This window comes from Larimichthys crocea, unplaced genomic scaffold (assembly GCF_000972845.2).
Source record: "Larimichthys crocea isolate SSNF unplaced genomic scaffold, L_crocea_2.0 scaffold97, whole genome shotgun sequence".
Classification (NCBI taxonomy): domain Eukaryota; kingdom Metazoa; phylum Chordata; class Actinopteri; family Sciaenidae; genus Larimichthys; species Larimichthys crocea.
This window is the reverse complement of record NW_020861315.1, coordinates 2,345,349-2,402,958: the sequence shown is the minus strand read 5'-3', so window position 1 is coordinate 2,402,958 and position 57,610 is coordinate 2,345,349. Positions and strand designations below refer to the sequence as shown.

General features: G+C 41.8%; 1 protein-coding gene across 3 annotated transcripts; it reads right to left on the bottom strand.

The window, feature by feature from the left end:
- Window positions 1–23,570: 23,570 nt before the first annotated feature.
- adad2 (adenosine deaminase domain containing 2) lies at window positions 23,571–42,577 on the bottom strand. Of its 3 annotated transcripts, XM_027277223.1 has the most exons (10): window positions 39,966–40,077; window positions 35,299–35,425; window positions 34,129–34,171; window positions 28,651–28,779; window positions 28,231–28,381; window positions 27,573–27,743; window positions 27,154–27,356; window positions 26,611–26,842; window positions 24,048–24,180; window positions 23,571–23,884 (listed from the first exon to the last, which is right to left on the bottom strand). In XM_027277223.1, exons 4-10 carry the CDS (start codon window positions 28,748–28,750, stop codon window positions 23,774–23,776), a joined length of 1,101 nt encoding a protein of 366 aa, XP_027133024.1. In that variant the 5' UTR covers window positions 28,751–28,779; window positions 34,129–34,171; window positions 35,299–35,425; window positions 39,966–40,077; the 3' UTR covers window positions 23,571–23,773. The 3 variants fall into 3 exon arrangements, with proteins under 3 accessions (XP_027133024.1, XP_027133023.1, XP_019127683.2); XM_027277222.1 differs by lacking the exons at window positions 34,129–34,171; window positions 35,299–35,425 and adding an exon at window positions 42,465–42,577 and having other exon boundaries at window positions 39,966–40,115; XM_019272138.2 differs by lacking the exon at window positions 34,129–34,171.
- Between the last annotated feature and the right edge of the window lie 15,033 nt (window positions 42,578–57,610).

The window sequence follows — 57,610 nt, the reverse complement described above, 5'->3', positions numbered from 1 at the left end:
AGAGGAAGAGGTGTCAGGTCTGTCCCTCCAAGAAGGACTGCAAAACGTACAACGTCTGCCGTGGCTAGGAGAAATACATATGCAGAGGCTGTGCGCTCCTGTACTGCCCCGCGTGTGCCAACTCCCCCTCCTCATCTTTGGAGCATGGGTCAGTTTGACCTCTGTGCGAGAGGACACCGGATGTATACGGAATGTGAAGGGCGACAGGAGGGTTAACATGTTAGCAATGATCATGTATTTAATTCTTAGTGGCTAATGCTCATTGCTAGCGCAGACGGCTAACAATTATCATTAACATGTTAGCAATGATCATGTATTTAATTCTTAGTGGCTAATGTTAATTAGCATTAGCATGTTAACATTAGCATATTAACAGAGCAGGTATTTGGTTATTAGTGGCTAATGCTAATTGCTAGCGTTGACGTGCTAGCAATTACCATTTGCACTAATTTTAGCATTGGCCGCTAATGTTACCAGTTAGCATGTCTTTACAGCTAGCGTAATGTGCTAGCTCTCTGCTGTCCTGTCTGCCATTTTACACAGACAAGTTCAAATTAAGCCAATAACTGCTCAATGGCCGCCACTGGGCTTCTGCAACTGTTGTCAGTTGGAACGCCAGTATGAAATCCTGACAGAGAGAGAGGGAAAATGCTGAGACCACCCCTCGAAGAGGAGGGATCTCTGGCCAAACCGTAATTACAATCATTGAACTGAAATCACTGGGGGCATCCTGTGCCCTTCCTGAACGTCTACATATTTGTTTGTGGTGATAAGTGAAGAAATGTGCCCTTAAGAGCAATTCAGAGAAAGGTTACTTCTGCTTTCCTCCAGAAAATTTCCCGCCTTTTAACATGGCAGCCTATGGGCTGGAAGGGGGGTTGCTGCGCGACATCTACGTTTCCCGCCAAAACGATATATCTGAACAGTTTTTAGCAGGCGAATGTGTAAGGACAAACAAATTTTCCTACGTTTCTATGTATAAATCGGGTCTTTGTGGGCATTTGATGCCACGGTAGTCGAATACGTTTATTTTTTCACTGATTTTCTCCCTGTCCTCACTCTAGCTGATGATGTCATCCACTCTAGCTCAAACATTCCCACATACACACCCAATAAAACCAGAAATTTGACTAAAACCTGCTCAACTTTGAGCCTTGATAGTTTAAAAACGGTAAAAGCTGTCGATGATGTCATGAATCCCTGAAGATAGGGAAGCATACTAACGTTTTAAAGTTTAATGCAGTCTCTCGTGAAGTATGCTAGAGCAGTTTATTGTTGAAAATGTCTGTTGAAATGTACTTTTTTTCAGGCCTCCCCAGTCATTTTCCTATGGGAAATTTTTCGCAGTTTTTCCAGAAAATTTCGCGAAAAACACGCGAATCTCTAGAAAAGTAATAGCACTCGATTCGGGATCAAGACGCACGTTTTGATAGATATATGTTGGGGTCCTCTCACCGCGGCGGCCGCATTAATGTTCGAAAAAGGGCGGAAAATGAATAATAATGCCATGAAACACGCAGAAGAACAATAGTTGACGGCACTCGTCAACTACTCCCAGAGCTTGCTAGCTCTGTGAGTAGCACTAACTAGAAAATTCCCGCAGAAATTTGAGAGTGACGAGTGGGCTGTTGCCGGGGGTCTGTAGTCAAAAGCACACCTCAATAGTCATTTTAACATTTTTATTTAGACACAGGAGCAGCTAGCGCTGCCACGCAAGCAATTGACATTAGCGGTTTAAACAATTACCATGTCTTAATTTTTAGTGGCTATGTTAATTTATGTTTGAGCATTTGCATTATTTTAGCATTGGCCGCTAATGTTTACAAGTTAGCATGTCTTTACAGCTAGCGCTAATGAGCTAGCTGCTCTGCTGTCTCTGACGTGCTAGCAATTAACATGTATTCTTACTGACTGAAAATGAGTGCCTAGCATTGATGTGCTAGCAGTTAACATTAGCATGCTAGCATTAGCATGTTATTAATGAGCATGTATTTAATTCTTAGTGGCTAATAGTAATCAATAAGCATTAGCAGGTTACCATTACCGGGTTAACATTAGCATGTTAACATTAGCATTTATTTAATACTTAATGGCTAATGCTAATTGTTAACACGCTAGCTGCTCTGCTGTCATTGTCTGTCATTTTAGACAGACAACGTGCTAACAATTATCATTAGCAGGTTAGCTTTAGCATGTTAACATGAGCATGTATTTAATTCTTCGTGGCAAATGCTCATTGCTAGCGCAGACGGCTAACAATTAACATTAACATGTTAGAATTAACATGTATTTAATTCTTTGTGGCTAGTGCTAATTAACATTAGCATGTTAACATTAGCATATTAGCAAGTAGCATGTATTTTGTTATTCATGGCTACGGCTAATTGCTAGCGCTGACGTGCTAGCAAATAGCTTAGCATGTTAGCAGTTGTCATGTAATAAATTCTTAGTGGCTAATGTTAATTGCTAGTGTTGACGCGCTAGCAATTACCATTTGCAGTAATTTTAGCTTTGGCCGCTAATATTAGCAGTTAGCATGTCTTTACAGCTAGTGCTAACACGGTAGCTGGTCTGCTGTCTTTGGCGCAAAAACAATTAATATAACCATATTAACATTAGCATGTATTCTTAGTGACTAAAAATTAGTGACTAGCATTGACGTGCTAGCAATTAACATTAGCATGTTAACATTAGCATATTAACATTAACAGGTATTTAATTCCTAGTGGCTAATACTTATTAGCTTTAGCAGGTTAACATTAACATCTTAACAATGATCATGTATTTAATTCTTAGTGGCTAATGCTAATTAACATTAGCATGTTAACATTAGCATGTTAACATTAGCATGTATTCTTAGTGACTGAAAATGAGTGGCTAGCACTAACGTGCTAGCAATTAACATTAGCATGTTATCATTAGCATGTTGGCAATGAGCATGTATTTAATTCTTAGTGGCTAATATTAAGTAGTAAGCATTAGCATGTTAGCATTAGCAGTTTAACATTAACATGTTAGCATTGGCATTTATTTAATGCTTAGTGGCTAATGATAATTGTTAACACGCTAGCTGCTCTGGCTGGTCATATCAGTAGATAGACAACGCGCTAGCAATTAACATTAGCATGTTAACATTACATGTTTACATTAGCATGTATTCTAATGACTAAAAATGAGTGACTAGCATGACGGCCTAGCAATTAACATTAGCATGTTAGAATTAGCAGTTAACATTAACAGGTATTTAATTCCTAGTGGCTAATGCTCATTGCTAGCGCAGACGGCTACAATTATCATTAACATGTTAGAATGATCATGTTAATTCTCAGTGGCTATGTAATTGCATTAGCATGTTACCATTAGCATATTACAAGTAACATGTATTTGGTTTATTAGTGGCTAATGCTAATGCGACGTTGACGTGCAGCAATTACATTTGCATAATTTTAGCATTGGCCGCTAATGTTAGCAGTTAGCATGCTTTACAGCTAGTGTTAACGCACTAGCTGCTCTACTGTCTTTGGCGCACTAACAATTAATATACCATATAACATTAGCATGTATTCTTAGTGACTAAAAATTATGGGCTAGCACTGACTGCTAGCACTTAACATTACATGTAACATTAGCATGTTATCATTAGCATGTTGGCAATGAGCAGTATTAATTTTTAGTGGCTAATATTAAGTAGTAAGCATTAGCATGTTAACATAGCAGTTTAACATTAGCATGTTAGCATTTGGCATGTATTTAATGCTTGGCTAATGATAATTGTTAACACGCTAGCTGCTCTGCTGTCATATCATTTTAAACAGACAACGCGCTAGCAATTAACATTAGCATGTTAACATTACATGTTTACATTAGCATGTATTCTTAATGACTAAAAATGATTGACTAGCATTGACGGCTAGCAATTAACATTAGCATGTTAGCATTAGCATGTTAACATAACGTATTTAATCCTATGGGCTAATGCTCATTGCTAGCGCAGACGGCTAACAATTATCATTAAAATGTTAGCAATGACATGTTTTTAATTCTCAGTGGCAATGTTAATTAACATTACATGTTAACATTAGCTATTTACAAGTAGCAGTATTTGGTTATAGTGGCAATGTTGATTGCTAGCGTTGACGTGCTAGCAATTACATTTGCACTAATTTTAGCATGGCCGAATGTTAGCAGTTTAGCAGTCTTTACAGCTAGTGTTAACGCCTAGCTGCTCTACTGTCTTTGGCGCACTAACAATTAATATTACCATATAACATTAACATGTATTCTTAGTGACTAAAATTATGGGCTAGCACTGACTGCTAGCACTTAACATTAGCATTTTAACATAGCATGTTGGCAATGAGCATGTATTTAATTCTTAGTGGCTAATACTAAGTAGTAAGCATTAGGAGGTTACCATTAGCAGTTTAACATTAGCATGTTAGCATTGGCATGTATTTAATACTTAGTGGCTAATGATAATTGTTAACACGCTAGCTGCTCTGCTCTCATTATCATTTTAGACAGACAACGCGCTAGCAATTACATTAGCATGTTAACATTACATGTTTACATTAGCAGGTATTCTTAATGACTAAAAATGAGTGACTAGCATTGACGTGCTAGCAATTAACATAGCATGTTAGCATTAGCAGTTAAAATTGCAGTATTTATCCTAGTGGCTAATGCTAATTAGCTTTAGCAGTTAACATTAACATGTTAACAATGACATGTTATTAATTCTTTAGTGCTAATGCTAATTAACATTAGCATGATACATTAACATGTTAGCAATGATCATGTATTTAATTCTTAGTGGCAAATGCTAATACCATTAGCATGTTAACAAACATGTTAGCAATGATCATGTATTTAATTCTTAGTGGCTAATGCTCATTGCTAGCGCAGACGCTAACAATTATCATTAACATGTTAGTAAGGACAGTATTAATCTTAGTGGCTAATGTGAATTAGCATAGCATGTAACATAGCATATAACAAGTAGCATGTATTTGGTTATTAGCGGATAATGCTAATTGCTAGAATTGACGTGCTAGCAATTACCATTTGCATTAATTTTAGCATTGGCCGCTAATGTTACCAGTTAGCATGTCTTTACAGTTAGCGCTAACACGCTAGCTGCTCTGCTGTCTCTGTCGGCCATTTTACACAGACAAGTTCAAATTAAGCCAATAACTGCTAAAATGGCCGCCACTGGGCTTCTGCACCTGTTGTCAGTTGGAACTTCAGTTGGCAATCCTGACAGAGAGAGAGAGAAAATGCTGAGACCACCCCTCGAAGAGGAGGGATCTCTGGCCAAACCGTATTTCCAATCATTGAACCGAAATCACTGGGGGCATCCTGTGCCCTTCCTGAACGTCTACATATTTGTTTGTGTCGATAAGTGAAGAAATGTGCCCTTAAGAGCGATTCAGAGAAAGTTTACTTCTGCTTCCTCCAGAAAATTTCCCGCCTTTTTAACATGGTATCTATGGCTGTGGATGGGGGGTTGCTGCGCACTCTGCGTTTCCCGCCAAACTATATATCTGACAGTTTTAGCAGGCGAATGTGAGTAAGACGACAAATTTTCCACGTTTCTATGTATAAATCGTGTCTGTAGTGGGGCATTGATGCCAACGGTAGTCGAATACGTTTTATTTTTTCATGATTTTTCCCCTGCTCCTCACTCTAGCTGATGATGTCATCCACTCTAGCTCAACACCGCCACATACACACCCATTATAAAACCAGAAATTTGACTAAAACCTGCTCAACTTGAGCCTGATAGTTTAAAAACAAAAAAACGGTAAAAGCTGTCGATGAGTGTCATGAATCCCTGAAGATAAGGGAAGCATACCTACGTTTTAAAGTTTAAATGCAGTCTCTCGGTGAAAGTATGCCAGAGCAGTTTATTGTTGAAAATGTCTGTTGAAATGTACTTTTTTTCAGGCCTCCCCATTCATTTTCCTATGGGAAATTTTTCGCAGTTTTTCCAGAATAAATTCGCGAAAAACACGCGAATCTCTTAGAAAAGTAATAGCACTCAATTCGGGATCAAGACGCACGTTTTGATATATAATTTGTTGGGGTCCTCTCACCGCTGCGGGCCGCATTAATGTTCGAAAAAGGGCGGAAAATGAATAATAATGCCATGAAACACGCAGAAGAACAATAGTCACTGCTAATAATGCCATGAAACACGCCTACGGCACTCGTCACTAATAAAGATTTGGATAAGCCCTTTGGGCACCCACACCAATAACTGCTGTGTCAGAGCTTCATAATTTAATCCGTTCCGCTTGTTTATTGATATAAAACCTGAATCAGTGAAAGTCCAGTCCATGTTTTCACTGATACGCGCACATTCTTACCGCACGTACAAACACGCACGCGGACACACACACGGTGCTGCTGACACCGACAGCGGGAAGCTTAAGGTGAGTCAAGTACAGTGGTCCCTCGTTTATCGCGGGGGATACGATCTAAAAATAACCCGCAATAAACGAAATCCGCGAAGTAAGTTTTACAATTATTATACATGTATTAAGGCCGTAAAACCCCTAACCACACACTTCTATACACCTTTTTAACACGCATTTTGTACAGTACTCCCTTAGTTAATCAGGACGCAGAACACATGTGCGGTTCTCCCTTAGCCAATTTAGGACGCAGAACACAATGCACGTTCATACTGTACAGTACGCTGTAAAAAAAAAAAAAAACATGCAAAATTACACCAAAAAAAATCCGCGAAACAGCGAGTCCGCGAAAAGTGAACCTCGTTATAGCGAGGGACAACTGTACTGTCACAACAAAATGTTCAGGTCATTGTTAACTTACTGAAACTAAATGTCTTATTCCTTCACCTTAATGTTTTTGTGACAAAGTCACAGAAACATAAAATGTCAGTTATAAAATCGTTCAGTTATAAAATCATTCAGTTAACTAACTGTTAAGAAACTGATGCTACGTTAGCAATAGTGAGAAGATGAGGAGGGCAATCAGCTTTCATTTGATTATTACTGTAGACAGGACTGGACAATGGATCCATAAATTCAATGTGATTCATTTGTAAAGGCATAGACCACCCAAAAAAATAAATAAATAAAACATTTAAATTTGCGAATGGTGGCACTACCTGAGTTGTGAAATAAAAAAATGTCTCTCCCTGCATGCTTCCACGAGAGCTTGCCACAGTATTTCTGCAAATGTGAAATAAGTTTCTGCAGGTTTGTTGACTCTTCTAATGGACAGGTAGAGGTGGCCTACTTCAGGACACATGATGAAAGGTGTAAATAGCTCTGTGAATGGAGGCTTTTGCTGGTCTGGTTAAGAATCAGATCAGATATGTTCACTGCTAATGTCCTAGTGTAGCATAATTCTTTAATACCGTAGCTCATGTTTAATTTATTCATTCAAGTACTTGAGCCAGTGCTTTAGACTACCATATTTGCCAGCAGACTTATAGTTGTTTGATTAGCTAAACTGATTGTGTCTATTTATTCAGACGCTGTATCAACATAATTCTGAGACAATGAAGCGGACCATGAGAGACTTTTTCACAGGGTATGTTGAGGTCATTTTGACAAAGGATAAAAATGATGTTAAAATTCATGTTTGAAATTAGTAATCATGATATTTTATGAATTTAACAGTAGTACAGTCAGGAGCAGCAGCAGCATCAAAGCCCTAAAAAGAGGTGCAGATGTCAGCGTCAGCAACAGCAATAGTGGCCCAGAGAGCTGTGGTTGTACAGCCCGCAGCAGTAGCAGCAAAGGCCCAGACCTAAGCAGCATCCCACATTCAGCCCACAACAGCATCAGGGACAGAGCTCCAGCTCTCCACAACAGTAGTGGCAGATCCCCAGTCTCAGCCCCAGTCCCCAGCAACAGCAACAGCAGCTCAGCCCCAGCCCTCAGCAGCAGCAGTGGCCCAGGCCTTGTCCGAGTCCCCAACAGCAGCAGCCCAGGCCTCGTCCCAGTACCCAGCAGCAGCAGCAGCTCGGCCCCAGCCCTCAGCAGCAGCAGTAGCCCAGGCCTTGTCTGAGTCCCCAACAGCAGCCCAGCCCCAGTCCCCAACAGCAGCAGCCCAGGCCTCGTCCCAGTACCCAGCAGCAGCTCGGTCCCAGTCCCCAACAGCAGCTCGGCCCCAGTCCCCAACAGCAGCAGCCCAGGCCTTGTCCCAGTACCCAGCAGCAGCAGCAATTTGCCAATATGCTGGACTCTGGGACAATATGAACATTTCAAGACCAAATTTCCTTTCATATTTGCTTCAAATAAATCTCTAGGATGTAAGGTTTGTAGAGATGCAGGTTCACCAGGGGTTTTAAGGTCAGGGTCCAATAAACATTCATTTTCTTCTGAATGGCAAAATGCCAAAGTCAGTCCTTATGGCAACACAAAGGAAAAACAAATGAAATCACTGAGAAAAAAATACATGACCACAAAACATCACACTGTCACAAACTGGCTGAGACAATTTGTCAGAAAAAAGCTGAGAGTCCATTAGATGCCAACTTTCTTAGAGCACAACAAGAACAACTGAACACCACTGAAAAAGTCTTTAGAACAGCGTATTACATTGCCAAAAGTAATAGACCATTCACAGATCACCCTGGCCTTATAGATTTACAAAGAATCAATGGACTTAACATGGGGAGAGTCCTGCACACTAATGTTTTGTGCACAGATATTGTACATTTCATTGCAGAAGAAATTAAAAAAGCCCTAATGGCAAGTATCCGATGTACAAGGCCCAAGGTGTCTATTCTGATTGATGAAAGCACTACGGTTTGCAAAAAATCTTGTTTGGTTGTATACATGCGAGCAGCTGTGCAAAATTCAGACCCACTCACCTTTTTCTTAAGTGTCATTGAGCTGGAGCAGACTACAGCAGATGGCATAACTAATGCATTGCTCAACTGCCTCATGGACAATGGATTAGATGATGACTTTCTAAAGGAATGCTTTCTTGGGTTCTGTTCAGATGGGGCATCAGTGATGCTGGGTAAAAAGGCAGGGGTGTATGCAAAGCTAAAAGCGAAATATCCTGACATTGTTGCCTGGCACTGTCTCAATCACAGGCTGGAACTTTCAGTTGGTGATGCAGTAAAGTGTTGTATTGAGACTAATCACTTTAGAAGTTTCCTTGATAAACTGTACAGTCTCTACAACCAATCTCCAAAGAACTGGGGGCTGCAGCCCCCCCACTTCCAGCGTCCTTGTCTGGGGCCTCATGTACAAAGCATGCGTACGCACAAAAAAGTGGAGTACGTCCTTTTCCAGGCTCACATTCAAATGTATCGAACGTGAAATGATTGTAGAAATGTGCGTGCCCCACGCCAATTTCATAGCTGTCGCACGCATGTTTCTACAGCTATTGTTCCTTTAGCGACACTTAGAGGTGAAGCTGGGAAACTGTTAATAATGTGAAAACAAGTAGTCATCAGAGTGATGTGCACATCAGTGACACACTTATGAACAATTAACACACCCATGTGTTTGCAATTATATAGGTGGATATAAAGCATGCGCAATGTGATGAAAAAAATGGTATTAACAATGGCAGCGTTAGCGTTGTTAGAGGACCTTGCAAATGGTGCAATCCGATGTGAGCAAGTATTTAGGGAACGCAAGGATTTACTTGCAAACAGTGATAATTGGCTCATAAGCCGATTTTGGATACCAAGGCCAGTGTTACTGGAGTTGTGCGCAGAGCTGCGGCCAGGGGGGCGGCGAGTAGCCCGGGGTTGTGCTGACTACGCTGGGGTTCCTGGCAACAGGGGCAGCGGGAGCTGTCTTCCTGGTACATCAGATTACAGTACAATGCTGTTGAACAGGGCGACATTAAAGCGCAGTTTGCAGCGAGAGCCAGTTTCCCTAATGTAATTGGAGCTATTGACTGCACACACATTGCTATAAACACGTTAACAGGATGAATTTGTTTATGTGAGTAGGAAACATTTTCATTCCATCAGTGTTCAAATCATATGTGATGTGCAAATGCAGCTAACTAACATCGTGTCAAGGTGGCCTGGTTCAACGCAAGACTCATTCATTATGACTAACAGCATGGCTGGGAACAGGCTGGAGGCTAGCACAGTGCGCGATGGGTGGCTTTGTTTAATTGTCCCGTATGTAACGCTGGTTTACATACGCGACAATTAAACAAATAAACTCTTCACTCACCCAGAAGCCACCCATCGCGCACCGTGCCAGTGTGCCAATGCACATTTGGGCATGTGCGCATTCAAATATCATGTTTTTGGTTTTCTTTATTTTCTGCTGGTGAAATTAGAGCTGCAGAGCTTTTTAACAAGCCCCTGATTGTCTCCCTGTGTTCAGTATTCTTGTCAGTAAAAGCGGGCGGCGGCGTCACACCTGTCCACACCTGTGTGTGCGCTGCTCGGATCCCAAGGCATTTACACGCTCCCACTCACGTCTTTTTTTTTTGGTCATATTTATCCCCGTTGACAGGGTACCAAACAGAATCTCCACTTCATTCATTAGAATCTTTAGCTTAGACTCTGTGAAATTCATCCCCTTTCCTTTGTTCATCGCGTTATCTGATCGGACAAAGAGGTGAATCTCAGGTCCAGGGCCTATTTAAATAGATTTGCATATGTAAATGGGGGCGTGGACAGGGAGAAGTTGCATGTGCGCTCAATTCCACGTTGATTGGGATGTACAAAAGAAACATGGTTGGATCCATGCGTACGCACACTTTGATACATCTGAATTTTTTTGTGCATACGGCAGTTTCTGTGTTTTGGCGTACGCCAAGTTTCACGTGAAAATCCACGTAAGTATTCGTACATGAGGCTTCTGTTGTGTCATAAATTATTGTGTGTTGTACCACTTCAACAATCAGTCTCTCATCGTTCATGTTGAGACCTGTTGATCAATTGACTGCTCACCTGGTGCCACCGCTTATGATGTAACGCTGATGTGAAGTTGTGAAAAGCTACATGAACTGCATACTGTTTTATTTTGAAAGGGGGCGGAAGTTTAAGCTCGCAACTGTGCAGCCATGCGTTTACCGAGCAAAGAGCACCATCTGCCGGGGTGCGTGTGCCGGCGCGTGTGTCTGTCAGACTGCTTGGCTGATAATGGAAGGGACTATACGACAGAAATGACTGGTTTGAAGCCAGACCATTGTAAATATCGCTGAAACAACTTGACCGCGTGTACTAAGAGGCTTTCCTGATCGTGGAGGTATTTTTAAAATGTGATTTCTGGTACGGAATGGACTGTTTTCGTCTGGTAAAGAAATGGCTTTTGTATGCGTGCCTGAAGAAAAATCGCTCCTTTTTAACATTGGACTTAATGGGAGTGCTGCAGGGACTAGCTGCTGCTCCGAGGCTCACAACGCAGAAACGGTAAGGCAGACAGCTTCAGTAGTGGTATCACTGCGTAGGTATTCAGTTTTCCTACGTTTTGCTGGGTAAATCATGTATGTAGCGTCACATTTGCGGCCCGTTGATGGACGTGTTAGCTGTTCTCTCACTCTAACTGTGACGTCACATGCTGTAATCGCTGCTGTAAAGTAAAAACATGCTCAACTTTAATATTTAATTGTTTAAAAACAGTAAAAGATTTCGTAAAGTTGAGGACAAGGTGATTAATTTAACATCTTGTGTACAAGTAGTAATTTGAATGAAGTCTGTAGGACAAGTTATGCAGTCGTAGTTGTTGTTTAAAGTGTAGTGGGTCTGTTGAGAGATTTGAGGATTTCCTATGCATCCTTATGATGGGAAAATTGTACAAAATGTTTAATAATTTGTACAGTATTAATAGTAGATATCTGTAAAGTAGTAGTAATAAGCGCGGTGGATAACATCTAGTGTGCGCCTTACACGCACACTCAATAAGCGTGGTGGATAACATATAGTGTGCGCCTTACACGCACACTCAATAATAAAAAGCGCGGTGGATAACATATAGTGTGTGCCTTGCACGCACACTCAATAAGCGCGGTGGATAACATATAGTGTGCCCCTTACACACACACTCAATAAGCGTGGCCGATAACATATAGTATGCGCCTTACACGCACACTCAATTATCTTGTTCTGCACTGTCTGTCAGTAACAGTCTGTATTGAAGCAACTGTTTGAACTGTTGAAAAGATAAGGCTAAGATAAGCTAAGCTAAGCTAAACTAAGCTAGCCAAGCTAAGATAAGATTAGATAGACTTTAATTATCCCACACTGGGGAAATTCACTTGTCACAGCTCTTATACAGAAGGTCGATGACAAATGACTCATAATGCCAGCTGAAGAAAATCATTAAGTCAAGACCTTTGTTTCCTATATTATTTTGGTAACATTTCCAGTAGTTAGACCTTTTAAAACTTGAATTAAACTTATTTGAGTTTAAATAGAATATGAGTTTATAATGACATCCAAAAGTCACTGATAATTAACGCTTAATGTTTATTAGCTTGACACTGCTTAACGTTTTACTTCTGAGCTCAAAGAGAGTTAATACTTTTCTTATTATGCTGTAGATTTTCATCAACAGGTATCCCTTCAACAGCACAGTGGCTTTCATCTCCCTGCCGTCTGTCCTGCAGAATAGCTTCCCACAGCACAGCTTGAACCAGAGCCCACCGAGAATTATGTTTCAATTCTTTGGCATGCCGATGCTCTTCGGGGTACTGTTTTACGTAACTTCTTTCTCTTCAAGAAAACGGAAAAACACGTAGTTCTATCTGACCACTGTTGAAACGTCAGTGTTTTATGTATACTTTCATGGACATTTTGTTATTATCTAGATGACGACGTCAAAGTCACACTTCACCACCTTATACCCAATACAGTAGGATAAACTGTCCTTTAAAAATATGGCTAACTGCTGCTTACACTGCTGTCAACATAGTATGTGAGTGAGTTAGTAATGCCTCTGATCAACAAACATTCTCTTCTGTGTTAAAGCTTTTCAAGGACGTACAGTGTGTGTACTGGAACTTGAATAAAAACAGTAGGTCCGCATTTAACTGATCAATTCTCTACTCCATTTTTTATAAATGTTGGTTCAACTGAATTTGTGTTTGTGTCATCATCTAGATGGACATGAAGGGTGGGATTATTATGGCTGCAGAAAATACAACAGCAGCTATGACTACACAACGTGTCTGTGTGGTCATCTCACACACTTTGGAGTTCTTTTGGTATGTACTGTATATTTCTGTTATAGTTCCTTTTCCTGGAAAGCACATTTGGGTTATAGTTGTGGAGAGCAGAGTTTACCAGCAGAAGGTGCTCAAAGAACAACATATAAAAATTAACTACTGTCAAGCAAAGTTGACAAATGTCACATTATACAGTCTATAGTATTAAAATAAACACATGCAGTTTATGTAAAATATAATGACATCTAATGGACATTTTTCCGTTTTCTTGAAGAGAAAGAAGTTACGTAAAACAGTACCCCGAAGAGCATCGGCACAGTTACAGAGTAGTTGCTGTTAACTTTTTTTAAAATTTGTGCGATAAGATGATTATAGGAGGACATAGGACAGATACAGAGAGAAATACAATGATACATGACAGAGACAAACAGGACACAAGGATGAATCATTCTGGAACAGATGGTGGAGATGTGTGATTCCTTTTTGTTCCCATGTGGTAAAGTAATTTGGAGATTTATTGAGCTGAAAATCTGGATTGTGCCAGAGAGGTGTGTACAGGTGAGTCAATTGTGATTTGCTGATCTCAAGTTTTTTTCACCAGGCTGTCAGGGTTAAGGAGATGAGTGGGTTTTGAAGCAGTTGTGGGTTCTTTATGTTTGAACCAATGAACGGTAAATCAGAGATTTTTATGTTCTTACATTCTGCTTGTTCTAGTTTAATTCATGGTGTATGGGCCAGGTTACAGTGGATGCATTTAACAATATATTGTAATTGGTTTGCTAGATAATAGTTGTTAAGTCAGATATCAGGGTATGAAAGAAGTAACAAAAAAACAGATTTAAGGTTAATAAACAAAATGTATTTTATTAAATGAAAGTTCAAGGAGGTAAGGAAAAAATGGAACAAAGGGCGCACTAGTGCTGTTTAAAAGAACAAATAAATATAACAAAAAGAGAACTAACAGAGCCTATAGTATTCTAAGTCACTTCAAACAAAACGAGAAACAAAAACCTCACTATCTAAACTACTTTTATCAATAACAAAAAACATCAGAAACAGCACCCCTAAAACTAATGAATCTAACAGAAAATCTTCTCATGTATAATCAGTAACTATAAATTTAAACTAAACCCTGCCCAGTCCCAGTAATCAACCACAAAACAAAACCTCCTCAAATAACACGAGTTAACCTAAGTTAACATTCACAAATTCAACTAACGAGGTGAGCTTACAAATCCACACAACACAAAGCCGCCACGATGCTCAGGCGGCTGCAGTTTAAATGCCCAGGCCAGGGCAATTGGGTACAGCGGATTGGCCGGCCGGGACAGGATGCAGAGGACGTCGCACCAATCCCAATCCTCTCGGTTTCCAGGAACCAATCCGTTAACAGCCACCGCACACCTGCATTTACATACCAGGATAGACACACACAAGAGATACGCAGGGGCGAAACGGCGGCGGCGGCCGTAACAATAGTTGAAAAGTCAACCCCTGAGTTTCTTTCTGTAGAGTTGAAAGGCTGATTTTGTTTTTGTTTTTTTTACAGTAGAACTGTAAGATGATGAAGTTCAGTGAGTTGAACCATTTGGCTGATGGTTTTAGTGGGATAATTGAAAAAAGGTAGATGATTTGTTGCGGAGTGTTTATCTTTGTCTTTGCTAATCGTCCATTTAAAGATTGGGGGAGGTGAGACCATCGTTTTAGGTCATTGCAATTTTTTTCTAATACTGGGATGAAATTGAAATTGAGTTAACTCTGACAGCCTGGAGGAGATGTTAACACCCAGATATCTGATACTGACAAAAGTGAATCATCGGCATATAAATGAATTTTGTGTTTTATACTGGCAGCGTGGATTCATTTTATTTTATGCTTTTGGCGGATGGCACAGGCGAATGGTTCAATACAAATGGTAAAAAAAGTAATGAAGAGAGCGAGCATACCTGTCTTTTGCCTCTGTGAAGTATGAACCTTTGTGATGTGTGTGGTGACAGTGGCTGTGGGTGCATTGTAGAGTGTTTCTATCCAGTGAATGAATGACTCCCTGCTGATAGCTAATGTTAGCTCAGTTTGTTAGCCAGGCTGCCTGAACTGTGAGCTCAGAGCACCAGGGGAGTGTTCATGTTTGAACCACAGACATTTCAGAGGAGGTTTTCAGGCCTGGTGCATGGGAAAATGCTGAAGGGGAGCTGGCTGCTATGTCTTGTGTTGTTCCACTTGACTGATGTTTGGCAAAGTTATTTGGTAATTTTTGATCATAAGCGATGTAATCATAGCAAATACATGTGTACATCTGTCTTTTATTATTCACGAAAGTACTACTGCACTGCATTGTAATGGGGGCACTAAACAATTTGACAATTGAAACAAGCTCAGTTTGCCTACTGCCTATTATTAATCTGAGTGTTGCACTGAGGAAATAGAGAATGCAGCTTTTTGTGCAAGTTTATACAGGGTAATAGGGACAAGTAAGAGGAGAGATAGACTAACAGTGTGTGTGTGTGTGTGTGGGTGTGTTTAGGATGTCTCAAGGACTCAGATGGACCCGGCAAATGGGCAGATCCTGACTATTATCACCTATGTTGGTTGTGGAGTCTCATCACTGTTCTTGGGAATCACTGTTCTCACTTACACAGCTTTCGAGTGAGACTACAGTCACAGTTATTATTTTAAATATGGCTTAGCTTTAAAGGTCATGTCAATACTAATATAAATGTACACCGTGTTGTGCTGTCAAACTATTGGGTCCATTGAGAAATACTTAACCCTTCAGGGTGTTCCTGGAAAGTATGTTTTTCTTTGTACTTACCTGTGTATATTTAGAGTTGTGTGTTTTATTTTGTCTTACCTGTCATTTTCCCCCTCCATGTTTAATCTCTGTCTCAGAAAGCTTCGTCGAGACTACCCCTCTCAGATCCTTATAAACCTCTCCCTGGCACTGCTGGAATTGAACCTGCTGTTTCTGAGATATGAGCTCACATGCAATTTTGTTAATTACAGCGCCTCCTAGTGGACAAATGACACCAAATTGTATTGGCACACTTTGGGGCGGGTCTTGATGCCTGTGACCGAATTTGGTCTTCGGCGTTGCCGCCAACAGCGATTGGCTAAAAATCGGCAGCGATATCTCGCTTCCTGTTCATTGTGGCTTATTGCTCCAAGAGAGTTATTTGTAGGTCTTGCCATGTTCTACAATTCGGCTGAGTTTCATAATTCTGTGTCCAAAACTGTGGCGGGGCTGTTCAAAAGAAAAATTCAAGGGGGCGCTATAGAGCGCTTTTGCCCCGCCCCCTCATTAATTATGCAGCCGAATTGTGCATAATATTGCTCTTAACAACCCCAACAAGTTTCAGACAGCTCTGACAAAGTATATGATAGCCGCACAGTTTTGCCCGAAAATCAGCCCAAAAGTCAATGGAGTCTTGTTTTTTTGTGAAAAAATTGGCAGCGTCCACTTTGACGCACCGTCACGGCCACGCCCTCTGATAAAAAGTTGTGATTTTGATAACTTTTCATTGTCGACGCCTTGAGAACACACACGGCAAGTTTCAAGCACATCGGATGAAATCCCTAGGAGGAGTTCGTTCAAATGCGACCCCTGGAAATGAGGCAAAAACGGGAAAAGGCCAAATCTGACCAAATTGGACGCCGTACGCTTCACTGTAGCCCGGGGCACCAAGAGACTTTTTTGTGCGTCTGGGCATGTTACATACTCCCACCGAGTTTTGTGCACATGGGCGACACTGTGGCGAGGGGCACCGGCAAAAACGCGCACCTAGGTGGCGCTGTGGAGGCGTATGCGCGCGTGCATGTGTGAGACCTCCAAAATACGTAATTTTACGCCTGACATTGGGGGGGTAGGCAAATTTTCGTGAGTTTTCGGGGGGATATGGGCTGTGGAAAATGCAATTTACTCTTAAACGTCGTTCAGCGTTCGAAATACAATAGGGCCTCGCTGTGCTCAGGCCCTAATAATAAACATCAGAAATTCAATAGGGCCTCACACAGAGTGCTCGGGCCCTAATAATAAACATTAGAAATTCAATAGGGCCTCGCACCGCGTGCTCGGGCCCTAATTAACTGAGGCTGTAGACACTGAATGAAGATCACAGCATTTCGAGTGTAGGACAATAGGACAACGCTCTTGAGAAAACATTCAAACAAGTCGCTTGTCATAATTATTCTTTAAGGCTACAACATGATGAGCATTTAACATGTCCTTCAGGGATTCCTCTGGTGATTTGCATCCTCGTGCTCATTGTGAACAGAGAGGCCTACGGCAGTCACCTCTATGCTCAGTCTAGCATCGAGCCATTGGACAACTCTGACAACTTGTGAGTTTTGGCTTCATTTTCCATCTTATGATGCAGATTTGAAACATGGGAGATTTCAATCAGCTAGACTGAAAGACAAGGGCGGGTCTTGACTTTGCCCTTCGAGGATAACTCGGATCACTTGTATCTGGAGCCTTATGTGATTTTTTTATTTATTGTGACCAGTCCAAGGCACACATGTGAATAATCATGCTGTTTTATATGGCACACCTGTCAGGTGAATGGATTATTAAGTCCTCACGAACACATTGAATACACTTGTAAACAAACTATGAGGAAAGTAAACTTTGTGTGCTTAGAAGTCTTACCCCGATAATACACTGCATGCGGAACGGCTGCAGGTGCCTCTCCGCCGGCAACCGAGCGTCGCGAGAACGCATGAGATCTCGCGAATTCACGCATAATCGCGCGATATTGCCGGCTGTAGACTCGACTCCTGCAGGCATTCCACGCCGCATCTTTTTTCTGGTGTCCTTATAAAAAGAATGTGAGGTGTCATAAATGATTACGCCTGAAAACCCCTCACCTGTTGACTTCAGGTCGGCCCCGCCCATTATGTCGTGTTCTTGTAATGAAACTCGATCCGCGGTGAACACGGAGTATTTTATTTTGAAAATCAACCGGGGTTTTATTTTGTATTTTGTAGCTGATTTCCTTCCCCGCACGGTCTGCTCTGTGCTGAATTTATGCGCCGTGCTCTGGCGTCCGTGAGAAATAGAAGCTCTGCGTATGTGTTGCGGAGGGCTGCCGGACGCCGCAGTCGTTCCGGAGTCGTGACGCAGCGGGACCGGAGACTGTGTGAGCTGACACACTGACTAACATTGAAACGTATCGTTCCGCATGCAGTGTATTTTAGCCTTGAGATATTTCACTTCATCTAGTGTAGCACAACCATGTTTGTTCATATCTTTCATACTGTAATGCCCACTATATATTTATGTACTGGGATAAACACAATGACTACTGTACTTCCCCTCTTTTCGTCCATTCCTCACACTCTCCCTGACTCACTCCCTCTCTATTCTTTTCTCCAACATTTAATCCCTCAGCTGTTGGCTCCAGGATGATGTGACATTTTATGTGTCTGTGGTGGCTTATGCAGTGTTGGTCTTTCTCTTCAACATTGCGGTAAATAATTTGAACATTTCATCCAAACAATAAACTATGCCCATATTTTACTGCTTAATGTATCACAGTATTCTCCTATCACCTTTCTAATTGTTACACAGTTAACAGTTTATCTACAACACTTTACATCAAATAGACAGCACTTCATTTTGACAATATATGTACTTGAATGCCACAATAGTAAAAACACTACATTTGAAATAAACTTAACAGATAAATCAGGCTTTGTAGCCCATGTCACCTGGCATGACTCCCTTTAAATCTTCAATTGCATACTTGTCTTTTATTATTGTTTTGTGCCTTTTTATGCATCTCCTTTTAGGTGTTTGCAGCAAGAGATGCTGGCTGCAGACCTCCACTGTCACGCACCTCCACTGTCAGGCCCGGAAATGAACGGGATACATTTCAAAATAAAACTGCAGACCTCCACTGTCAGGCACCTACCTCCACTGTCAGGCCCGGAAATGAACGGGACATTTCAAAATAAAACTGCAGACCTCCACTGTCAGGCCCGGAAATGCAAGGGACACATTTCAAAATAAAATCGTGAATTTGTGAATGCACTTCCGGTTGAATTGTTTTCCTCACAAATGAATGAATTAGTAAACAATGACATAAAATCTTTCAATTCCCGGTGTTACGGGAATTTTTAAAGTAAAACCCTTAAATAAGGAGGATCGGATTCAAAGCATCAAAGTTTAAGTTGAATTTATTGTTCTTGTACAAGAGGAGCGTTTCACAGTGCAACACACAAAAGGGGTTACAGAGAAAAGGCTCCCAGAGGAGCGTTAACAGTTGGTTCTTATACATTTTCCTGAAGATGGGCTGTCTCAACCCCTGTAAATTGTTAACAGTCAATTTACATATAATGCCTTTAAACAGCTTATCACCTAAAGAGTAGTCAGGATGTCCCCAATCTTGATGTCATCTCCCTGACTCATTCTGTTCTCAAAGTCCTACTTTACCTTACCCTGCCAGTCTGAGTAAAACATCAATAAAGGGAAGTGCCCTAAGAACATATAATGTAAGAACAAACATTGTATAAGTTTAAAACATCCAACTAGCTGTGTAACCCTAATTTTTATAACACCCGGTCTATTGTATATATTGTTTTTATAGTAAACTATTTCGGGATCTGGTTATTATAGACACAGATTAAATGTTAAATATAAATATTTCAATATTTATCATTACAGTAACAGTGTTACACACATTAGTAGCTTAGCATTAGAAAAATACATACTTGGTTTGGTGCTTACATAAGGAGTAAACATTTATAATCATCACTTTAAAAGTTACATACGTTGTTTTTGGTGCCTGTTTGTTTCCCAGATATATTAGTGTGTGTGTGAATGGGTGTATAAGAGACATCAACTTAAAGAACTTTGTAGAAAGGCGCTTTATGAAGTTCAGTCCATTTCCTGTTATTAGTTTACGGGCAGATCTGCCACATCCAATATGGCGGACGCGTTAACGTAACGCAGCAACGGACCAACCTGCTCAGTGAGGCATCTGAAAATCATTTTCATCTGAAAATGAAAAGGGTAATTTTCATCTGAAAATGAAAATGACCCTCTCAAAATGTCCTCTCCACCTCCCCTCCCCCCAAAAAACGTCATCACTCACGCCTGACAGTGGAGGTGCGTGACAGTGGAGGTAGGTGCGTGACAGTGGAGGTCTGCAGCCAGGTGCCTCTCGTTTGCAGTGGTTCTGATCCAGATTCACCACATGCGAGTCAACAGCCCGGCTGGGACCCGCAGCGGACTGATGCATGACCTGAAGGGAGTTGCCAGTCTTACCTTGTTACTAGGACTAACGTGGACTGTTGGCTTCTTTACCTGGGGACCATCCAAAATAGTTCTGCTGTACCTTTTCTCTGTACTCAACAGCCTGCAGGGTCAGATCATTACAGAGAGCCATGTGGATAACATACTGTATATTTCATTTCTGTGGTGTTTATGGGTGGCATACCAGTAAATAAAACTAAAGATAAAGAAGAATGGTGGTTTGTGGTGTGAGAGTGCCATCCATCAATCAGTTTTAATCAGAATGAATTCAGAGAATTCAACTACAGTAAAAATGAGGAACATCATGGAGCATTAATAATCTGTTCACCATTTCATCATCATGGCTTACCAAATTTAATGAGACTATTTTGACCTGGTAATTGATCCAGTTAGGCCGCCATAGAGTTTTATACAGTTTATGTTCAGGTAGCACATCCTCTTCAATACAGGCTAATATTTTCTACCTGACATCTCCATAACTGTTAAATCCCCTGGACCGTCTCCTGTGTACGTCATGGATGGCTTTTAAAAACATAGTTCCATAGTTTTAGTTCTTAAATTCATGTCAAAACATAAGAGGTTTGACAAGCGTCCACCTCCTTCAAACAGTTGAAATAAACAATTTAAAACAAATTATTTCTGCATTTGCAATAAAAAAGGTAGTCTTGTGGTCTTTTCTTATTTTATGTCTTGAATTAGATCCATTGTGTGTGCCGTTGTGTGTTGAATGAAGGTTTACTAACAAAACATGGAGCTTTCTTTAAACTCATACTTCACAGCTGAAATGAAGAAAACATCACAAAACTCTCAGATAAAAAAGAAAAATCAAACAGAGGCTGACTGATGCAAATATTGACTGCCTTTACATTAGCTGGCCTCTTATATTACTTATTATCCGTGGGTGACCCAACAAAAGGGCCTCAACTTTTTAGTTCTGGGACAGAAATGCCTTACTCAAGTGCAAATTAAAAACAACTGCTGACAAATATAATAGCCATTTTTCCTCGTCCTCCAAATGTCATGACCACATATCACTTCTGTATATATTTCAGGACTTTTCATCTTTGTCTTCCACTGTCTGATAAAGGAAAATGTCAGGAAACAGTGGAGGATTCACCTCTGTGTTGGACGTTTCCGACTTGGAGAGCATTCTGGTATAACAGCCATACATATTGTGAATTGACTTCAAATCACTCAAGATAGTCCCTTTAAATTTAATAATAATGAGTGCACATGTGATCTATAAACTGGTACTATGCAAAAGCTTGAGCTCACTAGTTATGAAGAGCTGCTTCTTCTGTGTATTGGTTTGCATTGTCACTGTGTTGTTTGTAAGGTTACTTGATTAAATACATACGATTCTGGGCTTAATTTCTGTTACCTGTGTTTGGCATTGTCATCCAGAGTGGAGCAACTCCACTGGAGTCATAGCTAAACCCAAATTAAATCCTCCGAGACCATCATTACCATCGGCCTACTCCGTCAAGTCCAGCTCCACAGATAGCACATCAGCTTCCTCCAACTCCAGCCAGAGAGACTCATCCTGCAGGAGGACAAATCTGGGTGAGGAAACATAGCACAGTGATTCCAAAGTAGCCCACATCCTTACTAAATCCATAACTTCAGGTCAGTCAACTGTTTTAATTTTAGTACACACTTACTCCTTCTTTTGACATTAAACTCTTCATAAATTCCTTAATCCTCATATTATTGTAAGACATTTAAGGATGCAACTAAGTTATAATTTATCTTGTTGAGATTCCACCTCTCTTGTATATATTTAGTCAGACATCAGTCTCTTGGTTGCTATAATTAGTGAAGGTCACTGCATATATCAATGACACTACACTGATGTTAAATTACATGGCAGCCTTTGTAATTAGAGTCAGTTTCACAACTGAAAGGACATAATTGTTATTTCTTAAAAAGGTCTACATAAGCATCTATTCTCAAACCATGTATGTTTTTCATGCCTCCAATGTGATGACAAACATTGAATTATCTTGCAGGCCTTTTTGTGGATTCTTTGGTTCTTCCTCGTGCTCAGAGAAGCCCCTCAGGTTCAGGAGCTCTGCCATCCCACAGGACCCCTGGCTGGAGGAGTCACTTGCTTAGTGAGCAAGAAGAAAGATAAAACACACATTTGACATACTGTACATTTGCATTTGTATAGATTCACATGCAGTCATGCAAATCCTAGAAACTGTCATGAAAAACAGAAACAGCACTACTTAACACTTGTGTAATTCTATATAAGCCAAAGAGATATGTAATCCATGCAGCATACTGAAATTAACGGTGAAGCACCATTGTATTCTGATTTTATTAGATTATTTCATCACACCATTTTATTGTTTTTTGTTTTCGCTAAATATTGTCAAAGAACCTGTATTATGAGGACATGAGTAGTTGCATCGATTCCAAGGAGGAGTTGGTTGCTAAGTAACTGGTGAGTGGAGCCATGGTGACAATGAACGTTTGTATGAAAAATAAATACAATTTAAGATGATGCAAGTCTCCCTGTGTTCAACACAATAATTATTCTGCAATTATCCTATCACTTCATGAAATGATTACCATGAACAGTGTGACTGCAACATTTTTTCTTGTCTATTGACACCTTTGCAATGGCCTAAAATAGTCAATGTACATTTTTTAAATATACTGCTGAGGCTGATTGGGATTCAGGAGTATTGTCTCCAAGTGCTTGTGTTCCTTCTGGGAATTGTTGGTCTCTGTAAATATTAGAAAGTACAGTCTAGATCTGCTCTGTATGCAAAGTGTCATAAGAAAACTTTTGTTATAATTTGACCCTATATAAATAAAAGTGAATTGAATTGTACAACTGAAATTCATGCTGCATGAATTTCTCCTCATACTGGACTGTGTGGATGTAACAACCAGAATAAATGATGAGTTAGATTAGAGTTAGAATTGTGATTTGTGTAAATACAAATTGTGTAATACAAAATAATTACTTTTTCATAATACCCTCTCCATACCCATGAGTGGTGGCATTACTTGGTTGGTACATCAACACAAATTGTTTTGTTGTTAGTTGACTAGTAGAAACTTTCAACTACAAATGAACCAGGTGAAAATGCTACTTAATGCTACCTGACAGGGCAAAAACATGTTAGCCTTTAACCAATGATTTTCCACCCACAACTCATTAAAATGGACTACTTCACAGGTTCACAACAGTGAGGTCTCTTTTATTTTTCTAAACACCTCCACAAACTGAGAACAACAATATTATACATAAAACACAACAAGAATTACTGTTAAGGCTAATTAGTGAAGAACACACAACAACAAACAACAGAATCTCAAGAGGAACCTGGACAGACTTCCACATGGTCCTGTGGTATGGTTCCGTTACTGGAAGCACATTCAAGTGTTAAAGCAGTCCACCAGCTTTTTTGAACTCCAGGGACCTGCATGGTTGCTCTGAAACCGCTGCTTGACCAGATCTTTGACTGTCTGGTAGATGACGGCTTCCACCTACCAAACAACAAACCATGACCAATACCTCCAACACAACTGTGTACAAATGGCAACACGTTAGGAACCAAATACACATTGATAACCACACATGACTTTACTATTGCACTGTTCTAGGATTGAGCACTAAGCCTTCATGTATATGTTATATCTCAACACACACCTTGACATTGTGGTAGGTGGAAAGAGCCATCAGATAGTGGAGCCCAGCCAGCTGTGCAACTCGGAGGAAATAACTGTAGAGGGCTCTCTTGCAAAGTCTGCTGGAGAAGCCAGGTCCACTCACAGTGGGGGAGCTGGGAAAAAAAATGTTAGTGTATTTAAAATATACTATGTCAGGGGTTTTCAAAGTGTGGGATAGTGGGCCTCCCCTAAGAGAACTCAAAAACAGCTACGCCCCCTCCAACCCCCTTCCATTTTAAATATCTTTATTTGTGAATGTGCTCAAATATTTCTTTTTAAAACACAATCTTTGTTCTGTTTTTAACATCTTTTTAAAACACATTTTAACATCTTTGTGTGTTTTTAAACATATTTAAATACATTTAAACACATTTTTGTTAAAAAAAAATCTTCACTTTTCAACTTCACACAATTTAACTTCTCAACTGATTTTTTAAACATGTTCACTCATCCGACGTTTGCAGGCCGAGTAGCCCCAAAAGTTATCGCGCCTTATTGGCAGGACCCAAGCCTGGCCCTGTCTCTGCCAGACTAATAATGAACATGTCTTCACCAGTGTGGTCGTTTTTCATAGTGGCAGAAGATAACAACATTTTTTTTTAATTATTATTATTATTATTTTATTATTGTATTTTTTTGGCCTTTATGGCTTTTTATCGATAGGCCAGCCGAAGATAGACAGGAAAGGGGCAGAGATCTGGTTATTATAGACACAGATTAAATGTTAAATATAAATATATATCATCACAGTAACAGTGTTACACACATTAGTAGCTGTAAACACTCAGCATTAGAAAAATACATACGTTGGTTTGGTGCTTACATAAGGAGTAAACATTTATAATCATCACTTTAAAAGTTACATACGTTGTTTTTGGTGCCTGTTTGTTTCCCAGATATATTAGTGTGTGTGTGAATGGGTGTATAAGAGACATTAACTTAAAGAACTTTGTAGAAAGGCGCTTTATGAAGTTCAGTCCATTTCCTTGTATTAGTTTACCGGCAGATCTGCCCGATCCAATATGGCGGCGACGTCGACGTACGATTCAGCGCTCAATGCTGCGTCTATGTATATATGTCTATGAGTGATGAGACACATATATTTGTAAGATTTTTTTTTTTTTTTTTCTTCCCACCTCCCTTGGGCCAGAGGACTTTAGGGGAGGCGCGCCTTACACTTCGAAGACTGCTGTACTATGTCAAATATTGAGGGAAAACTGCATTTTACATTTTAAAAAGGAAACACAAAGAAGCTGTCAAATGTGTGTTCATTTAGAGACTCACTCTTTACAATGTTTTCACCTCCAACATTATTTTAGAGTATGCAGTTCTGCTTCAGGAGCTCTGCTGTGTAGAACATAAAAACGATTCATCTGCGCTGTTACAGCATAAATGTTAAATGTGGTTTGGCTGAGTGAGAGATGGCAGGGTTTCCCGCAGGCATCACTTACTGATACTGTTAAGAAACTTCCTGGGGGAAACCCTGGAGTGGACCCCTGGGAAGCTGACCAGTAGTGGGAAGCCCAGTGTCTTTTACAGACAAAGTTTTGGAGGTGGTATTAAGTATGACAACTTTGACAGAAGCAGACAGCTGTGCAGGGTGACTGATGAAATGATTCTAAGGTCTGTTCCAAGATCACTTGCTTATTGTATTCCTCATACCACACAAAGCTTCCTTTGTTATTTATTACTAATACATTCCACATATAATGGATTTGACTTGGCAGAACTCCAGAGATTTTGGCACAAGCCAAGGTTTTTAGGAAACAATTAATTGCTTCAGTGGTGAAAACCATAGTGAAGAGAAGCTAGGAATAATTGGCATTCAGCTTCTACATCACTAAATTAAAATAGTCTTGTGATCTCTTTTTGTTTTAATTTGGGAAGTTTTTTTCAGGAGACATTCTTGCTATCCTTTCAATTCCTCTTCACCTCCCCCTGCACACTTTTTATCCTGTATTCTTAGCCTTAAATGTTTTCTATTCTTTTCTCAGGAGATTCTTTGTCAATTCATAGTTTATTGTTTGGAACATGCTGCAGTGCACAACCTGCCACGTTAAATTACAGTGCTGCCTAAAATTAATAGTTCAGGCTGCAGGACAGAAGCTGAGCGGGCACCAAGCTGGATCTCAAATCTATTTTTGTCTGTAATCTCTACTCAAGGACAATGCAGCCTCCAGTGAGAGCCACGTCTGTGTCACACTCTAGCTACTGGTCATCAGCAGTTGTCTGCAGCTCTAAAACCATGAGATGGCAGGAGCCCCAGGCCTCGTTTTTTTTCAAACTGTCAAATAAGCAAACTATCAGGCTCTTCCAGCAGTTCTACTCCATCGCTGGAACTGGCTGTAGGAGGAGTGCATGAGGTGAAGCTTTAGTCTGGTCAAGACTGTCTGCTACAGTACAGGACATCATACTGGTCCAACATTTTTGATGCAGGGACAAATTACTGCACAGTGTATTCACTTTGTAGAATCAGTGAAATTTCAACATCATGCAGTTTGTGAAAAGACCACAACTTCTTGTACAATGCATCTGCATCTTACCCGTCAGTAACATAGCCCATGTTACTGTCCAGAACTTCGATGTCCTTGTCTCCAAGGCACCAATTGATGCTGAGATTGTTGTGCTGCAGGGACACACCAGGAGGCCCCACGTAGTTACCACGAACAAAAAAGATGTCGTGTTTTGTGTAGAATGGCGGCAGAAAGGCCTCCAACCCATCACCCAGTCGCTTGTTGGTGATATCAGCCATTTCTTTCAAAGGCCCCTGGTTCCCTAAATAAACACAATAATCAAAAATAACATTATCTGTCAGGAATTCACAAACATAAAGAAATGAATCCATGTAACATTAGATCAGTTACTTTCAGAGCTTCGCTTTACTCATTTTAAGATAACGTGGGACCTGAAATAAAAAGAAAAGAAATTGGCATTTTGGGAACTTTCTCACTGAGTTTATTATTTGAGAAAACTGACATGCTAAATAGGAAGCTAATGTCATTAATGATGAAATGATACATGGTCCAATGGGGAGTTAATTAAACGGATTTCCCAAAATGTTAAATGATTACTTTGAAGCTCTTTACCTAGCACCATGCTGGTGATGTAGAGTGGCTGGATGAAGTGGCTCAGTAATGCACCCTGAACCCCAGTGACAGTCCAGCGAGACAACTTGTCACTAGCAGACACACAGCAGACTTTGGCAGCCCACAGACTTGGGTCAAGGTAGACTGCAGGGACCAGTAGGCCGTCAGCATGATACTGCAGTCTACTGCTCTTCCAAGGGTCCCTAAACAGAACATTACCATGTATTTTACTGTAGCACAATACTGTACTTTCTTACTTACTTACTGTATCAAAAATTCTTCACTTCTTGTGAAATGTAAACCACAGATATTACGAAAATCATGTACAAAAGTTTTGTTTCAAAATATAATGTAATAACTCAAAAAGAGCATTTCTCTCTCTCTCTCACACACACACACACACACACACACACACACACTTGAAGCAAAAGTTTTCAGCTGCTCCTTCTGGACACTGATTGGTGTAAAGATGCAGACGGATTTTGGGTTTCAGCCGAAGCTGGTGGCTGTCTGCAATACTCTCGAAAATGCACTTCTCCTTGGCCTCTGGAACAGCATCAAAGAACAGCAAAAGCTGTTTGTACAGAAACCTGAACACAAGCCAGAAAATACCATTCTCAATGAGGCACATCAGCACTTTGATGCACCAAAAGCACCATCAGCAGTACATGACAGATTGAGGTTGATCTAGGCTGCCCACTGTAATAACTGATGAAAAGTCATGATGAATTCATTCCCTATTTTCAAATCTTATTAAGAAATGTAGCCTGTTGTTCAAAAGTTTGGAATCACTTGCAACAGCAGCTTGATTCTGTATAGTCACCAACGTTTCAACCTGACTGACAATTAAAGAGCGGTTAAATAAGAATATGAGGTATCATCAATAGTAAAAGAAATTGGAATTTACATAGAAACGGCTCCATGCTACAGACTAGTGCAATAATAACAAGCTAATGGCTTTAGCAAACATATTTGTACTTTAAACATTTAAATCAAAGGGTATCTGATAATCTGATTAGTGGATGACGCAGCTTACTCTGTAACTTGAATTGAAGTTTGCATGAGGTGGTTCTGTACCTTAGCAGAGCCCGTCTAGTGATGACAATGGCATGGCAATCATGGACCATCGTTCCATTGTAGCAAAGCCACTGCGTGCAGCTGGAATGGCCAGTTCCCAACGCCACCACCTTGTACTGCTCACATGGATGACCCCTTGTATCCAACACTTCTAATGGAGGAAAGATGTGTGAAGGGCATTTAACTATAGGCATATTTAACAACAGTGGAAGTTTTAGGCCCTTACAGAAAAAAACACTCCATTAAGTGTATAAATACAGCTATATGATTGAAAAATATGATACATTAAAACTTTATATATATATCTATAAATATATCTATATATATATCTATATTTTTATTATAGATATATATATATATATATATATATCTATATACACACAGTATAAATAAATAAATAAATAAATAAATGGTGCTTACCTCTTGTCAGGACAAATGCTGCCATGTGGCTCTTAGAGTCATGGAAATCAGGACACATCTTCAGGAGGCTGTCAAACTTCATGCTACTTATTACTGCCATGTGATCCTTGTGCCAGTCAGTTCGCCAAGCTAGAAGAAAGATACAACAAAACAAAAGGGTTTTTTGTGGGCAAGTTTTTCCTCACTCGAACCGAGGGTCTAAGGACAGAGTGTGTCACTCCCTGTACAAATTGTAAAGCCCTCCGAGGCAAATGTACTTTGTGACTTTGGGCTATACAAATAAAATTGATTTAATTTGAAAAGACAGCTATATAATCTGTATGTTGAACAAAAGCATGCAAGTGCTGTTCTGAAAGCCTTTTTAAATTATGAGTGAGAAGAAGCAGTGCTTGCACTCAGTGTTAGTTAATAGTTCGTTTTCTATATTGACTTGGAAATATCACAGCTTTGGAGCTGTGAAAAAAGTAAAGCAGCACAGATAAAAACTGTATGTTTAGGCTGTTGCTTAGTCATGCCATATACTTCACCTCACCTCTATGAACAACCAGAAATGTGATGATGGTTTCCCTTTTCTTTTTTAAATACGTATGCTGACATTACTACTGTCCATCCTTGCCTTGAGGGTCTTGGCTTGAGCATTCTGAGTTATAGCCCCTAGAATGCCATGGTGAAAAGTTTTGAAACTTGGCACAGGTATTTCACACACGACAGTGTGTTTCACACGACAGTCTTACGGTCAACCTCAAGAATTGTCATGCCCGTACATTGCACTCTCTAGCGCCACCAACACGTCAAAGTTTGAAGTGCATTCAGCTTCATAACTTTGGACCCGTTGATCCACATTTCACAAATGAGGTATCATTGGAATCCTTGGATCAAGTCGAGTTCAACAAACCCTATGACGTCAATTTGCGCCATATTGGATTTTCCGCCATTTTGCATTTTATCAAAAAGCATTTCAGGTCACACAGATTGTCCGATTTCCACAAGACTTGACACATAGAATCTTCAGACCAAGCCGCACAAAAGTTATCAGGTGGATTTTTTAATTTCTCTTCCGTTTGCCCATAGCAGCCAATCAAACTCAGCGGTGACGCCGCCAAACAGGAAGTGAGGCCATATCTCAGTATGTTTTGTCTTCAAACTTCTAACACAGACTCATGACCACTTCTTTGAGAGGCCCAACAACTTTGGTGACCTTTGACCTTTAGGGGGCGCTATAATTAACAAAATTGCATTTTTGCTCATATCATATTTCTTTGGACTTTAACCTTGATTCCAGTGTTGACTGACACTCTCAGCCATCCCAGTACATTTGCTAAAGGACTGTGTAATACATGCATAAAGATTTGTTGGCCATTTTGAATTTAGTCAAACACACACTTATGATTACAGAGGGCACACACTTTGTCTGATTTCCATGAAACTTGAAGGATATGGTCTTCAGCTCATGGTTGAAGTTTTATGTTTGAACTTCAAACTCTTTTGCCATAACAGCCAATCCAAATCGGCGGCAAAGCTGCCAAGCAGGATATGGGCCAATATCTCTGTGATGCCTTGATTTATCGACACGAAACTTGGTGACATGACTAACTTTGAAACACTCTGAGCAAGATGAATTAATCTCCATCTCTCTGCTAGGGGTGGAGGAGTACTCAGGTGTAGGGATGTAAACGGTTATTCGACTATCGGTTAATTGTCGAAAAGAATTAAATCGATTAAATTAAATTAATTAGGTTAACTGAATCTAGGGCCATTTTCCACAGGAGTTTTTTTCAGTGAAATGTCATGGTGTCGCCAGTTGAGGGTGCCATTGTTAATCTAGGCCACACCGAATGTACTTGAACATAACGTGGGATTCTCGCGAGCGGCAAGAGACCCGGCACACAAACATGAGGTGGTCAAAACGGAGTGGAGTATGGGAGCATTTCAAACTAAGTAATGATGACAAAGATGCTCAATGTAAACTCTGCGGTACTACGTTTAAGTTTAGCAGCTCTACGAGTTCGCTAAGGTACCACCTTCAAAACCTGCATGCAGCCGTGTTGCAGGGAGGAAGTACATTGCCTTCACAACTGACTACTGCCGACTGTTGATGGGAAGGCGAGTATGCGACGACAGGAAAGCTGAGGGCATTACTCAGAGGATTTGCGGCATGAATGAAAAAGATATGATGCTAATTAGCACCACTGACGGCGACGGATTTCGGGAGTTAATACACTTCATGGAGCCACGTTATAAAATCCCTTCTCGAACGACCATAACTACCCGCCTGGAAGCACGCTACAAAAACAAGAAGGCTGAGCTAAAAACACAACAACAGTTAATCAGTTAATTTTAATTAAAAATCATAATATGACATGCAGCAAGAGTCCAACGGCCGGGATGCGAACTGGCGTCCCATGGTTCAAAGTACAACAGGTGGCGGTGTACTTAGCCCCTCGGCCACCATAACACAGGTATGCTTTCAGGTGTATTTATAGTATGTAAAACATCCCGCTGATATGAAATTAGAAACAGTCTACGATAAATGAAATCATACGGTGTCTAAACAACGATAACTCTTTTTAGGACTATTTAAGATTAATTATACATAAATAAACTGGCGTCTTAAATAGGTGACGATTCAAATAGCTGGCTACTATGGTAAATTGGTGTATTTTAAGAGAGAGGCAGTTTTACAAACAGACCATATACCCGCCCCTGCGAAGTGCCCAAAAACCGTGACGGAACACACCCAAGATTGGGCCAGACTCTAGCTGTCTCCCTATTGGCTGGTGAAACACACTAATTTAAGCGCAGGGTGGGACATCCTTCAGTCTGTGCAGACACTTCAACCTGAGAGGACGTGCTGTTTTGTGCGAGAGCAGAAAAAATTTGAGAGTGCAGAGGACATGTTTTGAGCGTGAGCAGAAAAAATCTGAGCGCGCAGGACATGTTTTGAGCGTGAGCAGAAAAAATCTGAGTGCGCAGGGCATGTTTTGAGCGCGAGCACATTAGATCTGAGCGCGCACAGGACATGTTTTGAGCGCGAGCACATTATATCTGAGTGCGCACAGGACATGTTTTGAGCGTGAGCAGAAAATATCTGAGCGCACAGGACATGTTTTGAGCGCGAGCACATTAGATTTGAGTGTGAGCATAAAATGTGAGCACGAGGACAATAAATCTGAGCACGAGAAGGAGAAATCATGCTCTCAAACTGAAAATGTGCGCTCTTGAATAAAGATAGGATAATTCTTCCATATGTGCTGTACTATCAGACCGCTCAGTGACCAAGCTTACAGATGCGATGACGCTGGAGTTGAGAGATTACTTCTGGCAGCTGATGGAAGACATGGCGCCGACACTGGAGGCTCTCAAATGTGCAACTACTGTAATGTCTCCAGATACTGAGGTGTCCATATCCAACACGTACCCAATCACATTCAGTCTGATCAACACGCACCTCAAGACGGCAGATGGCCTTTAATTAATTAAATTCTCAATCAACATCACATTTGAGCTCTATATTAACAGATTGTGGGGTGCATATCTTAATACTTATCACTGACACATTGTCACAGTATAAACTGCGTTTTTATGCAGTTGTTACAGTACCCTTGTCATGTCAAACCTTATTAAATAAAACTCTGATGCTAGCTTTCTCCTTTATTTAATTTTAACAGGTTGAGTCTGAAGACCTCCCATCAACAACGCCAATGATAGCAACGATGCTGGACCCACGGCCTAAGCACCTGGGACTGCTGGTGCCAGCAAGCAGGATCTCAGCTCATTCCAAGCTGCTTGGCTATGGCAGAACATGTGAGCTGCACATCAAGAGATGAAGCCACCACTGGAGATGATGTGCAAGTCCAGGGAGCTGCACTTCAGAAGCACACTTCTGCTATGACTCTTCTACTGGGTGAAAACTATACCATCAGCTGCAACAATGATATAGAAAAAGAAGTGGACATGTTTCTCAAGGATCCCTCACCACTCCCTGATTGGTGGAATGGAGGCAAGTCAATGAAGGGCGATTCCCGAGGCTGGCAAATGTGGCACGACGATATCTGTGCATACCAGACACGTCTGTCTCATCTGAACATGTATTCTCAGCAGCTGGCCTCACTGTAAACAGGCTGCGCACACAACTTACTCCAGACCATGTTAATATGCTTATTTTCCTGAACAAAAATACAGGGGTCTAAGTGAGGAGTCTATTGAAAACACATTAAGACAGGAATGTTTTTGTTTCAGGAGAGGTAGCATCTTCATTTAATTGTTTAATAGAGGTCCTCTAATTTTACTGTCACCTTCCTCAGGGATGATTTAAGTTGTATTCAGTACTACATGATACTGTAAGTTTCCAGGGCTAGTAATCCTACTGTTACCTTACTCAGAACAAGGGAGATTATAAGTGGTGCTGCTGATGTTTCAAGATTTTTATGTAAGTACTTTACCAGATAATTATATGTAGGCTTAATATTGTGTAGGCTAAGCCCATATTGTATAGCTTTAAAAATATTTTATGTTGCACATGCAACAGGTGAGCCAGTGCACAATTGTTTCATTTCAATTTTCTGTGCAGAATTAACTTTGGTTAAATGCCATATCTGTACCATATCCCAACTGGTACAATAAAACTTTAGTTCAAGAATATAACGTGCATTTTTTATTCAGTATATAAGAAATATTTTGCTTTATGTTAAAGACACCGTGAGAAATGTATGTTCTCAGGAAAAAGATGCTTATCAGTTAATCGTTAATCGATCGATAAGGTCAATCATCTAACGATTAATGAATTAATCGATAATTTGCATCCCTACTCGGGTAGCCTCAGCGTGTCATCGAGCCACCCTTTAAGGACCGCGCAAAAAAACCTGGACTGAAAACTGGTGACAAACTGTTTGAACCTCTAACTCCACATTTCAGCAACATATCGTTTAAAGTCTTTTCATGTTTTTACCAACTATTCTCCAACATATTTAATGTATTTTGAAAGAAATCTCAGAATTACCTTTAACCAGTAAGCTTGTTTTGTTTGTTTTCTTACATTTAAGGGGGGTATTGAGGTCTGAAAGATTTTTTTCAGTCTGTATTGAAATGTATGTAATGACTCTACTGACCTGATCTCCTTGTCATTGCTTTATTAGTCGTTTAGTTGTTTTCTTACAGCCCTTAAAGGGTCGTGCAAACCCCTGGTGGTGGATGGGACCCCTAGGTTGGGAACCAATGCTGCAGACTACAGCAGCACCAGAGACATAAACCCGCATGCAAAATGCAACAGAAAGCCAGTGTAGTGTACAAAGAAGTGGAGTGTTGTGGAAAGTCTTGTGGTGGTTGAATACCAGATGAGCAGCAGCACTCTGGACTAATCCAAATGTTATTTCTTGGCATATCCAGGCAAGCATTAGCTATTGAATGCAGGTGTCACACAGAACGACTACTACTACTACTGCAACTTTAGTGTTCTTGTGACTGAAGTGGGTGACATACCAGATACAAAGAGAACAGCTGGGTCCTTATCTGAGTCTTTATCCTGGGAGACACAAAACAATTCTGGTAAAAATATTGACTCTAGTTTTCTCCTCGTATCAACCTTAAACCTACTTCTTTAGTGTTAATTAAGGAAAGTGTAATGTTACCAAAGACATCATCAGTACATGTAAACATTAGGGATGGGACATGATTTTCGAATAGTCGAATATTCGTGACGAGTTCGAATATTGAATAGTAATTTCGAATGCCGTTTTGGCTTACGTTGCATTCCACTAAAAAAAATGAGCACGGAAAGGCGTTTCCTAGTTCCTAACATACTCTGTTGCATTAATTCGGCCAGAGGGTGCCGCTATCGTACAGTAAAGGTAGTCAAAATAACAGAAGAAGAATTGCAATCGGTAACGTGTAGTGTGATGCAGAGATGCAGCGAGGTAGCAAAAGTTCCGTATGGTCCTCATTTACTTTGATAAATGAAAATGAAGTGGAATGCAACACAGGTAGGGGCCGCCTACCTGTGTTGCATTCCATCGGAACGTGTGTTCTCCGCAGCCGGTCTGATTGTCAATAGGCTGCGTACCCGTCTCCATCCCGACCACGTCGACATGTTAATTTTTCTAAACAAAAATATGTCTTAGGTTTTTTCTACTCTGTTCGAGCGCTTTCAATATCGTTCCCTAAACGGGCAGTTTCACCCGCGGTACCTTCTAACAGACGTAAATAATAGTAAATATAAATAATAAAATTGGAAGCCTATATTATTGTTTGAGACTGTTGGCTATGTGATGTGAATGGAAGTTTATTTATTTGTTTATCATTGTTTATTGACTCATTAAACCGTTACCGCTTTCACCCTGTCTGTCATGTGTGCGCGCGTTTGGGTGTGTGGGTGGGGGCGGGCGGGGTTCTGTCGATTTTCTAATCGAATTTCGAATAGCTTTTAGCGAATTTCAAATAGTGTTTTTGATCAAAAGTCACATCCCTAGTAAACATACTGTTGGAGAAATAAGAAGACAAGGACTGTGGAAGAGTTTAACACTGACAATACATTTCTGTTGTTCATAGCTGAAGTTACACTGTGCTGCAGATGGCTTTGAACTGGATAATAATATTACATATATGGATAATAACGTATATATTTCCCATTAATGTCAATGGCTGTCAATTTACCTCATTTCCCAATAGGATGTCTTTAGGTTTTTGGGTTGAAGTCCTGTCTATTCTGGGCCTGTCATCTCTCCCAGAAAGTAAAGCCTCTTTAACTTGGTCACGGTTGCCAGAAGAGGGTAGATTGTTCCTGCAACAGTAACATAAACAGTGACCAAATTTAACACTGCCCTCTCAGAATGCCTGCATGGATGTAAATGTTGAAACATACCCTAAAAATATATCAGTAGCTAAAGAGTTAACAAATCAAACATAGATACAAATATTTTTAGATTTTCTGCACCATCATTTTGAAAAGAACAGTTGCAGTTCTTGGTTTTGTAGGGTTAGTGAGTCTAATTTAAAACTGCTGGCTAAAGATAAACGTAAATACACTACGTCGGCGGTAATGACACCTGGTTACGCCAATCGGAGGTCACTAAAATAAATGTTTAATCTGTGTGTGCATACACTAAAACAATGTCGGACTCCGTAGTTTTCTCTGGACCCCTGCCCAATGTGACCAGTGATGACATGTATAGCTGCATGTCGTCATTTCACCACTGGCTGTCGAGGTGGTGTCCAGCAAACAATGTGGGCTTCATAGATAATTGGGACACCTTCCTGGAGAAAACCTGGTCTCATTAGGAGAGACGGCATCCATCCCACTTTGGATGGAGCAGCTCTCATATCTAGAAACCTGGCCAAGTTTATTACTTGACCAAAACCGTGACAACCCAGAGTTGAGACCAGGAAGAGCTGCAGTCTTACACGCTTCTCTGCGCCTCCATTAGAGCAGCTGCCCACCCAGTCCTTCTCTCTCCCTCACCCTCTCCCTCTCTCATACCATCTCTCTCTCACACCATCTGTAAACATACATGTCTCATTAATGCATGTTACTAACTAAACTTCCCCGGAGTTTCTGTGCTCTGTCGTCCAGCAGGTTCTCTTGGATTGTGGCTGCTACCATATCTCCATTACAGTTTATAGTTAGTTGATTTGCTGCTGCTGTGCAACTGTGTATCTCTATCTCTATCTCTATCACAGGTTCCACTACTACTGTAATCATTTTATTATTCATTGTAATTCATTGTCATTCTAACTGTACAATATGTTTGTGTTGATTTGTTCTGTACACGTGACATCTATTGGACGTCTGTCCGTCCTGGGAGAGAGATCCCTCCTCTGTGGCTCTTCCTGAGGTTTCTTCCACCTTTTTTCCCTTTTTAAAGGATTTTTTGTGGGCAAGTTTTTCCTCACTCGAACCGAGGGTCTAAGGACAGAGGGTGTCATTCCCTATACAGATTGTAAAGCCCTCTGAGGCAAATGTACTTTGTGACTTTGGGCTATACAAATAAAATGTTATTTGATTTGATTTATAGAGACTGTGTCTGTCCCCCATCCACCTACATTATTTAAAGATAAAACAAACAGAAGAGGAATTCATCATAAAAACTTAATAAAAATTAAATCAACATCTCCAACAGTCCAAAATGAGAGAATTAAATGTGGACTCTAAAGCTGTTTTACTCAATGAATTAATATCCGATTATGATATTGATTTATTTTGTCTCACTGAAACCTGGCTGCAGGAGGATGAATATGTTAGCTTAAATGAATCCACTCCTCCAAGCCATTACAATACTCATGTTCCTCAAAGAACCAACTGTCAACGCTCCTCAGGGAGCCTTTTTCTCTGTAACCCCTTTAGTGTGTTACACTGTGAAACGCTCCTCTTGTACAAGAACAATAAATTCAACTTAAACTTTGATGTTTTGAATCCGATCCTCCTTATTTAAGGGTTTTTCTTTAAAATTCCCGTAACAATTACAGCCAACTCTATTTGTTACAGTATATCGAGCTCCTGGTCCTTACTCTGAATTTTTATCTGAATTTGCATTAGGTAATTTGCAAGTTTCAAACTGCAAGTAATTATTGTAGGTGATTTTATTTTAATATTCACATGGACAACCACAATGATAGTCTCAGTCCTGCATTTACCTCATTATTAGATTCAATTTATTTTTTAGCTTCTGTCAGAGTGTAAATAAACCGACTCATTGTCTGAACCACACTCTTGATCTTGTTCTCATATGGCATCGAAATTAACCATCGAATAGTCTTTCCACAGAATCCTCTTCTGTCTGACTATTTTAAATAACCTTTGAGTTCATATTACTGGACTATAAGCCTTTTTGCAGAAACTCCTACAGCAGATGTTTATCCGATAGTGCTGTAGCCAAATTTAAGGAAGTAATTCCTTCAGTATTGAATCCAATGCCTTGTCTCAATGTAGCAGAGGACTTGTCTGCTTCATTTAGCCCCTCACAAATAGATCATCTTGTTGATAGTACTACAGGCTCATTATGAACAACTCTAGACTCTATTGCACCTCTGAAAAAGAAGACAATTAAACAAAGGAGGTTAGCACCATGGTATAGCCAGCGGACTCGCAAATTAACGCAAGAGGCACGTAAATCTGCACATAAATGGTGTGCCACTAAACTGGAAGAATCTCGCTTAATCGTTTGTGAAGATAGCATATAAAAGTGGTCTCAGGTCCCTTGCGGGACCCCACAATCCAAGACCTTAGAATGAGACCAGCTGCCAGTGTAATAAACCTGTTGCGTCCTTCCTGTGAGATAACTCTTCATAATGATGATAGTGAATACAGGACTGTTGTGGGCAACTTTGTCACTTGGACTGAGCTGAACCATCTGCAGCTCAATGTGACAAAGACGAAGGAGCTAATAGTGGATCTGAGAAGGGTGAAAACATCAGTGACCCCTGTTTCCATCCAGGGGGTCCCTGTGGATACTGTAGAGGATTATAAGTACCTGGGGGGGTACTTGAATAATAACTGGACAAGAAACACTCTTCTTCCTAAGGAGGCTGAGGTCCTTTAACATCTGCCGGGCAATGCTCAGGACACACATTCATACACTGATGACATTGGCTGCCATGCAAGGTGCCAACTGCTCATCATTTTTGTTTTTTAGGAGCTAACCATTAATTCACATTCACACACCAATGGTGCAGCCTTCAGGAGCAATAAACTGATCAGGAGAGCTGGTGATGTCGTGGGGGAGGAGCTGGACACTCGACACCACGACCGTGGCAGAGAGGAGGATGCTGTCCAGGCTTCAGTCCATATTGGACAATGTTTCCCCCTGGGATTATTAAAGTATTTCTGACTCTGATAAATTGGATGGCGACTGGACTAAACCCATAGCATTCTAGTTTACCTATGAGTAGACTGTGATATATGACATCAAATGCTGCACTAAAATCAAGTAATACAGCGCCAGTCATCTTAGAATTATCCATTTCCTTAAGCCAATCATTTGTCCTTACTGTACGGGCAGAACAAGTTGAATGGTTATATCTATCAATTTTCTGATGTTAAATTCAGATTTAGACAAAACTAAAGTTCTTGTAATTGGACCCAAACACCTCAGAAACTGTCTTTCTAGAGACTTAGTTACTTTAGACGGGATCACCCTGGCCTCCAGCTCCACTGTAAAGAATCTTAGAGTTGTTTTTGATCAGGATCTGTCCTTTAATGTCCACATAAAACAAATTTCGAGGACTGCATTCTTCCACTTACGTAACATTGCCAAAACCTAATCGTCGTGTCTCAAGCAGACGCAGAAAAACTAGTCTACGCATTTGTTACTGGCTGGACTACTTTGTTATCAGGATGCTCCAATAAGTCTCTTAGAACTTTGCAGCTAATTCAGAATGCTGCTGCACGTGTTCTGACAGGAACCAAGATCAGAGATCACATCTCTCCCATTTTGGCTTCTTTGCATTGGCTACCTGTTAAATCTAGAACAGAATTTAAAATTCTTCTTCTTACATACAAAGCTCTTCATGGTCAGGCACCATCATATCTAAAAGAGCTCATAATACCTTACTACCCCTCTAGAACACTGCGCTCTCAGGACGCTGGGTTCCTTGTGGTTCCTATAGTTTCCAAAAGTAGATTGGGAGCCAGAGCTTTCAGCTATCAAGCTCCTCTTCTGTGTAACAAACTACCATTCTGGGTTCGGGAGGCAGACACGGTCAACACTTTTAAGAATAGACTTAAGACTTTCCTTTTCAACAGAGCTTAAAGTTAGGGCTGGCTCAGGTCATCCCTTAGTTATTCCCCCCTTTTTTCTAAAGATAATGTAAGAAAAAGAAAATAAAGTACTTATGTCTCGCAATCGCGAAGAATCACGATTCATTTTTTCTGTCAACTGGTGCGAATCGTCACGATTTTTAATCGTGTCACCATACATCATTACATCCCCAACAGTTACAGATTGTTGTTTTGTGCAGAGGCTCCAAACCTGCTCAGAGTTCATTCAAAGTCTGGAGAGAGAAGCTGCTATTTGTCTTTATGACCCTTGATGCTGGAGGAGCCTCCATGAGGACTTGAGATATGTTCAATTCATTTGAAAAACTTCCGAAAATGTAATTTAATCATCGATTTTTTGAATTTTTTTAACTGAATAATCTTTGTGATTCTTCCTATATTCTTGTTGTGAATGGTAATTATCATGATTACTTTCTTAATCATCATGATTATTAGTATTCTTCTTGTTAGAATTTCTTACTCTCTTAGGATCAATAAGGTATCTCTCCATCTATCAAACACAGTGTGTTTTCTCGAACTGCAACACATCACTGCCACCTTTTCACCTTACCTCCATAATCAAGGATTTCATCTGTCAGATGGACCCGAGGCTTGAGAGGATGCCAGCTTGGCTCATAGTCTGGCAGAGATGTAAAACTAGGAGCACCTCTTCTTGGGCTGTATTTAAACGCTCCTTGGTCTGCCATGCCTTTCAAGCAACCTAAGGATCAATTCAAACAAATGAAGTCAGTCAAAGGGCTGCAGCCTGTAACAGTGTCTGTAAAATCAACCAATCAAAGTGCCTCATTTCACAAATGAACCAGGATTTCCTTTTTCATTTCTACTTTGCGCGGCCTTGAACCGAAAAGTTAAAACTTAATTATTTATGTTGTACACACATGCACATGCACAAGAACACACACATAGTGACAGATGCCATATACACATATATACTGGAGTGGTGGGCATCAATTCATAGCGCCCGGGAAGCAGATGTTGGGGGGTACGGTGCCATGCTCAAGGGCACATTGGCCATGGCAAGGAGATGGACTGCCACCTCACCAGCTATCAGTTCAGCTTCCAATTTTCGAGCAGTGAGAGTGGGGATCAAACCACCAACCTTCGGGTTATTGGACGACCACTAAGCCACGGCCACCCGTATTCGTGTGAATACCAAAATAATTTAAAAAAGAAAATCATTTGAACGGCTAACTTTGTAAGATGATGTCAATTATTTTAGATATTATGCTGAAACAGGAACAATATTTAAATAACTTCACTTAAATCATTCTTATTAAATGTTATACAACTCTAAATTCCACAGCAAGCTCACGATTTTATCCGTATTGAGCACATTATTTTTCTTACATGAACTGTTCTAAACTGAGCTTTCCTGATGATGGGTTATGCCTAGCCAGGCACGGTATTGGTTGAAGCTGCAGTCACATCTCCCTTACTGAAATCTCTCTCTCTCTCTCTCTCACCATCTGTGGACATGTCTCATTAATGCAAGTTACTAACCAAACCTCCCCGGAGTTTCTGTGCTCTGTCGTCCAGCAGGTTCTCGAGGATCGTGGCTGCTGCTGTGATCCTGCACGGCGTCCACTACACATATTATTACTGTCATTATTGCTACAATATCTGCTACTGTGGTCATTTTATCATTCATTGTGATTCATTGTCATTTTGTCAGTCATTATAATTGTACAATATGTTTGTGTTGATTTGTCCTGTACACGTGACATCCATTGCACGTCTGTCCGTCCTGGGAGAGGGATCCCTCCTCTGTGGCTCTTCCTGAGGTTTCTCCCACCCTTTTTCCCTGTTAAAGGTTTTTTGTGGGCAAGTTTTTCCTCATTTGAACCGAGGGTCTAAGGACAGAGGGTGTCACTCCCTGTACAGATTGGAAAGCCCTCCAAGGCTTGGGCTATACAAATAAAATTGAATTGAAAATGAATGATCTATTTGATATACTGAATGCTGCATTGAGTTATAATCACAAACACAAATACAAATCAAACAATCTAGTGTTACTGTAATGTTACTGTGATGCAGACTGCAGCAGAGAGAGAGTGTCTGTAATTTATCAGTACAGACTGCAGTCTGTATCTCCTCTATGAAACCTGCTATGTGTCCTCACAGTGCTGCTGCATACTTTATAAACTCTAAACTGTTTAAAACTTGTTCCTTTTTATCTCCTGCACTTCTCTGCATTAGTTGATGACTGTGAAGCTGCTTTGACACAAAGGTGCTCAGGTTTGCTGTCTGCTGTAGTGAAAAACGTATTAGTATGAGTTATACTGTTCATTCAAAGTAATATAAAAACAAGATATCGCAAGGTCAAAAGCTTCTCTAACTGTGATGGATCATTAATCATTCATTTTTTGCTATAACTTGCTATGATGTTTAGAATTGAGTGGACAGGAGAGCAACCATTTTCAATGTGACAAACAATTTGTCTCATGTTTTTGACAGCTGAACAATATCCCTTTGTTATTTAAATTCTGACCTTGATAACAACGTCATATTTTCACCTGACTGTCCACTATATTAGGGCTGCAACGATTCCTTGAGTACCTCGAGTAACTCGATTACAAAAAATGATCAAGGAATTTCCTCTGCCTCAAAGCCTCGTTTAATTAAATTTAAAGCTCACGTTTTGCACGGATTATTTTTAGTGTGACATAACATGCTTCTGTTACAGACTATGCATGAAAGATTATATATACACACACACGTGAGCGGCAGCCTTATAATATTGAAGCTAACTGAATGTCAGGTTGTTAGCCAGCGTTCCCGTTTTGTTAGCTGCTTTGTCAAAAAGCACCAAAATCACTATACGTTACATTTAACGACACATGTAAAAAAACAAAAAAACAACAACAAAAAAACAAGAAAGCAGTAACTAAACGCCAGCTCTTTCTGTCGTCTCCAACCTTTACAGTAACGTAAAGCTAATGTTAGCCAACAACGCCTGTCCAGGTGAAACAAACATTTCGCGACGACTTTGTATGAGGTTAAAGGATTTTCACTTACAAATAAAGTGTGGTCACATTTCTGTGAAGCTTACCTTCAGTCTTATGTCTTCAGTGTTTAAATACGCTGTTCAACGCTGGGGGAGACGAAGAAGTCTTGGTTGTGTCCGTCAGACTGAATCCAGAGCCGTATAGAAGACGTGTTGGGGACTCGAAACTCGACGTAATGAAAAGTTTGTTTATTGATATTATGTGTAGTTTAGTTTGATCTGTATATTTAGTTTAAATAAAGAAATAATTTATGAATTGAATAATGATACTTAAATAATAAACTTTCTGAACTGGAATGGAAATAGACTTTTCTTTAGGATTTGTCTTGAACATTTAAATCATTTAACATTGTAGACCAGTTCTAGTTTATGTTACTGAGAGCTGATTCTTCTCTCATCAATGTGTTACCACAAACATTTTTTCTGTAATATATAATGGGCACATAAATAGGAAAAGTACAATTTGTGATGGGCCAACATTGGCCAATCAATGCGTTTGTTGCTTTGCGCATGGGTGTTTTGTCAGTAGGAACAGGGAAGCGAAGCCTTTGTAGTTTCTTTCTTAAGTACTGTATTTTCTTATGCTCTGTTTCCAATTTTTCTATCTCACAGCTGGAACAAGTGCCTGTTGAGAGTTGGGTAGCAAACTGTACAAGGAGTTCTTGAGATAGACTTTAAGACTAAAGATCAGGGTCAGACTTGCATTATAAGATAAGATAAGATAAGATAAGATAAGATAAGATAAGATAATACTTTATTTATCCCACAACGGGGAATTTCACTTGTTAACAGCAGCAAAAAATAGAATCAAGGAGGGAAACACAAGTTTACATATTTACAAAAAGTACTAAAGTGGAATGTGCATTTACAAAAAGTACTAAAGTAGAACGTGCTATGGGAAGATTCACTTGTCAGGGTGAGAAACAACTGAACTAAACTGTAGACTCTGTAGACAGCTTTGATACTTTTTGCAAAGATTAAATAAAACACACAAGGGAGTCATTTCTGATCTTTAATTCCAGATTCCTGTCAAAAGTCTTTTGGCTTTTTGACACACTGGTGTACAGAACTATTATAATGGTGTCATTAACTTGTTCACACACGATACTTATAAGTGGCTGTCAATGAATAGATGGGGAAAATGAATAAATAAATATTTGATTGCAAAAGAGGCATGAATTCAAAGTAGAATAAGATGAAATCAGAAATGAGCAGGGAACTGTCCACTCATGTCTGCTACACCGCTGAGTAAATCTCATAGTTTAAAACCTCTAGTTAAACTGCAGTATCTGTGTGGATGTCACTATTTCCATGGAATTTAGATTGAATGTGGGAAATGGGAGGAAATGAAAAGCAGGTCTGTCATGTTTTATGTATAGATGCAGTAAATAAGCAAATAGGAAAAGAATGGTTTGGTGATTTTTATGAATTTTAAATCTGTAGCACTGGGCACACACACACTCATTCACACCTATATAAACACCAAAAGCATTTGCTGAAAAAGCTCTCATTGTGAAATGAGTTTGCAGTTGTTAAAATTAAACCTGTCTCTCTCTCCCACACACAAACACACACATCTCTAAGCTGCGTATTAGTGTGTGGTGTTATTTGCAGTAGAGAAATGTTACCCTGATCACTGTGGAACTCAAGTCTGAACTCTATTACCCTTCACCTCAAGATGAAGCCTTCATATCTGTCTCCCCTGAGCCAAATGAGACTTTCTTATGAGCGAGTGTGTGTGTATATGTCTGAGCGTGTGTGTGTGTGCGTGTGTGTCACATGAGACTGAAATGTTAAGTCACTCCCATCTCAAGAGAGCCGAATGAGGCACAATGGAACCTATCCCACGTGTCATCTTCTGTTTAAATACCACCTATCCTATCTGTCTCTGACTCGCCTCTCTTTGTCTCTTTCTCTATCTGAGTCTTTCTTTTTCTCTTCTTCTTCTTTTCTTTTTTTTTTTAGTATTTAGTATTTTTTCTTCTGCTCAGGGACAAATACATTGTCACAACTTTTGTGTTGGAATATGGATAAGCAAAACTCTGAAATATTGAGCCCGTTGACAATTTTTCTAAACATATGTTATTGTGATTGTGTGTGTGAAAGTGTGATTGTGCGTGCATGTGTGTGTTTATGTGTGAAATAAACACAGCTAAGCACAGATGACGAGGATTGTTATTGATGCTCGACTGTCACAATGATGTACTAACTTACATTAATTAACACTAACCTGATTTCCCTCTAATATCCACCATGTTCAGCTACTGCAGCATGTTCCATAGTATGTGTGCGTCTGGGTTAAGCTCAGCATGATGTGGTTATACCCCAAATACCTGCAACATTGTGGCATTTACATATAATGTTGCAACTAAAAGTTGAGCTTTATATTCATGGGTGGTAAAATATCTGCATTTCTGAATATTGTTTTTTTAATTTTATTTTTTTTGGACAGTGTATAGTTATATGAAAGTTGTTGAAGTGTTTTATAAAGAAATAGTAAGACTTTCATAAATGATTAAAATCATTCGTTTTCTTCCGCTTATCCGTGGTCGGGTCGCGGGGGCAGCAGCTTCAGCAGGGAAGCCCAGACTTCCCTCTCCCCAGCCACTTCTGCCAACTCTTCCAGGGGGACCCCAAGGCGTTCCCAGGCCAGCCGAGAGATATAGTCCCTCCAGCGTGTCCTGGGTCTTCCTCTTCGAGCCACCTCAACTGGTTCCTCTCGATGCGGTTCTACTCTGAGCTCCTCACGGATGGCCGAGCTTCTCACCCTATCTCTAAGGGAGACCCCAGCCACCCTGCAAAGGAAGCTCATTTCGGCCGCTTGTATTCGCGATCTTATTCTTTCGGTCACTACCCAAAGCTCGTGACCATAGGTGAGGGTAGGAACGTAGATCGACTGGTAAATCGAGAGCTTCGCCTTTCGGCTCAGCTCCTTCTTCACCACGACGGACCGGTGCAGAGTCCGCATCACTGCAGAAGCCGCACCGATCCGCCGGTCGATCTCCCGTTCCATCCTTCCCTCACTCGTGAACAAGACCCCGAGATACTTGAATTCCTCCACTTGAGGCAGGATCTCATCCCCGACCTGGAGACTGCACTCCACCCTTTTCCGGCTGAGAACCATGGCCTCGGATTTGGAGGTGCTGATTCTCATCCCAGCCGCTTCGCACTCGGCTGCAAACCGCTCCAGAGAGAGCTGAAGGTCACGATCCGATGAAGCCAACAGGACTAGATCGTCCGCAAAAAGCAGCGAACCAATCCTGAGGCCACCGAATCGCAGCCCCTCGACGCCCTGGCTGCGCCTAGAAATCCTGTCCATAAAGGTCATGAACAGAACCGGTGACAAAGGGCAGCCCTGGCGGAGTCCAACTCCCACGGGAAACAGGTCCGACTTACTGCCGGCAATGCGGACCAAGCTCTGGCACCGAGAGTACAGGGACCGGATAGCCTGTATCAATGGGTCTGGAACCCCATACTCCCGGAGCACCCCCCACAGGACCCCCCAAGGGACACGGTCGAACGCCTTCTCTAGGTCCACAAAACACATGTAGACTGGTTGGGTGAACTCCCATGCACCCTCCAGGGCCGCGCTAAGGGTATAGAGTTGGTCCACAGTTCCACGGCCAGGACGAAAACCACACTGCTCCTCCTCTCCAGGACCCCCGAAAAGACCTTCTCGGGGAGGCTGAGGAGTGTGATCCCCCTATAGTTGGAGCACATCCTCCGGTCCCCCTTTTTGAAGAGGGGAACCACCACCCCGGTCTGCCAGTCCAGAGGCACTGCCCCCGATGTCCACGCGATGTTGCAGAGACGTGTCAACCAAGACAGCCTCACAACATCCAGAGCCTTGAGGAACTCCGGGCGGACCTCATCCATGCCCGGGGCCTTGCCACAGAGGAGTTTTTTGACTACCTCAGCGACCTCAGCCCCAGAGATGGGCAAGACCACCACGGGGTCCCCAGACTCTGCCTCCTCAAAGGAAGACGTGCTGGTGGGATTGAGGAGGTCTTCGAAGTATTCCCTCCACCGACCCAAGACATCCCCAGTCAGGGTCAGCAGCATACCGTCCCCACTGAACACAGTGTTGATAGTGCACTGCTTCCCCCGCCTGAGCCGCCGGATGGTGGTCCAGAACCTCCTCTAAGCCGTTCGAAAGTCGCTCTCCATGGCCTCACCGAACTCCTCCCACGCCCGAGTTTTTGCCTCCGCAACCGCCGAGGCCACATTCTGCTTGGCATGTCAATACCCGTCAGCTGCTTCAGGACTCCCACAGGCCAGAAAGGTTCTGTAGGCCTCCTTCTTCAGCTTGACGGCATCCCTCACCGCCAGTGTCCACCAGCGGGTTCGGGGGCCACCGCCACGACAGGCACCGACCACCTTACGGCCACAGCTCCAGTCGGCTGCCTCGACAATGGAGGAACGGAACAAGGTCCACTCGGACTCAATGTCCCCTGCCTCCCCTGGGACATGAGCGAAGCTCTCCCGGAGGTGGGAGTTGAAACTCTTTCTGACAGGAGATTCAGCCAGACGTTCCCAGCAAAATGGGTGGGTACTCTGAACTGCCATTCGGTGCATAAGCACAGACGACAGTCAGGACCCGTCCCCCCACCCAAAGGTGAAGGGAGGTTACCCTCTCGTCCACCGGGGTGAACCCCAACGTACAGGCGCAGAGCCGGGGGGAAACAAGCAGTCCCACCCCCGCTCTGCGCCTCTCTCCGGGGGCAACTCCAGAGTGGTAGAGCGTCCAGCCCCTCTCAAGGAAACTGGTTCCGGAACCCACGCTGTGCGACGAGGCGAGCCCGACTATATCTAGCCGGTACCTCTCAACCTCATGCACCAGCTCAGGCTCCTTCCCCGCCAGAGAGGTGACGTTCCACATCCCCAGAGCCAGCTTCTGCAACCGCCAGGGTCCCCGCCTCCGACTGCCGCCCATCTCTCTTTGCACTGCTCCCCCCCTGAGACCCCTCCCATAGGTGGTGGGCCCATGATGATTAAATGATTAAAATGAAAAAAATAATCTATATATTTTTTAAAAGAAGATATGCCCCCTTTAACTAATTACAGGATGGTAATGTGTGTGTTTTCTGTTTTCTGAAGGGGCCCCACTCACCAATTGACCATTAGGATCATCAGATTTCATTGTTTGCTTAGCATAAACACAATTTCAGAGTCAGAGAGAGAAGTCAAAATATCTAGCTCACTACCATCTCTGTAATCGAGCTGCTGCCTCTGATTCAGTCCGCTCATTTTACTCTGCTGCGAGTCGCATGTTGGAAGGGTGACAAAAGAAGAAAACTTTGACATACTTGTACAGAATAAACCTCTCAGTCCAACCAAACTATATCAGACTTAGTGGTGAATAAAATATGGAATTCAGAAATCTAAAACTAATTTTCCAACTGCCTCCATGCACAAGTGAACAGGGATAATTGGACATTTCTATTTTTTCCCTAAATTAATTTGACATGTCTTTCCCTAGGCTTGCCACTAGAGGGTAAAAGTCCTTTGCTCACTTACTGTCTCAGTTTATTTCTAATGCTCACACATAACCTACAAATCAGCTGCATTAGACAGTAGAAAGGGATCAGAGGAAACAAGGGTATGGGATTCAGATCCCAAAATATTAAGCAAAGAATATATTTTTTTCTCATTGCACTGTTTTCCAATTTTTCTTCTTTTTCTTAGAAGTATTAATAGCCTACCTGTAGCAGTTTTGCTGACTGATATTACAAATTAGACACTATCCTTAAAAAAAGACATTGCTGTAAACAAAGATAAGTGAAGTGATATGCTGAAATTTATTTTTAAATGCAAATGATTTGACACAATACATTTCTGTATTCTCTTCAACTCAAGGAATTTAAAAAGTGATGCATGAATCATAATTCTATAAAAAAATATTTAGGTAATGTATATGAAATAGTTTATCAACTGGGTGGAGATATTTCCCAGACAATGTATCCTGATGGCTTTTTTGTGTGGCGGCAGAGCGGGTCGTCCACTAATCAGATGATCGGCGGTTCGATGCCCGGCTCCTGCGGTCTGCATGTCGAAGTGTCCTTGGGCAAGACTGAACCCTGTGCCATCGGTATGAATGTGTATGAATGGTTAGATCCGCAAACTGATGAGCAGTTGGCACCTTGCATGGTAGCCAATGCCATCAGTGTATAAATGTGTGTGAATGAGATATGTAGTGTAGAGCGCTTTGAGTGGTCGGAAGACTAGAAAGGCGCTATATAAGTACAGTCCATATACCATTTAGTGATCCTCTGACTTGCTTTGGAGTGGAACATTTCTCCAACTAGTTAGAAATTTTGTTTTTGTACACAGATTTATATTTTTGTACACAGATTTATATCACAATTTATATCACAATTGACATGAACTGATGAATTGAATCTAGCATAGTCCCTTTAACAATTGCCTAATAGTTTGGTTTTTCAGATCTGAAAAACAAAAAATAAAAATTCCTGTCAGGCCGGACTCAATCGCAGAGGTGTCAAATGAGCTTATTTATTGATAACAAAAATCCCTCGACAGAGTGAGGCTATGAAAACGCGCCTAAACTAGGGAAAACAAAAAACACTCAGGAGGAAAACTCTAAACTACTCTATAACAGATTATCAAAATCACTCACAAGGAGGAAAAACAGGCTGCAAAACATTAACGGAAGGCTGAAAAACACTACGCTATGCACTATGAAACAAAAGGGCTAGACTAATAATTTACAAAAAAAAAAATCACTCATACGAGGAAAAACAAAACACTTGAGCTATAACGCTATGGCTGTGGACAAGGAAACAAGGCTTGGGTGATCGCTACAAAAGACGAAACACTTTGGCACGGGACAAAGGGAGACACAGACAATATATACACAGGGTAATGGGGAACAGGTGGAAACAATCAGGGCGGGGAAGACAATCAGACCGGTGACACATGAGGAAGGGCAAGTGACCTGAAACGAGAGGACAGGTAAATATCAAAATAAAACAGGAAATGACGACAGGACAAAAACCCAACTTGACCTCACCGCGGTGTGACAGTACCCCTCCCTCTAGGGCTGACTCCTGACGGCCCAGGCTGGTCAGGGTGGTCTCTATAAAAGTCATCTATGAGACTGTGGTCCATGATGTGCCGTGAAGGAACCCATTGTCGCTCCTCCGGACCGTACCCCTCCCAGTCCACCAGGTACTGCCTGCCTCGGGTTGCGCACAGCCAGTAACCTCTTGACTTTGTAGACCGGACCCCCGTCTACTACTTCAGGAGGAGGAGGGGGTGGGAAGGCTGGGACCATGGGGCTCTCCTTGACTGGTTTGACCTGACCTACATGGAATGTGGGGTGGACCCAGGTGGACCGGGGTAGACGAAGGCAAACCGCTGCAGGCCCAATAATCTTAGTGATGGGGAACGGCCCCACGAAGCACGGTGCTAGCTTCTTGGAGAGGGCTTTGAGGTGGAGGTTCTTGGCCGAGAGCCAAACCCTCTGGCCCAGCTGGTACGCTGGAGCGGGTCGTCTTCTCCGGTCTGCGGCCCTTTTGACCTGGTCTCCCTGGCGGATGAGGAGCTGCCGGGCGGCTGCCCAGACTCGTCGGCAACGGCCGACCATGGCGTGGGCAGAAGGCACCGACACTTCAGACTCCTGGTCCGCGAAAACAGGAGGCTCATAACCGTATACACATTTGAAAGGAGAGAAACCTGTGGCTGAGGTGAGCAGAGAGTTGTGAGCGTACTCGACCCAGACCAGGTGCTTGCTCCACGTCGAGGGGTTCTGGGAGACCAGACATCGGAGACCGGTCTCCAGCTGCTGGTTGAGCAGCTTGGTCTGGCCGTTGGCCTCTGGGTGATAGCCTGACGTAAGGCTGACAGTGGCTCCGATGAGTCGGCAAAACTCCCTCCAGAAGCATGATACGAACTGGGGCCCCTGGTCGGAAACGATGTCCCTAGGAAACCCGTGGACTCTGAAGACATTGTTAATCATGATTTCCGCCGTCTCTTTGGCTGAAGGCAGTTTGGGCAAGGCTATGAATCTAGTCATTTTAGAAAATCTGCCCACCACCGTGAGAACCGTGGTGTTACCTTGGGAGACCAGGAGCCCCGTGACAAAGTCCATGGAGATGTTGGCCCATGGTCTGGTGGGGATGGGGAGCGGTTGTAGAAGTCCCATACGCAGACCGGAAGACGTCTTACTCCTGGCGCAGACCAAGCAAGCCTCGACGTATTCCCGGACATCCCGTTCCATGGACCGCCACCAGAACCTCTGAGATATGGCAAACATGGTCCGGCGAACCCCCGGATGACAGGCAAGCAGCAAGGTGTGAGTCCAGTGGATCACCTGTGGGCACAGCTCAACTGGGACAAACAATCGATTCTCAGGGCACCCACTAGGTGGCGGGCTCTCACCGTTAGCCTGCTTGACCTCATTTTCTATCTGCCAAGTCACCGCTCCAACCACACAGGTTCGTGGAAGGATGGGCTCTGGTTCTTTGGCAACAGGCTTGGGGTCATAGAGACGTGACAGGGCATCGGGCTTGACATTCTGGGACCCCGGCCTGTAAGAAAGAGAGAACGAAAAGCGGTTAAAAAAAAGAGGGCCCACCTTGCCTGGCGAGAATTCAGTCTCTTGGCTTTACGTATGTACTCCAAGTTCTTATGGTCGGTCCAGACGATAAACGGGTGCTCTGCCCCCTCAAGCCAGTGTCTCCACTCTTCCAAGGCCAGCTTGACCGCCAACAGCTCCCGGTTGCCGATGTTATAGTTCCGCCCTGCCCGGGACAGACGGCGCGACAAGAAGGCGCATGGATGCATCTTCCCGTCCTTTTCAGACCGCTGGGACAGGACCGCCCCGATTCCCTCGTTGGAGGCGTCCACCTCGAGGAAAAACAACAGGCTGCAAAACATTAACTGAAGGCGCTCCAAAGAGGCTGAAAAACACTACGCTATACACCATGAAACAAAAGGGCTAGACTAATAATTTACAACAAAAAAATCACTCATATGAGGAAAAATAAACAAAAGAACACTTAAGCTATAACGCTGTGGACAAGGAAACAATGCTTGGGTGATCTCTACAAAAGACGAAACACTTTGGCACGGGACAAAGGGAGACGCAGACAATATATACACAGGTTAATGGGGAACAGGTGGAAAAAATCAGGGTGGGGAAGACAATCAGACCGGTGACACATGAGGAAGGGCAAGTGACCTGAAACGAGAGGACAGGTAAATATCAAAATAAAACAGGAAATGACGAGACAGGACAAAAACCCAACTTGACCTCACTGCGGTGTGACATTTTCCCAGTGGTTGTAGGAGTATTCTTAGTAATACCTTTTACTTAAAGGTCCTGTGTGATGATTTGTGAGATTTAGGGTGGTTTATTTACAGAACATGGCAGACTTATAGTTCATAAAATTTCAAATTTCATATTTTTGCATGCTTTGTGACCACTGTAGTTTCTCCTTCACACTAGCAGGGAGACAGTAAAGTGACAGAACTGCAAATATATTGTAGTGGAATGTAGGTAATGTGAAGTACCTTAAAATTATACTTCAGTACTTCCGTAAATGTGTGCTGGTTAAAACACATCCACTATTCCTGTCACAATCCACTCCGGTCCCCTGCCTACTTTTCCCTCTTACCTGCACCCAGTAACTTTCCACTCACCTGTCAGCCCTCAGCCTCCTCATCAGTCACCATGGTTTCTCCCGCCTCCCACACCTGCTCCTCTTCAGTAATCAACCCTGTATTTAAGCACCAAACCTCCAGACACTCTTTGCCAGATTGTTCTTCGCGTCATGCAAGTCTTTCCAGCACTTTTGTCCGGACTGATCTCCCGTTGCCGACCCTGCCTGCCTTTGACCTGCTCGTCTGTCTCTGCCCTGGTAATCACCTCAGCTTTTCGTCCCCGACCACGAGTTCTGCCTCAGTGTTTCTGGTGTCTGTCTGCCTGTTTCCCTGGCTGTTTGGAGGTTTCCCCGGCCATATCGTCTGCTGTGAGTTCCTCAATAAAGAACTTTATTAAGTATCCTTTGCTGTTGTGCTGCATTTGGGTCCTACACAAGCCCGTTTCAGTACAATCTGGCCACAGCATGGACCCAGCACACACCGCTTCGCCAGAGCTACGCCTGGAGAGGGTGGAGAACATTCTCCAGCGACACGAGGCATTGCTTGCTTCCACCGCAGCCGAGGTACTCCAGGCTACTGTCACTCAACAACAGGCTGCCGCTAACCAGGAGCAGACATTAGCGGCATTAGCTTCACAGATCCAGCAGCTCACTGCTGTGCTCTCACGGAATATGGGCCAGAACCTACCTGCAACAGCGCCTGCTGCCATACTCCAACCAACGCCACCTGGTCCAGTTTCTGAACCCCGAGTTGGGGCTCCGGAACGTTATGCGGGGAACCCAGAGATCTGTAATCCGTTTATTACGAACTGCTCTATCCTGTTCGCCCTGCAGCCACACACATTCGCCTCTGGATACTCGATTCCAATCTATGGTGCCTTCTTTTCATCAACACTAAATCCGGGGAGGGCAGAAATAACCAGATAGGCACACAAAGGATGGCTAGCAGCCTTGCACACAGAACAAGAATAGTAGAGTACACCAGGGCCTCAGATGGATGTAAGAGGTAGGTTAACATATACCAGAATGAAGGAGCAGCGAATGATACTTAGGACAGCAAGTCCTCCGCTGTCCCCTGTCAACCCAAGTGCTGGTACATACACCAGTACAATCAATATATAATATATGCTATGTACCTAAGCAAGGTAACATATTAATTATCACATCTTATACAACCTATGCCAACTGCATCTGTCTTCATGTGGCGAACGCTCCAGAGTATAAGTTAAAAACATAGACCCCAATCAAATGTTGTCAAATACTCATGTTACTGCTGTCAGGTGAAACCCTTGTTACACCTTATTACAGAATGTTTTAAAAGGCTTTCAATCAGCAGAAACATTGTAGAACATTGGTAGAACTTGAGACAGGACAGAATCTTTCACAAGGCCTAGCGACATGGCTCGGTCACACCATCTTCAGATAACCAATCACACATGTAAACTCTTTATAAATATGTTCTCACAGACTAAAGCATGAACCTAGGTCATGACGATGGAGACACATCTTTTATGCTTAAAATACAGAGACCAACAAAGGATGGGCAGACTAACGAGTGCTCACCACCATACATGCACGACATCGGCTAGAATGGACTGCCCACCGCAACTCAAGGAAAAGTAATGAGGTGACAGAAATTGATGATACAGTCAACAGGGGCCCAACTGAGGAATCCTAATGACTTTGACGATCCTCCACGTGACTTTTCTCAATAACTCATGAAAGTGACATTGACATTCATGTTCCACTGAGGATGAAAGGGTTGGCGAGCCTTCACAAAAACCACCTTTTCAGCTCACGTCCAAGAGTGTATCTTTAATATCCAAAATATCATATATCTTTTGGTGTATGTCTAATAAGTGTGCGCAACTCAAGTAACATTATATCAGTTTTAATGACCAAATGCTGCAAAAGGATACATTCCCCCAACCTGTGCGTTTTGTGATGAGCAGCGATGTATAGGTTCACATATTTCTGCGATGCTTGGGCTTATGGTATTTTAAATGGTAATTGTGATTTCAAGTGGACAACATGAAATTCCATCAAGTATACAAAGAATAGGATGACAAAAGGTATGGGTGATGAAGCCAAGTTGGTTGATTAAAGTGTTTTGATATAAATTTAAGTCAGCTCCCGAGAAAAAGTACCAACAGGGAAGGATTTGTGTTGTTCTTTCACAAGTATAGATTAAACAATTAATTTAATTTAGTTATTTAACAGGATACTGTTGTGTACTATAAACTGTAATTGTCCTCCCAGTTACCGAGTGAATACTACCAGGTGTGAACACGGTAAAATTTAATACTAGAAAAAAGAGTAACGATTCCATTACATGGGGCAAATTGGCCTGCTAGGATCTCATGACCGCAAAAGTTTTTCACGGCCCTTATAACCACTAAACCCACCTGCCCTGTCTGTTAAGGTCATCATTATCATGCAGGACCACAGTGGATGGGGGTAGAAACAGAAAACCCATCTTTATATTGAAAAAAAGTCATTAAAGTGCTTGTAAAAAACTCTTGTAAAAAGCTTTACAAAAGCCTTGCTTGTAGCGCTGTGCGATATGATCCTGACCTGGGGAGTCATTCAGTTAAAGTTGTTACTCTTCAGTCAGTCAGCAACATTCAATCTCAAGCTTCAGTTCAGGGGCCCTCATGTACAAAGGTTAAAGGTGCGTATCACAAAAATGGTGGCGTACAAACAAAATTCCTTTTTCCCTCCTTGCCAAAACAAATATTGACATACACCTTTCCACGCTTACTTCAATTAGAAACTGAAATGACCAATGGAAATGGGTGGGTTTCCTCATGCCACCTTCATGGCTGGCGTACGCACGTTTCCACCCACAGCTGGTTTTCCTTTGGCGACACTTAGGTGATGCGGGGTGCTGGAAACGGTTAATAATGGAAAACAAGTAATGTGTCATCAGAGTGATGTACACAAAGTCAAGAAACACACTTAATGAACAACTTAACACAAACACACACACCACGTGTTTTGCAATTATATGGGTGGATATAAAAGCATGCACAATGTGATAAAGAAAATGATATTAACATGGCAGCGTTATCGTTGTTAGAGGACCGTGCAAATGGTGCAAATCCCCCGACAATGAGCGAGTATTTAGGAAACGCAAGGAATTTACTTGCAAACGATGAGAATTAGCTCAATAAGCCGATTCGTTACCAAGGCCAGTGTTACTGGAGAGCCTGGCGGCCGGGCCTTGAGCACAACAAGGCGAGGAGCCAGGGGTTGTCACACAGGTGCTGAAACCCATGCTGGGGTTCCCTGCAAAAAGGGCATTCCCGGGAGCTTGGCCAATATCGGTCAGGAGGGTGGCAGAGTCAAAAAGAGTCAAACCCGGAGCCGAACCAGGCAAGCTCTGCCAGCTGTGTAGGACGGAAGTCAAATCCATACCAGCCTGAATGTCAATTATCACACCCGGTACCAACAAAAAAAAAACAAAAAAAAAAGGTACAAAGGACAATCAAATTCAAACAACGAAAACAAACAATACATATCAAATTTTCCTGTACAAAATGCCTGTTGAACGAGAACAGGCCGACAGATTAAAAAAAAGTAAAGGAAAAAGCGCAATTACTAAAGTCCAATTTCTCTCAGATTTAAACTATGAATCATTTGGCAGTGAGAACTATTAAAAGGAGCGTGAGAGAAGTGAGAGAGTGAAAAATAGGTGTATGTTTTAATTTGTACCTATAGAAGTCGGTAAGAGTGGAATAGTGCTTTAACTAAACTTGATGCAAAATAAGATCACAATTTCTCAGTAGCAAAAGGTAAATAATATAAGTATAGTATGATACCAAAGATATTTTCAACAGTACCATCACAATAATATGGCTATTTACAGGCAATTAACATATTAATTATCACAAATAACCAAAATGTAAACTCTTGTAATGTTCACAGTAAGAAAACCATAACTTAATGTGCTTAAAATAACAAATATGGTCACAGTACACACATAGCACACCATAACTCAAGTAAAGCTAGACAAAATTGTTACATCAGAGCTTATTCATCAATACTTGGTGACTAGCAGTAGCAGTGCTGATTAGCCCCGGAGCTAGCGCTCCGATATTAGCATTGAGGCTAGTGGTTAGCTCACGGAGTTAGCCGTTTAGCTTGTAGCATTAGCGTTTTAGCATTTAGCATTAGCACAGCAGGACGATCCCTCACTGCGCGATTCTTCACCCGAGCGAATCCTCCAACTGCACTCCTGCAGGTCGTGGTCGTCCGGGGAGATTCCTCCTTTGGTTTTTTCCGAGTTTTTAATCACTTTTTTCCAGTTTATCCACTTTTCTATTTCTCCTGTCCTGACATTAAGACCGTGTCCAGAACATGCTTCCTCTTGCTCCTTCTAGAGCTTCGGCGAAAAGTGAACCTGCGTCAGGTGGGTTTACAGACTGCATCTGCTCCTCCAACTGCGTGTGTGTGTGTGCTTGTTCTGTCTGTGTGTGTGTGTGTGCTTGTTCTGTCTGTGTGTGTGTGTGGTGTGCGTGCATGTGTGCTTGTTCTGTGTGTGTTGTGTGTGTGTGGTGTGTGTGTAGAAAATTCTCGGCTCAAAATAACATTGAGTATGAGTGAGTATGAGGCTTTGGTGGGAGTAGTCGATCAATTAGCCTGTATGGAGCCAAAACTATATGTCTGACAGCTTTGGCAGGCGAATGTGAGTGATACAACAAATTTTGCTACGTTTCTATGTAGAAATCGTGTCTGTAGTGGGGCATTTGAGTCCACGGTAGTGAAATCCGTTTTTTTTTCACTGATTGTTCTCCCCCTCTCCACTCTAGCGATGACATCATCCTCACTGTAGCTCTGGAAAGTTCTCGCAATACACACCCATCATTATTTTGTGGCTTCGTTTTTCTGGATTTTTGGCAAAACCGTTGCCGAAACTCTAGAAAAGACATAGCCATCGATTCCCGGCCGACCGGTCGTTTTGATACCCGTTTTGTGTATGTGCGACAAAACTCTGGGAGGAGAAGCGAACCGAAAAAACACGGAAGAAACGGAAGACGAATAATAAGAATAAGCCCGAGAGGTTTTAAAGAGTGTGCTCAGGCACACTCAACTAGAAAAATTTCTAAAGAAATTTTGAGTGTGCCTGACTCTGGCCCCGTCGTCCCCATGCATTATTACGGACACGCTCAGCAAATTCAGTATAATACAACAAGCTGTGTCATCATTGCCTTTTTATTGGGCTCTTATTTTGAAGGGACTCTTATTTTGAAAAACTTGTCCTGTGTGTGTGTGTGTGTGTGTGTGTGCGTGCATGTGTGCACGTGTGCTTGTTCTGTCTGTGCGCGTGTGTGTGTGTGTGTCTGCCTGTCTGTCTGCCTGTGTGTGGTGTGTCTGTCTCTCTATCTATGGTGTTGTGTTTTGTGAGAGATGCATGCTTGAGGTTGCCAAGCAACCAGGGTGAGCTGCAGGTCAGAGTAATTAGTCACAGGTGCTGCATGCAGCCTGTCTGTCCCACTGAGATGCACAGTATATGTCGAATGATCCCCCTCGAAGGTGGCCAAATAAACCTATAAGGTATGCATCAAA

Bases quoted from the DNA above. Each gene is read 5' to 3' on its own strand.
- adad2 (XM_027277222.1), bottom strand. From the start codon at position 40,101: ATGGCAGACCAAGGAGCGTTTAAATACAGCCCAAGAAGAGGTGCTCCT. The intron at 28,382-28,650 runs GTAAGCACCATT...TTCCTCCATTAG, and splicing joins AGCATTTGTCCTGACAAGAG to AAGTGTTGGATACAAGGGGT. The intron at 24,181-26,610 runs GTAAGATGCAGA...TTTTTTTCCCAG, and splicing joins ATGGGCTATGTTACTGACGG to CTCCCCCACTGTGAGTGGAC.